The 72,089-nt window shown below is 44.1% G+C and overlaps 2 protein-coding genes across 4 annotated transcripts; one reads left to right on the top strand and one right to left on the bottom strand.

Moving 5' to 3' along the window:
• Window positions 1-3,374: 3,374 nt before the first annotated feature.
• Window positions 3,375-5,372, top strand: p2ry4 (pyrimidinergic receptor P2Y4; the record flags this gene model as incomplete). Its single annotated transcript, XM_007909743.2, has 1 exon — window positions 3,375-5,372. A coding segment is annotated over one exon (993 nt), but the record flags the coding sequence as incomplete, so codon positions are not given.
• Window positions 5,373-18,141: 12,769 nt separating this feature from the next.
• Window positions 18,142-41,524, bottom strand: nlgn3a (neuroligin 3a). Of its 3 annotated transcripts, XM_042340704.1 has the most exons (7): window positions 41,140-41,524; window positions 38,389-38,448; window positions 32,922-32,981; window positions 29,252-29,401; window positions 24,835-25,020; window positions 21,928-22,717; window positions 18,142-19,839 (listed from the first exon to the last, which is right to left on the bottom strand). In XM_042340704.1, exons 1-7 carry the CDS (start codon window positions 41,498-41,500, stop codon window positions 19,017-19,019), a joined length of 2,430 nt encoding a protein of 809 aa, XP_042196638.1. In that variant the 5' UTR covers window positions 41,501-41,524; the 3' UTR covers window positions 18,142-19,016. The 3 variants fall into 3 exon arrangements, with proteins under 3 accessions (XP_042196638.1, XP_042196639.1, XP_042196640.1); XM_042340705.1 differs by lacking the exon at window positions 38,389-38,448; XM_042340706.1 differs by lacking the exons at window positions 32,922-32,981; window positions 38,389-38,448.
• Window positions 41,525-72,089: the final 30,565 nt, after the last annotated feature.

The following is a 72,089-nucleotide window of genomic DNA, read 5'->3' as shown; positions in this document are numbered from 1 at the left end:
TGGAGATTTCTCCTTTCAGTGGAAGAGAATAACAATGGGGTTAATCTGAGATAGTGTGAAACCTGGCATTACTTGGTCAAGAGACATCACTAATATGTAGTTATTCTTCCTATAATCAGATGAGCCTAAAATACTCACATTGACAGATTGGTGAACACCCACCGATAACTAGAGCTTGGTATTTACAATTGGTTTGCAAAGAGGTGAGCAGCTGCTACTCAAGCTCTTATACCATCAACTGGTGGAACCATCACTCACTATGAAGGGATGTTGGTGTCCAAACTGTGGGCAGGAAGATGGTGGTCATGCTCTTGTACATTTTATGCTGATCAGGAAGCTCATAGAGACTTCCTGGTGCCTGCCATCCACCTAGTGAGGACTCAATATGACAACAACAACTTGCACTTATATAGCGCCCTTCACGCAGGTTAGTGTCTCAGAGCGCTTAACTGTGATGGCGCCTGACTCTGAGCCGGGGATAGGGGGGAAGTGGCCATAAGCACGGTCAAAGAGGAAAGTTTTTAGGCAGGACTTGAGAGAGGGGCAAGGTGGAGGAATTGAGGGAGTGTTCGAGAGTTTTGGGGCATAGTGGCAATTATATGTCAAATAATCAACTAGTGTCTGCCCTCCAGTGTGTTTCTATGGAATCCTGTAGCTCAGTGGTTAGAGCACTTGCTTTTCAAGCGAGAGACCTGGGTTCAATTGATGGCAGAGTGAAACCTTGGGCAAGTTTCCTTACTCCACACGCCTAATAATAATCCCTCAAAAAAACCTATAATAAATTGGTCATTTCAATCCACGACTGTTTGTGGGACACTGCTGTGCGCAATTGGCTGCCGCATTTCGCCCACAAATATAGTCAATTTATTTTACAGTCTATTCTGTGAAGCGCTTTGAGACGTCTAGAAGATGTGAAAAGCGTTATATCAAATAATAATAATAATCTTTGCATTTGATATAGCGCTTTTCACGTGTTTTCGACTATGCGAGTATTATTTCGGGTGGGGTGGAGGTGCGGAGGTACATAACCCTAACCCTTAACCCAATGATAACGTTAGAATCATATCGATCCTCTGCGGGGTCTCTGAGCTACAGTGGTGTGAAATTCTCCAAGGTGCTGCTGACAACAGATGAGCCAGCTGGGTTGTCGGCAGCACTTGGAAGGGCAAACCGGCACTTTTTCCCGATTCGTCTCCTGATAGCCCCACAAGCCAAAGCTCGAATAGGTGGGGTAGTACTCTTGGACAAGCAGCAGGAAACTTGTCAGACAGCAGAGTAGTCACAAATATAATAATAATAATAATCCTTGCATTTGATATAGCGCTTCTCACGTCGGGAGGACGTCCCAAAGCGCTTCACAGAACACACTGTAAAGTGAATTGACTGTATATTTGTGGGCGAACGCGGCAGCCAATTGCGCACAGCAATGTCCCACAAACAGTCGTAGATTGAAAATGACCAATTTATTATTGTTTTGGGTTTTGGAGGATTATTATTAGGCTCTGTGTGGAGTAAGGAAACTTGCCCAAGGTTTCGCCCTCTGCCTGGAATTGAACTCAGGTCTCTCGCTTGCAAAGCGAGTGCTCTCACCACTGAGCTACAGGACTCCACAAGTTATGTGATTTTAGCTGGTAAGAACTCCAGTAATTACCCCACAACTCATACCCTGGGATCACGAAGCCTTGGTTCTCGCCAACCTGCACCGAACACTCTCTGGAGTTAGGTAAGCAGGGTGCCTCCCTCCAGGGAGAGAATACGCATTCCATTCCAGACACAGGGAATTCCCATGTGTAGGTGGCTTACACATGTGGAAGTTTCAGTCTGCTTTTGATTCTCTTAAGCACGGTCACGGGCTCCTGCATGGGTCAGACACCTAGCTGACCAAACAAAACATTGAGGTTTACTTTCAGTGTGACGGTTAATTCATTCTTTATTCAGTAGACCTTGGAATACTCTGGAATTGCTTCCAATCATTCAATCTAAATAGTGCTGCTCTGCAGGAGCCAGAGCAGAGGCCGATGTTGCTCATGTTAATGTGCCCAGCTGTCCGTGAGCTGAGTTTCCTGTGTGGGATTTATAACCACAAATAGTTACTTGAAACAAAACTTATTAAGGAAGTATGGCTTTGAGTTTGATTAGCTATTTCAATGTGCTTCTGCTATTGAGCGGGAACTTGGACAGCAGGACTCATTCCGAAAGTGCTGAGTGAATCACGCTCCCTGGTTCCCACTCTGAGCACCAACCTCTGTCTCAGACTGACTTACATATAATGTACATAGCCCACAAATATTCAGTCAATTCACTTTACAGTATATTCTGTGAAGCGCTTTGAGATGTTTAGAAGACGTGAAAAGCACTATATCAAAGCAGATATTATATTATTGTAGCAACTGCTCCTGAGCACACATTAAGTACAGACAGGTATTACCATAAAAGATGGAATTATCTGAACAGAAATTGTTTATGTATTTCAGCACTAACTGCCCTCCACATGTGCCTCAACAACTAGTCCCCAGACAGACTATTGGCAACAGTGTGTACTTCACTTTTCCAGTCCCCCACTCACTGCATTGGGGAGAGTTGTTTTCAATATACAGTACTAGAATTCTAATTATGAAGTAAACCAAAAGTTCCAAAGGGATGAGGGACAAGCAAGAGGCTGGAGCCAGTCGAGCGGAGAAGGCGGTTGGTGGAGTGGGGAATAAGCAGTCAGAGAGGTAGGGAAGTGACAGTATGAAACCCATGTAGAGGAGAGGTATTAGAGAAGATCAAGAAATTGGGATTAGGATGAAAGTTACTTGAAGCAGGAAACACCAAGCCTAAGGCTGAAGGAATGGTCTGCCAATATGTTTGATTTTAATGTTGATCTTTGCATTAACTGTATAACAACACCCTGGAGGGAATGGGAGCCGCACCCAGGAGCTGTTATACACTCCTGTGTGGGTGTTTGTCCTGACAATATTTAGACAAGAGTTGGATCATCGTAGCCTTGTTTACCTTAGGATGGCAGAACATTCCCATGAAATCTATAGAATTATTATTGCTCTGTTAAACCTTTTATAATGCTTTGTTCTCTAGAGCCGCACATCACCTGCTTACCAAAGGAATTAAAGAAGATCTGGACAGTGCTGTGTTTTCAGTGTATGCCCCCAACCCCCCCCCCCCCACCTGCTACCCCCATCCCCTCCACACACATTGTCTCTGACACAAACCCTCACATTTACCTTAACACTAACTTTAACATACACCCTCATACTGTTTACCTTTTTCCATAGGAGTGAGCCTGATCAAGGGCTGCAGCAATGTCATCGATTGAGAGCTATGGACTGACCCCATTGGTCACAGAACCTGATAATTTCAATGTTCTCAGGATTATTAACTACAGCTGCACTTTCAACGAAGAATTCAAGTACATCTTGTTGCCTGTGTCCTATGGCACTTTCTTCGTGTTGGGGCTGGTTCTCAACGCTGTGGCTCTGTGGATGTTTGTGTGTAAGATGCGGCCGTGGAATGCCACGACTATCTACATGTTTAATCTGGCCATGTCTGACCTGCTGTATGTGCTGTCTTTGCCACTGCTCACCTATTACTACGCCAACCGCAATCACTGGCCATTTGGCGTGGTGCTTTGCAAGCTTACCCGCTTCCTCTTCTACTCCAACCTGTACTGCAGTATCCTCTTCCTGACGTGTATCAGTGTGCATCGCTACCTCGGTATCTGCTATCCCATGCGCTCACTGCGGTGGCTGAAGGTCAGAAACGCTCGGCTCATCTGCCTGTTGGTCTGGGTCGCTGTCATCAGCTGCCTTGTTCCCAAATTGATCTTTGTCACCACCAGCCGCCGCGGTGAGGACATTCTGTGCCACGACACAACCCGTCCTGAACTCTTCCCTAAGTATGTTGCTTACAGCTCGTCCATCATGGCTCTCCTCTTCATCATCCCCTTTCTCGTCATCCTCTTCTGTTACACCTTCATGGCCTGGGAACTGAGCAAAGTCCACATGCCCACCTCCGAGACCAAGCGCAAGTCTATCAAGATGATCATCATTGTGCTGGTGGTCTTTGCAGTGTGCTTTGTCCCTTTCCACATCACCAGGACCATGTACTACAGCTTCCGCTTGCAGGACAAGGGTTGCCGAGCGCTCAACATTGTGAACTTTACCTACAAGATCACACGACCACTCGCTACTGCCAACAGCTGCATTGACCCCATCCTGTATTTCCTGGCTGGAGACAACTACAGGGGTAGGCTGGTGTACGCCTTGACCAGGAGAGCCTGCATCCGGAGACCAGAGGCTCGCGGCTGCAAGGGGAGTGGGCTCTCAGTGATTATCACCAGTGAGGGCACCTTGCCCTCCAATCCCTAGCCCGAGAGTTGAGACAAGAGCACAGAGCAAGAAGGAAAATCAACATCAGTTGCAGCCTTTGTATTTTGCTAAGATGCTAACGGAATCTCACAAATGTTAATTTGGTCACAGACTTTAGGACAAACCCAGTTAAACCCAGCTCTCACCTCCTGACATGCACAAATGTTGAAGAAGAGCTTGGTGTTTCTCTGGGTGTTGTGACTGATCAATACCTAAACTCACCAAACACAGATAAATTTGTGAATTATCTCACTGCGTGAATGGAGGGGGGTGATGTTAGGCACAGATATCCTGCTGTATTTACCGACATCAAATATTTAGGTTTCACCCACAAAATATACAGTCAATTCACTGAACAGTATATTTTGTGAAGTGCTTTGAGATGTCTCGAAGATGTGATAAGACGTCATGTCAAATGCAAGGATTATTATAACAGTCACCGCACTTCAAAGTAACTGACTGCGTGCGGGGCATTCAGAAGGTAATAAAATACTGTATGCAAAAAGCCTGCCTCCCATACAAGGACCAGAATAGAGGGGTCTGGCCCCAGGGCAAACAATGACGCCACAAACACTAGGAGCATTTGGTACCATTTCAACTGTGGATTTTATGACAGAGTTAATATGATGGAAGGTTGCCATGGATAGGCTGCACCAACAAGCCGGAGGTAAAAAGTGCTGTATAAATGTAATTTGTAAGGAATCAAAGGGGAACTGGGTGTGATTATTGATCTTTCACTAAAGGCTTTCAGTCAGTGTAACATTGTCGTCAATGGAGCTGATCAAACACTTGGTGCATTTTGAAAACATGTGATGAGAAGTCAAAATAAATGATGTTTAATCTTGTTCCAATCATAGGCGAGAGCCTGTTCAAATGGCATTCAAGATCCTATAGCACTAACATTCAAAACGAGAAGCGAGTTTCTCCTAATGTCTGGGATGAATAGTTGATTGACAGCAGACTGGAGGATAATAATAATAATTAGATGTCTCAAAGCGCTTCACAGAATATACTGTAAAATGAATTGACTATATTTTGTGGGAGAAACATAACAGCCAATTGTGCACAGCGGTGGTGGATTGAGTGACCAAATTATTATTGTTTTTTTTCTTGAGGGATTATTATCAGGTGTGTGGAGTAAGGAAACTTGCCCAAAGTTTCACCCTGTCAAGAATCGAACCCAGGTATCTCGCTTGCAAAGCGAGTGCTCTAACCACTGAGCTACAGGAATTTTCAAGAAGCACCAGATTTGATGAATTTTCTTTTCTGTCTCAGATCTTCTCAAACCCTCTTCTTGGGACGTCCTCCCAACGTGAAATGCGCTATACAATGTAATTTTGTTGTTGTTGTTGTCTGGTTGGTTCCACTCTTACCTCTGCCTTATTCTATGTTATCCTTTCCCGAAACCTTCCTCTTGATAATTGGTTTGTTTCTGCAGCTGTCAGTCACACTGCAGTGGGAGTGCAGTTGCTGCTGTTCACACACTATTTGCATGTTACACAAACTGACTCGCTTCACGGACAATTACTCCCTGAAGAACCTTACAGAGGCTAGCCAGCAAACAGCGCTCCCTCCTGCACTCGCTCTGCACCACCATGCACAACTGCCAGAGCTAATTGTAATGTAGGGGGACTGTCAGTGTGTCAGTGAGTGTTTGTGGGTGTGTGAACGTGGTGGGCGGGGAGGGAGATGGGTGAGTGTGTGAGTGAGTGTAGGGGCGGCTGTGTGTGTGTGTACATGTGTGTGTGCACGTGAGTGAGTATTTGGGAGGGGGGCTATCAGGAAGTGAAATCTCTGAATTCTCCCCAATGACCCCAAAGATCACTGAGAGGCTTTGTGAAGCCAGAGCTGCCCTCCACATACACCTGCTACAACCCCATCTCCTCACCAATCATTCACCATCTCATTTTTAAGGCACAAAGTGATGCAGCATCAGCTGCTATCATTGGCAGTATGTGCCGCATCCTCACTGTTCAGCCCGAGAATATTCCGACATTGTTTCTCTTTCCAAGCTGGTCCTCCACTGCTGTGCGCACACACACACGTTTCATTACATTCACATCAGGGCAGAGAGATAGAAAACATTAATAAAGAGAGAAAGAAATAGAGGAATTAGAGAGAGGATAAACTGCTATTTCTGTAAGGATCTAATGCAGACACATGCCTCAGGAACAGAAAGCATTGCCCCTGTCTGACCTTGTTAAAAAATCATAAGGCAACTGAAATATTCTCAGTTGGATCCACAGAGCCATGGGCAGCAGATATAACATCATCAACAACTTGCAGTTATATAATGCCCTTCACACAGGATAGTCTGAGTCCAAGCAACGACAATGTGTGTTTGTGTGGGTGGAGGAGGGACGGCGAAGAGGTTAGTTTTCAAGTGGTATTTAAGGATAGATAATGGAGCAATACAGAGGGATTGAGGCAGGAAGTTCTGCATTATTGTAACAAAAGATATTATAATTTTTTTCTGAGAGAATTCATTGAGGCACAAATCAGGAGACTGATTATTCCCCTGACATTTACACTTCATAGCTCAGAGCAGGTGCAAACTAGACACAGCAAAATACTGTACCACAACCCAGAGCAGTGACTCTGTAATAAAAGTAACTAGTCACCTGGAAGAGAATATAATTACGACAGCCAGTGTGGATTCACAAAAAGATCACACTTGACAAGCTTCATCGAATTATTTGAAGACATAACTGATAGAGAAGAGAAATGCAGTTTATGTAGTGTTTCAGAAGGCCTTTGATGAAGTGCCACATGAGTCTCCTAACTAAAGGCATGGCATGTGGAATCCTGGGAGAGTAAGCAGAGTGGATTAAAGAATTTAGGAAAACGAAAGCAAAGGATGGATTAGGGATAACGAAAGTTAAGGGCATCTTCTCAGGCTGACAAGAGGAAAGAAGTGGTGTTCTGCAAGGATCAACCAACACATTGCAATCCTCCAGTCCTGAAAAGCCACAGAAGCAGAGGCCGTGAATGGCTTTATGTCTATGTGAACTCTATCCCTGGGGCTATTAATTGCTACTAAAGTAATTTCTTTCAATTCAGTTGAACATAAGAGACGATTCTTTGCTTTCGAGGACAAATCTGTCAACGATATATCCTTCAACCTTGGCTCCAACCTCAATTAAAAAAAACTATAAACCTAGTGAATCTACACTTCATTTGAGTTGATTAGAAGAGTCAGGTACCATTGAAAGAGCTCTGTCTCTCACACAGTGAACCGCTACTGTAGTCAGAACAGTTTTTTTCCTTGTGTTTCGGTAAAATGGCACAGCAGCAACAAGCACTGAAAATGAGCGGTGAAGCTTTAATGATGAACCATTAAAACCTTCAACGATGAATGCGATAACTTGTTCAGTAAAACAGTGAAACGTGAGTGAGAGCCACTGTTCCCTTCACACAAGGGGAACGCTGCTCCCGGAGCTCCCTCTAGAGGCGGGCCTGGGAACTGCCCCTGGCAGCCCTCGCACCCTTGGTTTCCTGAGCGGACAAGAGGGACAATTACATCTCCTTTCCTGCGAGTGACAGAGGGAGTGCCCTCAAAGTTGTTAGTTGTCTGTGTGGGCTGCAAAACTCCACACCCGCAACCAGACAGAGGAGGAACCAATCAACAGCTGCAGTCCTTTACAGTGTGTGGCTCAGACATGGTCCAGGTGTGTCTCCAAAACATGGCCAGACTACGGCACTACCTCACCCCTCACGCGGCTGAAACTCTGGTCCACGCATTTATCACCTCAAGGCTGGACTATGGGAACTCTCTCCTCGCCGGCCTTCCCGGCCCTCCCTCCACACTGCAGGTCATTCAGAACTCTGCAGCTCGTGTACTGTCCCGCATCAGGCTTCGGGAACACATCACTCCCACCCTCGCTCGCCTCAACAACAACAACAACAACAACAATTCTTGCATTTGATATAGCGCTTTTCACGTCGGGAGGACATCCCAAAGCGCTTCACAGAACACACTGTAAAGTGAATTGACTGTATATTTGTGGGCGAACGCGGCAGCCAATTGCGCACAGTTGCAATTGCCTCCACGGCTCCCCATCCCCCAGAGGATCGAATTCAAGATCCTCATCCTCACCTACAAGGCCATTCACGGCCTTGCTCCCTCCTACCTCTCTGACCTACTATCCCCCTCCCTACCTGCCCGTACCCTCCGTTCCTCGGGCTCCGGTCTGCTCCACATCCCCCGCCCCAACCGCCCTACCATCGGTGGCCGGGCCTTCAGCCTCTCAGCCCGAGGCTCTGGAACTCTATCCCCAGTGCCTTCGCCGCTTCCTCCCTTTCCTCCTTCAAGGCCGGTCTCAAGACCTTTCTCTTTGACCGTGCCTTCAGCTCCCCTCTCGGCTCTCTACCCCCTCCTCGCTGCCTCCCTTCCCTCCCCTCACCCTGACCATTTCCCCCCTCCTCGCTCCCTCCCTTCCCTCCCCTCACCCTGACCATTTCCCCCCTGCTCGGGTCCTGAGCCAACTGTCCAGCGCCTTGGGACGTCCTCCCGACGTGAAAGGTGCTCTATAAATGGAATCTTGTTGTTGTTGTTTGTGTTTCCCATGTTCCCTAATGAGTTTGCGGCATCTCTAGTGAACTTCAGTTGCCACCCAATCATCATCAACCTCTATACTCACACAGTGTATAGTCCCTGCTTTCTCCCGTGATGATTGTTTCACCACATTAGGGACTGGTTCTCATCTGACCCTAAACCTCTCTGTGACAGCCCATTTCAGTGCCAAGAATTCAAACTTCGCCATGTTTGCCTACAAACACACAGTCTCTAAGTTTACAGTCTATCCCGTGAAGCTGTTTGAGAATCCTCCCAATGTGAAAGGTGTTACTGTATATCAAAATGCAAAGGTTGTTATTACATTATACAACTTGAAAGACAAAAGCACAAATCTTTGGGGACAGGAGAATCACCTCAACATCTCTGAAGGATAATGTTAACTGAAGGACCAGCCTCCACCATCTTCACAATGATTGGATGAGGCTGAAGATTGTAAGCAGGACAGATCCAGGTGGGTGGGGGAGAGAGAGAGAGAGGGCAGTAACACATGCAATGGAACTGCTCTGAGCCAATCGATTCTCTCTATTTGGGTTCTATTTTGTTGTAGCTTTTTTGAGTCCAGATGCTTTCACCTCACCTCATGAAGCCTCTCCATCTGGAGCTAATGAAAACACAATTAACAAAGATTTTGCCAACATTCACTTCACACTCAATTAAAAAACACTCTAAATGTGTCAAAGATATTAGCATCATCTCCAGCCACATGCTCCAGAAAAAACAATATTAAAGGGGACAAACCACTGACATCTCCAAAGCTGTCACACTCAGAGCAACAATAGTGGCTAGCAAGCCCTTGCACACTCAAATAATTGTCAGTCTAGCTCAGTTAGTAGCAAGTCAGAGGGATAGTGGGTTTAAGCCCCAAGTCGAGACTTTAAACTCACAGTCTAGGCTGATAACCCAAGGCAGTGTCAGTCCTGCAGTCCCTCAACTTTAATTGTTTTGACATTAAAAAGTTCATCACATGGAGAAACACAGAGCAGCCAGGAGTGTATGTGTATGGAGCTGACTCCATCTCACTCTCCCCTGTCTCCACTGGCAACATTGATGGTATTTTTAACTAATGTTCTGCATCACAGGAAGTGTGATGAGACTTTGCTTGTAACTGGAAAAGCTAATCAATCAGTTGGCAGCTTCTGAGTGAATTAATGAGGCGCTCAGTCCCTCACCCACTATCTCATCCATGCTACACTGGAAGAAAAAGGCACATTATGTAAATGTTTTGCGAATAAAAGATAAGATTTAAAAAAACAATTGAACCATTTTCTCTGAATTAAAAGGACATTATACTGTACTTCAGCTTTTCGCTGCTTATTAATATATCAATCAGGGAAATCAAGCATGTTATTACTCCATCTGAATGTGTAGTTTATCACTTTACACTGAAAGGTTTCTGCATCGGCCACAAACAGTGGAGTTAGGAATAAATGAGATAGAGAATAGAGAGGTCAGAGAGCAGAGAGGTCAGAGAGCAGAGAGGCCTGGATACCGAGCAGGCAATGTGCGGTAATAATAATAATAATAATAATCCTTGCATTTGATATAGCGCTTTTCACGTCTTCTAGACGTCCCAAAGCGCTTCACAGATTATACTGTAAAGTGAATTGACTGTATATTTGTGGGCAAACGCGGCAGCCAATTGCGCACAGCAATGCCCCACAAACAGTCATGGATTGAAAATGACCAATTTATTATTGTTTTTGGTTTTGGAGGGATTATTATTAGGCTCTGTGTGGAGTAAGGAAACTTGCCCAAGGTTTCGCCCTCTGCCTGGAATTGAACTCAGGTCTCTCACTTGCAAAGCGAGTGCCGTAACCACTGAGCTACAGGACTCCGACCCTGAATGTCAGACCCTGCGTAGTGGATGGACTCTGTGCTGGATAATCCATGTTCCACTCCTGCAGTAGCATGTCATCAAAAAGCGAGCACCATCATTGCACAAAGAACCTCTTTACTTACTGTCCTGAACCTGCATTAGACTTCACTATAACGATACTGAGATCAAGTGGTAAATTATCAGCCTTTCAGAGATTTGGAAGCATTTAGGAGGTTTGGTGGGATTAAATTGAGACCAATTAACTGGGAGTGAGTGATGGATCTGAGGCATTTCTCAGTTTCTTTCCCTGTTAGTGCAATTCACTCATTAAAGGTGATATTCTCCCCACCCACTGCAGTCACAGGGCTTCTGAAAGTGCTGTATTGAACAATTGCATCTGTGTAATGCACATTCTCCTGCTTGTTCTGAACGCTGAGATAAATGTCCTTAGTTTCATCCACAAAATATACAGTCAATTCACTTAACAGTATATCTTGTGAAGCGCTTTGAGGTCGGGGAGGGGACAGCAAACCTCGCATTCCCTCACCGTCCACAATTCTTGGAAACAAGCTTCAAAATTCTGAATTTTCCAATATTCTGTCAAACCTGAAAATGTGAAACAATGCTCTTACAGCTGAGACCATGATCGATTTCTGGTTTGGGAGATGAGATAACAGTGGCAGAGCATCCGAATTAACCAAAATGTACATCTCTCTATAAATTCTTCAGCCTGTGCCTGGGCACCACCACATGATGCCTCTGACCAGATAAGCTTCCTCTCCCAGGAACCATAATAAAACTATCAGTTCATTATCTTAATGATGCTGTCCTACACAAAGTACATGAAATTAAACGTAAAGTCTATAATTAATAGCATTCTGGGTTCTGAAATGTTTATCACAAAACACTCCACAACCCACTGTGGCCTCTCAGCTAGTCCGACTCCAGGTTCCCAGGTCTCAGTGGAGTTGGGCCAGCACACTATCAGCCTGGGCTAATCCCATTACACTAATGAGCTGTGCACTGCCTCATTGGCAATCATCTGCATTAAAAGCAACTTAAACTGAAAAGTACTTACTGCCTCAGATTCCATTGTGGTGCAAAAACTTGCTGAACCTAATTCTACATCCCCAGCCTTGATCCCCAACCCTACACACACTTCATGCAGATGGGGTGTGAGTTGGGAATGGGCCAGTGACAGTGGTTCATATCTGGATTCTCACACAAAACAAATAGCCATGAGCCCCACATATTTGGCTCTGGATCACCTGCTACTTTGTGATCTGGGGATTTGTATTGGCTCCTGTGCTGCTCAGTGTTCATTGATTGCCTGAGACTAGTTTACTGTACAGCTTGCGCATGGCTGGGGAGGATGCCTTGATTGGATTTGAGGTGAATTATTCCCAACCTCCAATATTGACATCAATGAGCACTGGCCTGCGCCATGTCGCCCACCTAGCCCACTCCACTATTGGTGGTTGGGCCTTCGGTGTTTCTGCCCCCACCCTCTGGAACTCCATCCTGGAGCCCCTCTGACTCACCCCCTCTCTTGTCTCCTTCAAGGCCCATCTCAAAACCCTGCCTTCAGTCACCCTCCGACCCCTACCCTCCTTACCCTCCAGCCCTTCCTGATCCCAACCTCCAGCTCAGGTCCAAATCCTTGACTGCCCAGCGACTTGGGACATTCTCCTGACATAAAAGCCTCAGTGCATTGAGTGGGATTCGTTTCAACCATTTGCAGCCCCAGAGCTATGTCTGTGATTGCGACCACGTTGTGGCTGCCAGTCTCCATCTCAAAGGCATTTCAATGCATTCCTCAGAGCAGCTTCCCAATCCCCAAACATGTCTGTCACCTCAAGCAGGAAAGGTGTGAGCTGTTCGTTCAGAGACTGGCAGTCACAGGTGGGGTATGATCCTGGTCAGGTCCAGTTTATGATTCTGGATGTTACACGTAAGAGGCTGCAAACACAAGCCCTGAATAATGCCACAGGAATAGTCACATCAACTCTCAAACAAGCTCCATTGATTTAAATTCGGGTGGTAAACCGGCTTTGCTGATTGCAGCTCTGATTAAGACACATCAGGACCCAACCACTGAGGCTACTACCTGAAAGTCACAGCCGCAAAGCAGCCGGTGTGCCTGGCTCCGTCTCTTGGTTGGGTGCTGAGCAACTCACTGTCTCCAGCCTTCGACCAGTGTTGGCTCCAGTTTGTAAATACTCAGTAAATACTTTGGGTCATTTCACCCTGATACTCACCACCATGTTTAGCAGCTTTCTCACGGCTGGGAATGAGATTGATACAATTTAATTAAAAAAAGACACCAAATTGGTAAAACAATTGACATAATTAGCCGAGCAGAGAGAACCTCAAAAGTCCCTTAGATAAGGTTTCATCCAGACCCCAAATATCCGCCCACCCCCCACCAACTCTTCCCTACCTAAGGCACCAGCATTGGCGCATTAAGCTCTCTGGGACACTAACCTGTGTGAGAAATGCTGTATAAATGCAAATTGTTGTTGTTGTGACTTTGGGTATTGTAGCTGGATTGGTGGTACAGCTGGAGATGGGCTGCATTTGATCGTATACACAAGTCAATCACAGATAAGATAATAAATTGTAGGGGTTGTCTTGCCCTGCGCAGTATGAATTGCCCTTCACATGGTGCTGAAGGTCAGGGAGTCCACCCCAGTGCTGATTATTGCTCTCACTCATCTGTATTATTGATGGCGACAGCAGCAATCAGCTCGCCTAGTGGTGGGCTCACTCCCCAGGGACTCTAGAGTCTTTCATAGACCGCATTCATTCCATTAGCTTCTCAATAAATCAGGCTGGACTCTCAGACTGCAGCCGCCAGCACATTGCCATCAAAGTTGGGTCATTAACCCCACTCCCAGGGCACTGCAAACACTTAATAAGATGAGCTAACAGTTAGTGTTTGGCCCTTAGTGAGTCTAATACTGGAATACAACTCAAACCCGTCAGGTGCTTGGGGGCGGCGGGTGAGGGTAGAGTTACAGCGTAGCAGCAATGATGCCTCCCTGAGAGAGAGACACACACACACACACACGTACCAGGAGAGAGTAAAAGAGACTCCAAGAGAGAGAGAGCGAGAAAAGAATAGAGAGAGGGAGACCGGGAGAGAGAGAGAGGATAGAGAGGAGACCAGGAGAGAGTGAGACCCAGAGTTACATTGAGGGCAGTAAACATCATGATGGAGTTTCCTTCTCCTATAATTTTTCTGCTAACCAACTACAATCTGTACAATCTATGTGTTCTGTATTTCACGGTCTCTAATAATGGATAATATCCATGTCAGGTTGGCAGTCAGAGAGAAAGGCTATGATGGTTGAGTTACCACATGTGAGGCAGCAAAGATGTTCATCAATTATCCCTTTTCTATGGGTTATACAGTACTTTGTACTTCACTTAAGAAATTTACACTTCAGTCATATTTTTATACAAATTAACTGTGAGAAACTATTTTCTATTCTCCAATCGTGTTACAGGATCTTTACACCCACCTGAAAACAAGCAAGCAGCACCTCAGGTTAATGTCTCATCCAATAGATGGTTCCATGTCCAATGATCCCACTATGTCACTGCTCTATCCACCTCACCTGTCTGGACCAGTGAGAATGAGTTTATTGTCTTCATTCTGCTGAACAAGGAATGACATACAGGGATGGTCATTTATCTCTCATTGATGTAAATTAGCATATTCTCTGTATCCTACAGATGTTTTCCATAAGTTGTTCTAGGTGCTAATATCTAGTTTGCTTTAGGAAACATGAACAATTACAATCTCATAAAAACAAATCTAGATTCAATTCTTCTATTGGGGCGTCAGTTGGAAGTGTTACATCAATAAATTAAAATAATCATTATATCATGTGAAATATTTACCCATGCTGAATGTCACTAATTGTCTGCTTTCAAGAATTGATTTCAGCTCCATCACAATTATCAGAGCATAAAACCCTACTGCTACCCATTTCTCATTATACAGGTGTGGGTACATAATGTGGCAATGTTACATTTTGTCTGGCTGTGGTTAGCCTGAATGCTTTTGTCTCCATCTTGTCCTATTGCATTAAATTCTCTCTATGTGAAGGTCACCGAGTCAGAACAGTCACTGTCAATGTTAGCTCCATCACTGCGCACTCGCAGTGCATAGAAACACCTGCAGCAACTGTTCTGGCAGTTATTTATTAACAAGCTGCGGTGTTTTGCACACCGGTTTGCTGGTTTGCTGCTGTATTATTAAGGTCAGGCACCTTTTTGTGCAGAGCAAAAGACTCATCGAATTGTCTGCTCAGAGATCCCCCCTGAATTATGGCTGAGTAGCAGCTTTGATCTTTCAAATGTATTATTCCTTTATTACAAAAATCTAATAACTATGTGGTAGCTGTGCTTGCTTCCTGTTCGTAATTGGCGTTTACAGGGCTGGCACAAAGATTTATTAGTACTGCTGGCGACACTGGCTGTTAGATTATTTTGATACAACACATTGTGTAAGATATTAGTCAGATGGAGCTCCCAGCGGATTAATGAAGTCGCTGTTTCTCAGACCTGACCCCCAGGTGTCCGAGTGACTTATAATATTAATACTTACATTTGATATAGCACCTTATCACATGGTTGCGTCTCAGGGCTTCACAGAATGTAAAATGAATTGACTGTATATTTTGCGTAATGAGGGGCTGGGAAATGGCTCTCAATATTAGTTAATGTGGGTTTATTTCAGTGTTTGATAAACGGGAAACCAAGTCTGTATGTTAGACCTGCTGTGAGCTCCAAGGCTGAGAGGTTGTGGCACCGCAGTTGGACACTTCCCAGTGTTTCACTCCTTAGAGAATTGTACTGTTTTATAAGATAATACAACAGGTGAAATAATATACAACTTGGTGTATATTGGAATATATGGCGTAATTACTTTTTGTTATCAAAACCAAGGAATATTTGTAAGAAAATATGGTTGTAAGAATATGGAACACTGCTCCAGAAGGCAATAGATGCAGAAACAATTGAGGTGTCTAAGGAGATAGATAGCTACTTGTGAAGTAAAATTATTAGACAGCATAGGATGAGAAATATAAAAAGATGCCTTGAACTAATAAACTAATTTTACTATTCCCATAATCCCATTTAACACAAACTAGATGACCAGTTAACTCATTCACAATCAACTGGGACTGGCCTAGAACATTTTGGTGGTTCTGTCGGCTAAGACGTGGCTAATTGTAAATTGGAATGAGATGGCACTGCTCTTACCCGGGGTCCGTTGTTAACGTTAGCACTACAGGGAGAAAGAGTGGAGGTCTGTCTAATGTGGTGGGAGAATCTATAATAATCCAGGCATTTGATACAGCACCTTTCATGACGGGAGGATGTTTCAAAGCACTGCATAGGATTTACTGTAATGTAGTGGTTGTGTACTTTCTAGGGGAATATTGTGGAGTCCTGTAGTGTAGTGGTTAGAGAACTTGACTTGCAAGCGAGAGGATCTGGGTTCACCCATTCCACTCGACTCAAATTTTATTTTCCTTTTATTGATCCAGTTCCATATACTGTTGCCGTAGATTTTGCTAACTGTCTTTTGTGGTAAAGCATTCTATATTCACTGTGTAAATTCAAAACTTTTTTCCATCTGATAATCTTGAATTGACACCATCTTACGGTTAGGGTCACCAACATGCCAATCAATACAAATAATGTGAATTATTGACAACTCAGTCTCGGTGTGTGATTTAATTTCTCTGTGACCTTCATCCTTCTAACACGTCCAGTGCAGGAGGAGAGCTTCAAGCACGGTGGTGGTGTTTCTGATTGCAGGCCAGAATTTGCCAAACTGGAGAGAAGCTTAGAGAAGAAACGCAAGCTCTCGAAGTAGCGTTATCTCTTTTATTTTGATGCAGAAATGCTGCATTTTAAGAGATTAATGAGAACATCTTTTGTGAAGAAAGACAGGGCAGAGAACAAAGATGTTAAAACCGAGGACACACGACAGGAATCGCAGGAACACACCATATATGCCAGGGCCATGAAAGACCAATTAGGATGATACCTCAAGAAGGTTCCAGGTCTCATTCAGCAGTGGTATAAACTCAGGGTCCCACATAAATGCGCAATTTTGTTATACCATAGGGAACAAATCCAATACATAGACTAGTATTAAAATGTATTATATTGTTATTTTAATTAACGTGGACACGTGTAAGGAGAGCAGCCATGGTCATTCATGATGGCAGGAGGCATCGGTTACAACGCTGTGATGACATCATGAAGAATGTTATGGAGCTGCTTCAGGACACTGATGTTTGCTGGTTGTCAGTGTTTCACTGAAACTCACTTGTGAGGGTGCACAGGGGACAGGCACCGCCGTTTAGATCCTCACAATGATCAACACTGTATATTTGAACATATGCTCTCAGACTGATATGGCGTGAATAAGATACTTCAATAAAAGTTATATTGGATATGATTGATTTACTCCTTTATATATATATAAAAAATAATCTCTATCTATAGAGAGATCCAGACCGAATGTGTGCTGCTGCTCCTGCTTTGTGCTCAGAGACTCCCATCAACCCTTTGAGACTGTGGCATTTGCTCTGAATAAAAGTCCATGGCATGTTTTACTTCACTCAGGGAATAATATGACTAAATAATATTTCAAACTTTTGCGTAGTCTCTCCCTCAGAGCACAAGCTTAATGAGCAATGCAGCAACAGTTGTAGACTAGAAAAAGGATCTGGGAGCTGTCGGCAGCTTCAGTACTCAAAGGGTTAAGCAAGAGGCTCTCAATGGAATAGTTCTCCTCTTTAAAACAGTCAGAATCACACAGAGGCAATGCAGACACCATTGGTTAATCTGTTCCCTAAATCCACAAAGACTCACCCGATATTTTGGTGGAAGGAGATAAACCAATCGTTCCCAAGCATCACCTTCCTTCCATAATCAGACAAAGACAACTACAAAGGAACAGATACAATAGGAAAACAGACAGACTGTAGGCTTGGAGAGGGAGTAAATATCCGAGGTCTCATGTCATACCTTACCTGGTGGTTACCTGATATGATGATTGTGAATAAAAGGGGAGAAAATATTCCATTAGCAACACAGACCTCCCTGACTGAACAAAGCACACAGACAGTCTCCGCAATCTGAGGCCAAGAGCTGTGCCCTGGGCAATGTACCCAAAAGCTGCAGCCTTGTACACCCTGATACTCTATTGCAAACTGGCTCTACACAGGCAAAGTAACACACAGCACACAGATGCTTATCAAAGTACAAAACCAAACACAGTTAAAAACAATTCCCCACGCTCTCCCCAAGAAGTTTTGCTGGTTCTAATTTGGCACATGACACAACCCACTGTGTATAAAAAGTTAAGGGATCTGAACTGCACGATTCTGTATTATTTGCTGTAATTCGACAAACATTCCCCCCACCCCCCCGAAAAAAGTCACAGATCTGTAAAATGTTTCGCTGTTAGATTTTCTCACAAATCATCGTCCGAGTCAGAAAAATACAAAGAGCGCGTGTGTTCCTGGAGGAAGGAGAGCCACCTTCAGCAGAAGCCAATCCCGACAACCAACAAAGTGACCATCCAGACAGTGAGCCCAGCTTCTCCAGTCCAGCTTCTGTTGCCGCTCTTATTGGATTCTGAATCCTGCCCGACTGTGGCAGTGGGCTCGCAATGCAGATCCTGTGTCTTCTACACTGTCAATCCAGTTCAGAACCATCGCGCAAAAACACTCGACTTACATACACCAGACAGCAGCTCCCTCTGCGCCCAGTAACCCTGTTTCCTGACTATAAAAAGCATCGTAATTCAGTCTGCGTGCCCGTCTGTGTGCGAGTGTGTGCGCGTGTGTGTGAGAGAGAAACCCTCTCCGTGCTGGCATACTAAATGATATAAAACACATAGACGCAGCAGCCGGGAGTCTAAGGCATGTGAACACTGTGATAGACATGAACACCATCGCCTGCTGCTCGGCCCAGCAACAAAAGCACTTCTTAATTTTCTCTTTTTTTTGCCTTTTTTATAAAAAAAATTGATATTAAAACCTCAGGTTGTCACTTTGAAGAAGGCCTGGCGTGAAGAATGTATCAGAAGTTCCTCAGGAGAGAGAGAGAGAGAGGTTCCTCTTCTCTCCGAGGTGTATAATGCAGCAGGTGCGGGGGCCAGAGCGAGTGCCCGTCCCACCAGGCTGCGCGGTGCCTTGGCTCCCAGAGCTGGGCTCTGCCCGGATTATACTCTGGTGGTGGAGTGCGAGTGTGGCAGGCCGGCACTGCTGAAACCAGCGGCGAAGGTGTTGTATGGGTGCAGTGCCTGCATGGGCACCAGTGAGTTAGGGATCATAGTGATGGTGTTGGGGGTCATGAGTGGGATGTCGTCAGGAGAGCGGCGCATAGTCAGTGTGTAGTCGGGCAGAGCAGCTAGGCTGTCACATTCGTGGCTCTGGTTGACCTGCAGGGACATGATCTCCTCGTCTTGGCCGTGCGCCATGTCGTTGCTGGCGCTGTGCTCAGGGCTGGGCTGGCGGTGAGGCTCACTTCGTCGCTTGTCCTTGCGGTAGTAGAGAGCAGCAAAGGCCAGAACATTAAGGAAGAGCAGAGAAGCCCCAACTGCAATGGTCACGCTGAGCTCGGTGGAGTAGTCGCGGGGGTTGTCGATGAGCAGTGAGTCGCTGTCCTGCTCTGAATCCCATTTCTCCTGTTGTTCGGAGTTGTAGGCAGGCGACATGCCTGACCTTGGCCGCTTGGTGGTGAAGGGCCATGTGTTGCCATTAGGGCGCCGGGTGTCATAAGAGATAGGGGTAGTGTTGGGCTGAGGCACCTTGGTTGTGGTAGATGTATATTGGAACATATCATGCAGATTGTACAGGTGAGGCACTAGGTGCTTCCAGAAGGCCACCTTGGTGGCTCGGTAGTGCTCTCGCACCCGAGGCTTCAGGCCAATGTGGAGGTACAGCTGGTCTCCGGGGCTGTACTTGGACCAAGCCACCTCCTCAAAGCGGTTTGCCTTGGTGTGGATGAACTTGGTGTCTTGGGGCACAGGCTTGTTGGGGTCACTGAAGAGAGAAAGAAAGACAGGACCAGTTAGTAGCATTCCCATTCATTCAGTGCAGTTGTTACTGGTGATCCAGTCAGTTTTGTTGTAGTGCCCAGGAATGAAAACAGTGGAGTGACCTAATCTAATCTCCCAGGCTTGTTTAGTGAGTGGTATTCTGGTCTCTGCCCTTGAAAGTTGTGAGCTCAAAATCTGTATTGAGCACTGAGCTCAGTCTAACACTTGTAGTTTGATAGGGCCTCATCAAGTGAAATCTTCTCGTATTTCAAATTTAATTGCTGACTGTCAAGTGTAATGATGGTTTTTGTAGGCAAATGGTAGCCATTTGCACCATTTAGATCCCGCAAACCGCCTGGACTTGAATGACCAATTAATCAGAAGAATTGTTGAGATGGCGAATGCTGCAGTGGGATTTTGATGTTAGTTGGACAGAGACTACAAAAATATAGAATATCTGATGAATTAAATTGGAGATCCAGGTCCATTTCTGATATACATTAATGATCTGGTTTTGCAGACTTAGTGCAAAGTACTGTAGTTACACTAAGCAGACGGCACTAAGTCAGGGGATGGGAGGGCGAATTCCCACGTCAGCCAAGAACTTCCAATGAGCTCAACACACGGGTTGATCACTGGCAAATTAGTTCAATACAGAAAGATGAAAGGTTCTGAATTTAGGAAGTAAAATAGGCACACGTACTGAATAGATGGGATAGAACTTTCCAAGGAAGAAGCTGAAAGAGTCTTAATTTACTAGTCACACATCTTGTCAAAGCACTGTGAGGAAACAATAAATAAGGGAAACACAATTCTCAGCTCTATTGCCAAATCAGCTGTGTTTAGATTCCCAAAAGTCATTCTCAAGTTGTAATTTGCTCTGTGTTCTGATCAGGCTGCACTTAAGTACTAAGTGAAGTAGTGCAAAGGAGAGCAATGAGGCTGATCCCAGTGTTGGAAGGAAAAGCTATGAAAAAATTAAAAATGTTATGGCAATTTACGGCCTGAAAATTATCTCAAAGAGAACCTTATAGCAAATCCCCATTACTACAGTGTTTTAGATCCATAAAATCCAAACCCTCTCTATTGCAATGTACAGGAGCATTTTCCCTGAGCCAGCTGAAAAAACATGGTTAATTTCAGGGTCATTGAGTCACCAGCAACATCACTGCCTGAGTATTCCTAAGTATTAACATCTCCTGACATGAAAGGCACCATATAAATACAATTTGTTATGCAAGCAGGAAGTATTACTGGTGACAACCCAATGATCCAGAAGTCAACCATTTTGGTGTGAAAAAACAGAAAGCATATAGCGTGACCGGGAGTTCATAAAACAACAGTGTGATAACCGCTATAACTAAATTTGTGCTGCGACAAAACAAAACATGCTATAACTGGGCTACACTGTATATAGAGGTACAGAAGATGCTTATTAGGAAGAATACTTTTGTTACACTAAGGCAGGACAAGAGGGTACAGGTTGAAGGTGCATGAAGGTCAAGTTTAGAATAGGCATCATGAAGTATTTGAACTAAGGGAGGAATTAACAACTGAAATGGTAATAGGGCCCAGGACATTGGACTCATTTAATAAACATCTCCCTGTTGTAATAGAATGAAGGAAGGGCAGTCATTTTGGAAGGACAAAATTAAATGTGTCTAAGAGCCTTCTTCACCCGAGCCTCTTTTGTGATCCAGTGCACAAATCTGTGTTCAATGTGTTGACTGAAAAGCTAAAAAGGAATGTTTTTTGTGCAAAGATCTAGAGACAGAACTGGACACAAGTAGATCCATTTACTAAAGAAGGCTTTACAAAGCACACGTCTGAACCCATCTACATACTTTGCTCAAAAATATTTTCTCACAAAGTGATAAATGTTTTGAAAAAACCATCTTGCAAATAAAAGCAGGGCTATATACATACACCTGCCCTATTAGACGCTGAAGAACCAGGGCTCTCCGAGGTTCTGAAAACTTAGGTTCAAAACCGCGAGGGGCTGCTTTCCCCAGTGACTGGCACCAGGGCTGGAACTTCTAATGATTCAGAGGCTGACTATTAAAACTGTAGCCCCCTTCCTCCCGCCTCTTACCCGGTCTTGGCAAAATTGGTCCAATAGGTCATGACCACAGCACTGAGCATCACATCATTCTTAGAGAAGTTGCAGGGGAATAGGTCTGTGGGGCCGACCATGGGAATCCCAAAGACATAGGGCACCTCATCTCCGTGGGAGGCATCAGACCAGGCAGGCTTCATATCACTCTGGCAGTGATGGTAGAAGGCGTAGAAGTACGTGGGGGAGCCATAGCGGGCATGCAGGTCTGCAGTCACCACGGCCGGTTCTACCCACTGGTGGTCAGTGAACAGAGCAACCAGAGTCTTGCGTCGCGTCTCTGGGTTGTCCCTGTCTGCCCAGTCTGTGTACATGAATTTGATGGTTTCACGTAAAGTGTCCTTGCCCTCAGGATAGCCGTACAGATTATCCACAAAATTAGAAACTGTGAAATCGAAATCGCTGCCTGATATTCCATCTCCCGCGTCCACCACCCATTCCACAAACTTCAATCCCTCTCCTTGGTTGACTCCTAACATGATGTCATAATTAAGGAACTCTCCTTGCTCCATCAGAATTTCTGGGTCATCAGGAATCACATCGCCATCAATGACAGGTCCAAATGCCACATGGTATTGGGCTGGCTTAATGTCCTGCTCCACCAGTTCCCTGTAAGTTTTCTGTCTCAGACAATCGACCATGTCCAGCGTGTCCAGCATGTTACAGCCCACCTTCTCTGCCAGCAGTCTGGTGTACTTGGCTGGCTGATAATTTACCGCCCAGCTTGACAAAGCAGAGCCACTCTGAATAATTGCCCTTTGGAAAAGACCTGAAAGAAATGCAAACAGAGGTACAGCTCAGGAGGTACAGCTCCCACTGACTGTGAGTGCAACAGACAACAACCGAGCCCTGCCATCTACACTTGTGCATATGCCTTAACAGATTAAGTAACCTTGTCCCTCCCTATTGCCATAGATGAGGTGTACGGGATAGCTCTTATTTTGTATGATTTGACATTACATAATGTAACTGCTCCATGCATGTGTGCTGGGGCTGAACTCATGAGAAGTTTATGGATGAAGTTTAATCTCATCCTTTCATAATCCCAACCCTACTTTTTCCCATTATAGTATTGAGGTGTTTCTCAGAGACCAGGCCTCAGCGATCGTTCCTGGGATGCCATTCTAGCTGTTGACTGCACTCACGGGGAACGTTAAGATGATGTAATCATTCGTAGCCCAGGACTTCAATCAACCACTGGATCTTCACATCTTCATGCACTGATACAGGAATATCTCATCAGGTCACCATTTACATGGGAGTTTCTGATTTGCGGTTGGGAAATGGGAAAAACTGACAAGAATAAATAACTTTATGGGAGTGTGGGATTGGGTCCATGTGTCTGGGATTTGGGGAAAGCTTTAACAACTTACAGCTGCACTAACTGTGTCTGGAGAAACCCACAGAATCACTTTCACAAAGGAGAGTGCTGTGCAAATGTCCTCTGACTGCCTAGGCTGATGACTTGTTCCCTGAATCCCCCCCACACTTCCTGGCAGCTGTGTTTTATTCCCTGCCAGGAAGCAATGAGAAAGTGAAAAGAGAGAATTTTGGAGTAGATACGAGTGGGACTGAGTCCAAGGAATGTGATACAGCTCACATCAGTGCAGTCCAATGGTCTAGACTTATTGATGAATGGTACTTAACTGATCTGTATATGCAATAAGACCTCTGCATGTGCAGCATTCTCTGACAGTCACACAACTCCATCTCTGCATGATTCAGACTCAGCCACAGCAGATTAAGCATCAGCGCAGAAGAAAGAAAGTACAGCTCGAAACAGAAATCAATAAAACCTATAGTTTATAGAACACTTCACGAATCATCAACATTTTTTTAAATGGGGTGAATGCAGTTTGACCTCCAGGTGTGTAATTACACCAGTCCTGAGCAATTCAGTAACTGGTGTTTATGCTGCAAAATAAGGTTTAGTGCAGTCATTGGCTGCCTCTGCCTGTGACCTGAGCTCAGGGGTCTCTGCATTGTGTTGAGGAAGGCTGTAGATTACTTGAGACCAATCACTCTGTCTCGCTCCAGTAAGGTTAATGGGAAACAGAGCTGTGATAAAGCAGCAGGACCTACACATGATCACAGCTTATAGGACTCACTCAGTTCATGTTCAAGAGGCTGGTGTGTGTGACAGACTCTGTCCTGCAGTAACCTGCCAGTGCAGGGTTGGCTTTAACAGCCTCTGAGCTGGATGTGCTACTGTGTAATTAGCCATTGAAGAGATGCTCAATACACGAGCAAAGGGCAAATCTTCATAAAACCATTCAAACAGAATTAATAATCACTTGTCAATTTACAAAGAAACCAGGGTGAGCTGCAGTGGTGTTCCTGGCAGACAGAACACCACGATAAGACCTCATCAGTGCTTTCTTAGGTGGAGTATTTTGGGTTGCTCCAGGTATCTTAACCAAAGGGATGTTTCATGTATAAGCTCAGACAGCAAGGAGCAGCAGAATATTCTAGAAACCGTGAAAGCGCTATATCAAAAAAATGCAAGGATTATATTCGACCTAGGAGGGTGTAACAGCCCGATCATGCTCTGGCATTTTCTAGAAGGAATTGCTAATGACAATCAGGAACCATGGATGATTTTGTCCTCCCGAAACCAGAGGCACTGAATCCAAGTACTGATCCCTGCTCTTGGAGAGATCCACCATATCAGTACTGATTGAGGATATTCCTGAACTGTGTGACTCAGCTACACACTGGGTCACACACTCACAAGTTGATCCGTTGACCTCACTGAAGAAAATGTAACCCCTTCAAATCAGATACATGCACTCAGAGGAAAGCCTGGCTCTAGTTGCAGAAACACTTATGAATTGGAAGTTAGAGGAGGAAAGTTGCACAAGTTAATTTCTGACATGAAGTACCTACCTTCCGAATGGTGGGACAGTGTCAAGAGGCTGACACAGGACCCTCCAATTCCAGATCCGAATACTGTAATCCGCATCGGATCTCCTCCAAAGAAGGCAATATTATCACTGATCCACCGCAGCGCTTGGATCTGATCCAGAAGCCCATAATTGCCCTTCGCAGCCTGATCCCCAGTGCTTAGGAAACCTAGAACAAACCAGAGAATTGGGTACATGATAGATACACCCTCAGCCCAGTAACTGTAACATCTGCTTCATAAATTGCAGCTTCACCCAATTAGTGGTGAATTGCCAGCTATACATCAGAGGCTGGGTGCATCTTCCAATGCTATGGTCTGTGAAAGGGCATCAGCAAGATCCATGAGAAAAATAATGAACTTAACTCCACCAAAGTGTTGGTGGTGTTAACAATGTCTTGGTCCAGGCAGGACTTTGCAAGCTTTGTAAATATCATGAAATAAAAATGACTAATTATACTTGTTGCAGGACATTAGTAATGCAGCTTCTAGCACCTCTCATATTCCCGCACAGAATATAGGCAAAGGTTTGTCTGGCAGACGATTGTTCTCTAGGCTCCCGCCTTCCTCATGCTTTCCCTTCCATCTACCTTTCTTTTATTTATATGCACAATAACTCGCTCTCCATTGGTTTTACATCTCGTCTGAGATTCTGCTAAGTAAATGTCTACAAAAATGCAGGAACAATAAATATTAATCCTTGCATTTGGTATAGTGCCATATCACATTGTTGAAACATCTCAAAACACTTCAAAAGATTTAATGTAAAATATATTGACGGTGTTACTTGTAGGAAAACCTGCAGCCAATTTGCATACACCAATTTCACCAAACAGCCATGAGGCGAATGTCCAATTTTTTAATCTGGAGAACTGTTGGCCAAGGCACCAAGAGAAATCCCGTTCTCTTTTTGAATAGTGCCATGGGATCTTTAGCATCTACCTGAACAGGCAGTTTAACATCTCATCTGAAGAAAATCTAGATGAGATGGCGGCAGTCTCAATGAGTGGACACTGGGATGCAGGTGTGGCTCAGTGAGTGGTATTAGGATTCAATATCAGTGCACTGTTCAGTGAGTGAGATACAATTGTTTGAATAAAGCAGCCTTTTGAGTGGAGAAGTAAATCACTTCAGATTTATTGTTACTGAGTACAGTGTTTTTGTTGTTTTATCTAAATCGGTTGCAACTGGAATCCCAGTTATTAAAATATCTATTAATTTCTAAGTGACAGGTTATTACATGTGAATGGAGACCTGCCACATCCATTCTACCTTTAATTGATGGAATTGATCACTGAGGCTGAGAGAAGTTACGGAGTGGCAGGGCAGTCTGCATGCTGAGACTTTATTGGCTTATTCTATGGAAAAAAATCTTGATTCTGACCTTTCATTGTAACTGAAAGGCAGCAGCAAGCATTGCAGGAAGGAATCCAAGCCAGAGCCAATAAGTAAGGCAGCTACCCTGCCAGGGTCACAGCCCGGAAGCCACGTGAATGAGTAGTTGCCATCTTCTGCCAAAATCACTGAACTGGTTAAATGGGATGAATGGGAGTTTGTCTTTTTATCGCAACACATTTGTGGGATTCATTGGCTAGCAACACTCAGTCACACTTTTAATGACCTTCAGCAATTGGCTGCTCGTTGTCATCACAAGAGATTTGTTCACTTGCTGATGACATCTCTTCTGCAGAGTGGTTTCCTCTCTATTGGAAAGCCTACTCAGTGCAGCAGACAGGGGTAAAGGCAGGACAAGACACCTGATATCTTCAGTGCTGGGAAGCCTAGTTTAAGATCACAGAGGCTGTAAAGTTGTTCACCTATATTTAGTGGTGCAAGACCAGACACTTTCCTCACTCAAGAAATATTCAGCTCTTTGGTTGGAGAATCACATCCAGGGAAAACATGGGATGATGTCAGGAAAGCTGACAATGCTAGTCATCCTGGCTACACGTGTTTACACTCACACAATACACCAAAAGCATCCTTATAGTCACACTCCGACTGTCCCATATTGCATCAAGAATGACAAGAGATCTGTGCCTGCAGGAGCAGTTGCCATTTCAAAACATCATGAAGGCAGAATGCACAGAGCAGAATCAATCCCAATTACGTGACAAATCCCAGGCAGTCACCCAACTTGTTAGCTTCTCTGAACTACTCAGAGCACTCAAAAAAAGAAGAATGGGACACGGTAAGAATAGGACACTGATCCTCAATCAACAACAACTTGCATTTATATAGTGACCTTCACATGGGGTAGCGTCAAATTAGTATTACGGATTATTCATAAATTTTCATTATTATAGGAATGTTGGGAAACCTCATAGGTGTTGAAAATTATAAATGGCTTGGTGAGGTAAATAGGGATTACTATTTCCCATGGTCAGTGAATGAGCAATCTTTACCAAATAAAACAGACAGACAGGTTAGGAGATTTTTTTAAAAAAACAGAAAGTTTAGTACCACCAAATACAGTGCTTGAAAAACATAAAAGATGTGGGGAAAAGGCAAGGCAGTGGGACTGAAGAGGCATGCTGTTACAGAGAGCCAGCATAGGCTTTCTTCTGTGCTGAAAAATTCTCTGATTCTCTGAAATCCGGTAGGCCATTGACCTGTTAGCAGTGTACACAGATTGATGGTAGATGCAGTTTAGTGCTGAGAAAAGAAATGGGAAGTATCTATTTTGGGAAACGAATCAACAAAATCATAATGTTGATAATAGCATCTTAGGAATCTTCTTGATTAGTACTTATTTATAATCCTGTTATCAACCAGTATTCTTGTTCTCTAGCTATACTAATTTTATTCTAGTTCTTACTTGAACCATTAACTCTTTACACAGGTAAGGGTCTAAATCTGTGTACAAATGGCACCTATTCCCTGAATACAGACCACAAATACTTTTACTTTAGCAATTAATGTCCACAGTCATCTGGGCAAAGACCCCATGCTGCCCCTTGCTCAAAACCCAGCTTGTGGAGCTGTCAGTGGATCATTCTCTGAAACCCACCACCTTCCCAACATGTGGCTCCAAACTGCAGGAATGATAAATGTACGGATGCCTGAATCCCATCAACTCTAATTATCTACAATTGTGTATATAAAAAAAATCTATAAACTACCTTGTAATGGATATACAAATAGTAATAAATCAAACAACTGCCCAAACAAGCCCAACGGGAGATGGATAAACTGAGGACCATGCAGTGTCTCGCTGACAGATTAGATCAGATGATGCTTCTGCCACATGCTCTCAGATCTCATTTCATTACTTTCAGAATCAGATTCACACGCACTATAACTATTCACAGCAACCGCATTTTCCAGAACTCTAATATTACCTAACTCACACATCTTTTCCATTCTTAACTATCATGGTTACACTGTGTAACTTTCGCATTCTCTCATCCACTCTAATAAGTATAATTATCACACACTCAATGAATTTTAGTGCAACTCAGCCATACGGCTTCTGAAGTGAACTGGAAATTGGTTGCTGGATCATAGAAAGCAATGAGTAATTGTGGTATTGGAGTTGGATCTGCAAGGACAGAGGTAACTAAATTCGACCTAAGGGTTCAATGCTCAAACTGATGCTATATACATAAATGATGAAGCAGAGATCAGCTATGCTGATGAGTTGCTAATAACATGGAACAGCTGACCAAATACTGAGGAATCCGGAAAATTAGGGAACTGGGTTGTCAAGTGCTAACTATCATTTAATGTGGATAAATGCAAAGTGATGAGGTTGGGAAAAAGAATAAACAAGGAAATAAACAGCATTAGTCTGGAGGGCATGACACAGTAGAAAGATTGGAGATATTGGTAGATAGAGCATTGAAACCATCAGCAGTCTGACAACAGCAATAAAGAAACCATCAGAATCTTGGGATAAAGGCAGAGCACAAGTCAAAGAAATGATAAGGAACTTGATCAGGGTACTAGATTGGTTCCACCTGGAAGACGGTGTACAATTCTGGTCATTGTATTACAATAAGGACTTTTTGGCACTTGAGAGATGAATGGCCTCCTCCTGCGCTGCATTATATATAGGAAAGCCATCTTCTACACTAACCCAATCTATAATAAAATAATAATAAGCCTTGTATTTGTTTTCATGTCTTCGGACGTCTCAAAGCGCTTCACAGAATATACTGTAAAGTGAATCGACTGTATAGTTGTGGGTGAAACGTAATCTAGCTCTCCCAGGTCAGAGAGAGAACAGGACTGATACAAATTAAAGCTCCCTCTTCACTGTGTCAACAACTAGTAACCCCATCATTAATACAGAAGTTAAAAAAGTGAAACGTCATGTTTAGCTTCTTTCCTAAAAGAACGCAACATGCAGATCACACATTTCCCATCATGGCTAAAGGAAGCTGGCCATGGGTTTCTTACCTAGAACCCCCACTCGGTAGTTGAGTGTGATGACGATGACATTCCCATAACTGGCGAGGACACTGCCATCAATCATATTCCCTGTCCCTTCCATGTATGAGCCTCCATGGATATACACCATCACCGGCTTTGGGCCACTGGCACGAATATCTGTGTGGAAGAAAGCATCAGGAAAATATAGTGTCACCTTGTTCAGAGGATTCTTGCAATGGAGATGAGCACCCCAGATGCTAGGTATCTTCAACAAACATACCGGATGCCAGTCGCCCCTCACACATACCCAGAAGCCAGGCACCCAACACACACACACACACACAAACACAGAAGCCAGGCACCCAACATACACACACACACACATAGAAGCCAGGCACCCAACACACACATACACAGACACACACGGAAGCCAGGGACTCAACACACACACACACACATCCAGAAGCCAGGCACCCAACACACACATACACAGACACACACGGAAGCCAGGGACTCAACACACACACACACATCCAGAAGCCAGGCACCCAACATATCACAAGTACAGGTACCAACACACTGATATAGGTATCAACATACCAGAGATACAGGTACCAGCACACTGCAGATACTGTGTGGAGATTTATAGCAATGTCTGAGGCCCAGATGCGTTTAGTGTCACTTACCGAGTTGGATAGAATGATTTTCACTGGATTGGAGTAACTAGGCTTGTTATCAGCGGCTGAGTTAGTGAAAGAGCATCGCTCAAGGGCCAGCAGGATTGAAGTAAGTAATTGGGAGCTAAATACAAACTGTACAGAAATGATTGGAATTGGCTAGGAGACTATCTCCCAGTTCTTGGTTTGATTGTTAGGTTGATGTGAAAGGCACTATACAAATATAATTTTGTTGTTGTTGTACCAGTCCAAAGGTGGAAGATACTGGGATATCAATGAGTTTATTTGTGGTGGGAGACATTGGTGGGATTATCTTCCCAATGAAGAGATTGATACTCTCCATCTGGAATGTTACAGTTTATGCAGCTGTATCCATGAGTATCACGGTCTCGCTGGTACCTGACAGTGGTGCAAATATGCAGGTTGCAGTTTATTTACAATCCCAAGACAGACATTTAACACAAAAATATAAACATAAAACATGTGGGCGGCAATTGGGTAGAGGGAAGGAGGAAGAGGAGGAGAAGGGGTGTACACAGTTGGGTGGAGTCAGCAACTGGCAATATGAAGCATCTAGTGGATGGAAGTAACACATCAAATGTTAATGAATAGCGTGAGCGAGGGTAAAAAGAGATTATGGTGTCAGGCTGTGGTTATCAGATGGCTCTTGCCATTTCAGGACATGAGGGGCTGTTACCTACCTGGAAGAGCCGTTGTGTTGTGAGCTACACTGGTCTCTTACCTGTTCATACAACAGCTGAACAGACGGATCTGGGATTCCGACCACAGGCAGAAGGATAACAAATTCTGGAATCATACTGATTTTATAACCATCTTATTGTGGTAATTATGACACAACCAGTTCTAATATCTAAAGAAACATTATCCTCTCGAGGAGAATGGAGGTGGCCCTTACAATCAATGCTTTGTGAGGAGATTATTGTATTTAATCTGATGTAATACTCAGGCCAGTCACTTGTGCCACTGGAGATTCAGCAGAGGTCCCCAGGTTGGGTATTGTCTACAAATGTCAATATAACTAACATTAACAAGAAATATCAAGCTTGATCTTGCAATCAATCTCCTCCTGTTGCCATTGACCATTTTCAGACAGAACAGCTGTCTGTCCCTGCAAACAACCAGTCCTACCACCTGATCTTACCTGACTTTCATTGCTATGCAGTCAATCAGCTATATTTACCAATCAGTGGTTGGGTGGACAGAGCCGTACATGACCACATCTCCTGTGTGGGACAACTCATGACAGCCATTGATCATCTCCCCCCAGCTCCAGAAGATGACAGTGGTTCCCATCTCCCAGATGTCAATGAATTTCATGTGCCAGATGTCAGTGAATCGCATGTACCCTGAGCCACAGAGTGATGGGACTGACACACTAGTCAATATACAGAACTCACCATCTGCAGTGAAACACTCGTCTTAAGCATAATTGTGAAAAGAGTTCTTAGTCTCTCCCCCCCTCTTTTGAAAACTTCAGTGAAATTATATTTTGAATTTTTTTTCCTTGGTCTGCTGGCCTTTCCCTAATACAACTGGTTAGTGTTCAGCCGGTAACTACCAGGCTTTGAAGCTATTTTCAAGCACTGTTCAGCGCCTTGGGCGTCCTCCCGACGTGAAAGGCGCTACATAAATGTAATTTGTTGTGGTTGTATTTTCCGGTCTTTCATTAAGAATCTCAAATGAAAACATGCTGAATGTAGCCAGCTCCAAGCCCATGGCGCTCACATCTACTGCTAAAAGGGTGGGATTCACCCCAATTGGAGTGCTCCATGAAGTAGCCATTGCTTTCTTTGTCTATCATAAAGCCATAGCATTCAGTGTGAGAACGTGCAAACTCATGGATTAACCCCAGCAGCTAACAATTCATACAAGCCAAGTGAAAGGAGGGAACAGTGACTCATGCTGCTTCTCTACCGGCACCTTCAGGGAAGAAGCCACGAGCAGATGTAGCATCACAATGTGCCCTACTGTGAGCTGTGACACCACATGCATATACTCAGACACTCACACGCCAAGGCATCACACGGATTCCAAATTTACAAGTTAAACTCAACATAGACACTGAGTCCCCAGGAGTCAGGAGGGAACAGCATTGTGCTTACACTCATGGGATTTCACAGTGAAAGGATTTGTGATGAAAGTCACTCTTGGCACCTGATATAATACAAATTAAGAACCAGGGACTTTGAGATTTGCTCTTCAGTCTAGAAATTGTTTCAGATAGACTATGGCCAGAAGAACACTGATAGCAAGGAATTCAATATTCCTGTTCCAACCGTCACAACCCAGCTCAACATCTTGGATGAGGAATTAACTGGGTATTCCAACTGCCTTCCTGAAAAGAGGAATTAAAATGAACTTCAAAAAGAAAGTGGCAGATTACCACCAGAGCCACAAGTGTCAGACCATAGCCCCCACTCCTCAAGCTGCTAATATCCAATTTCAGCACTGCCTCTAGAAGGGTGTGGAGGATAGACAGCGCACATTTCCAAGGGCAGGGGTGTGGGGGGATGGGGGGGACGCTTTTGCATCTCTTAGTTAACTGATTACTAAGCAACAATGCCATGGGAACAGCCACAAACCATGTAACTGCTGAAGTAGGGGTAACTAATGATTGGCACAGTGATCCTATGGAAACAGAATATGTTTTGATCTGTTCAAATTGCCACTATATTTTCTACACTTCTCAAAAAACACACCTTGTGATGCTACTTTTCTAGAAGTCATAATCTCACAAACAAAAAACACACTCACTCACACAAACAAACAGAAACATATGCATACACATAAGCACAACACACACAGAGTGAAATCATCACACTGTTGCTCAGATACATGTGTGCACCGTTTCAAAAATGAGAAAACAAATTGCTGGAGGATTAACCAGATGTGTGAGGGAGACGTGCACATTGAGTTCTGAAAAACTGCTCAAGAGAAAAGGAAACTTAAAACAATTTCAGTCTGCATTCATGCACCAGCTGCGAGCACCGGAAAAATACCTTCGTCTTCATCCCCGTCATTATTGGCTAAATCGTCACTTTGTTTCTTTGTGTTGGCTCCTAGAAAGAAAGCGAGGAAAAACAAGGGAAAGAAAACAAGAGAATTCAAAAATACAAAGACTGTCACGGGCATCTCTGAACAGATTCCTGGAGACATATCGCACTGCCCCGGTGAGCAGCCTTACTAACAGATTGCTGGGAACGCACGCCACTTGATGATGAACATTGTCACTAACAGATTATTGGAGTCATTTGGCTACTCTTCTAAACACCAACCCTACCTCACTAATGTCTTTTTCACCTTTCCGTCAAAAATGAAATCCAGACACCAAATCGACTTATAATGAATGTGTCATTCATTTTGCAACAGGAGAAATGCCTGGGTTCTGATCTTCTGTGAGGAATTATTGGACAATCTGCCTGGCTCTCCCCTTGCTCATTGAATCAGATTGCCAACTTGCTGCTATTCAGCTTTGAACAGAAACTGCCTGCTCAATTTCCATCACAAAGTCAGAGGTCTATTCAACAATAATTGGGATGTGGAATCAGTGGCAGAGGTAATTGATGGTGGAGAGGGGTGGTGGGCACTAATGACCCTTCGCCTCCCCCCCTGGACAGTTACAAAACCCAGCTCCGCCACTATGTGGAATCCAGGCATCCTTGAACTGTACTGCAGAAAGAGGCGCAAGATTGAAGGAGAAAAAGCAATTTTAAGTGCGAGATGAATACTACAGTATCTCCAGTAGATAAGGGAAAGAAGGAGAAGCACACAGCTTCCAGCTAATTCATAACTATAATCCTGGCATTTGATGTAGCGCCTTATCATGTCGTCAAAATACCTCAAAGTGTCTCACAGGATTTCACTGTAAAGTGTAGTGACAGTATTTTAATTCTTAACCAAATAGCTATCCAATTCCTTCTTTAATTCTCATTGGGTAGACTATTCCACATTTATGGCCAGTTTCTATATCTCTTGCTTTCCACAGAAGTTTGCTCCAACCTAAAGCACACCTGCCTTGAAGCCAATGTTGTGTGACATACACAGGTAGGGAGAATTCAGGGATACAATGCCAAAATTACAGTTGAATTGATGCACAACACAACATGTGATTGGACATTGGATACAGACTTCAATTTGTGATCAATTTAAAATATACTGTATTATGTAGAATGAAAATTTAAAATTTGTTTATGTTTTTACTCAAGAAAGGCTTGAACACACAAACTGAAATCTCTGAATGATTTGATGTTGTTAACTTGACAACTGAAGTCTAGAAGAATCTTATTTTATAACTAATGATGCCATAAAAATCCTTACTAATGCAGGACTTCAATGAAATATTAGGATCCATCAAATGTATATTTAATATACATATGTAAATATATAAATGCTACCCTCGGTGGAGGGTGCTATATGCAAGTTGTTGTAGCTGTTGTATCACATGAGATAATGTATTTATAAAAAATCCCAGCGAAATTATAAAGCTATCCCTAAATGCATGCTTACATCTTGTCTGATCCCACACACACAATCCACTCGTTTTGGATGAAACCCTTTCCCATTGGTAATAGACATTTATACCTGTTTCACAATCAATAATAACATTAGCTCACAAACAAACAAAACAAAATATTGGTTAAAACAACAAACTGACCAGTAGCTAGTGGAATTACAACTCAGAAACACAAAGTATTTCAGATTCCATCTTGTCAAAAGCATTTTGACAAAAATGTAATAAATACTATTACTTAACACAAGGAACCCAAGTGTGGGAACAGCTGAACTGGTATCCCTTCAGAAAGTAGCCTCACTAATCCTGTGATACATAACACATGGCAACGGACATTGCAGTTTATCAGAGCTGAAGCTTGAATGTTTTGTTCAATGAGGCTTTGAGGATTTATAAGATATCTCATAACTTCATTGAAGTTCACAACAAGAAAGCTGATTGCATGTATGAATTCCTTCATTTTGGTAAAACAATTACCACCTCCCTCCACACTCTCTTCACCCCACTTCTAGGCTGGGCTTCTCTGTCTCACACAGGTTGCCTCACTCTCCAGTGCCATTCTGATGCCAAATAGCAGCAATCTACGAGGAATGGCTTCAATTGTCTTTTCCTGCTGGGAGACGCAAATTTCTACTGAGGACATTTAAAAATTGACGTAGGGAAGCTAACAATTACATACTCACTCATGTGCACACACTTGTTCTCGGGCATTCTCATCCACACGCACACACACTCGCATCTCATAACATTCAGTGATACTGTGTCTGTTATACACAAACTACTTACAGCCAACTGCATTGTTAATACACACAGGAACACTCTACATGCTTTTACAAAAAGTGCATTGAGAATGAGCATTCAATTCCCATTGACAACGGAATGTGCTGAGTGGTATTGCAATGATATAAACTATAAACAGTAGAATAGCAGACCAGGGTTGCAAGACTACATCACTGTCATCTTCATTACCAGTTAAATAAGCGAAAAGGAAATGTAGAATAGATATCAAGAAAAAACTCTTTACACGGTGATAAATATTTAGAATAATGCACCAAGCAAGGCACTGGAGGCCAACACATTGGGGCTTTCAAAACAAGCTTGGATGCCATAATGTACAGAAGGAAGAACCTATTCTCACTGTAGATCTTTCATATATTCTTATGGAATTGCACTCTTCTGACAATATTTTCATAGAGATAAAGCTCTTCAGCAAATCAAGAAAGCTAATTTTCCAAAGCATTGTGAAAAATGCACCTCCGCAGAGCATGTACAACTGCTCCAAACCTGGACTCACCCAGTCATTCCATCTCCTGTGGAGAAGTTCTGCATAAACACTCCCCAATCCCCAAAGCTAATCAAGTCGGACTACAAGATGCATCCACCCCCATATTGTGGCTATTTAAACCTGTATATACTTTACTTCCCAAGCCCCAGGAGCCCAGAAAAATCCTGTACCCTAGAGTATTTGTCATCTCCTCTGCACCTATCTCTATAAACATCAATCTCAATTCACACTCTGTCCCCCGGCTGCAAGCTGCCATGTTAATGGTCTTGCTGGGCTGGTGCGGTGAATAATTCCTCTTACTTCGCTGCACTTTTAAGAACAATATATGATAATTACCTCACGCAGCCTCCTTACTTATTCTCTCTACTATCCCAGTCAAACAAAAGTAATTTCTCAAATTCTCCAAAAACTACTTTATTGTAAGAAGATTGTGATCAATCGAGGTGTTATGATTTGCACAGATGACTGTCATTAATCTTTAAAACTAAAGACTTTATTATTAATGTTTCTGTACAACCAACTTGTATAAAATTAGTGTAATTAACTCCAGGTGACAAGACATTTTTATAATCAAAAGGGATATTACTAAAGCAGTCCAGCATTCAATCCACTTACAAGGTGAACTGAACAGTAACTCTACTGCTAATAATCCTTACAATTGATATTGTATCTTTCTTGTCAGGTGGTTGTCTCAAAGTACTTCCCATGATACGCTTTAAAGTGTAGTGACAGTGTATTTTATAGGCAAACTCAGAAACCACTTTGTATTTAGGAATGTCCCACAAACAACCATGAAGTGAATGACCAATTTTATTTAGGGATTATTGGCCAGGACACCGAAAGAAACTCTCACCTTTTCAAGTAGTGCCAATGTCAGATGGTACCTTGATGCCACATCTCATCCAAAGCACGGCACCTCTGTACGCTCCCAGCACAGCCCTGGAGTGTTAGGCTAGACTATGTCAGTTCAAAGTGTTAGGCTAGACTATGCTTGAACCCACAACCTTATTATTAAGAGCTGAGAGTTCTCCTAACTGAGCCAGGTCGATACTTAGAATCCATCCTATTCTCTCTATCTGTGAGATACGCTGGCCAGCATTGGTTTGGCTGCAGGTCCGTGCACAACAGGCATGTGACAGCCAGTGAGAATACAGTACCGAGATCCCACTTCGAAGAATTCTAGAAATTACAGCACAAGAGGCGTCTGCTGGTACTAGCACACCCACTGCGGTAACAAACACATTATTCACAAACCAGAAATGGGATTGTGAGCAGGTCCAAGAGGTCGACAAAAGACCAAAAGCAAACACCAACCTTTTGGGTTCCAACTGACTTTCAACATACAAGCCAGCTTTTGGTTTTCTTTTAAATATCACAAATCATTTACAATTAATGTGACAAATCCAGTTTGCGAATATTTTATTTTAGACGCTTTTCTTGTCCCATGTTTATCTTCTTCAAATGATCGCAATATCACATCAATCCATGAGTTGTAATAAATGCCGCTGAGCCATAGCTGCATTGGGCTCAGTCAACATATTTAATGCAAGGCAGTGACTAAGGTTATGTGGGGGGGTTGGAAAGAGAGGACAGAATGAGCTCATTCTAGCAAGAAGTCATTAAGTAAAGAGTCTGGCTGCTGGCTTTAGTGGCCTAAATAGAGATACACCACTCAGTGTACATCACCAACAACAACAATGACAAGATTACATTTGTATAGCGCCTTTCACGTCGGGAGGACGTCCCAAGGCGCTGGACAGAGTACAGCATTTCAGACCCAAGCTGGGGTTGGGGGGGTAAGGGAGGGGAGGGGAAGGGGGGTGGCCGATGGCATGGTCGAAGAGGAGGGTCTTGAGGCGAGACTTGAAGGAGGCTAAGGAGGGGGAGAGGCGGAGTGACTGGGGGATGGAATTTCAGAGATTGGGGGCAGAGTGGCTGAAGGCTCTCCTGCCAATGGTGGAAAAACCATGCTCTCCTCCATGCAGATACACCACCAAGTGTACGTCACCATGCTCTCCTCCATGCAGATACACTGTGCTCTTCCCCCCGCCCCCCGGTAGCTTCACTCTCCCACGCACAAACGCCACGCTCTTGGTACAGGTACATCATGCCCCTACCCCCAATGCAAACACACTGTGCCTCCATATTATAGATACACCAACTCCCCACCCCACCACCACCAGTGCAATGTCTTCCTCCATACAAGAGATATCTGCAGGAGCAGGTCCCAGTAACCTTGGGTTGGTGGTCAGTCTGCTTTCCTGAGTCACTGGTTCCTCCTGACTGGAATATAGATAAGAATGGAATCAACATGGCACAGTACAAAAGAGCTAGCTCTCAAGCCAGCAATTAAGTACCGCTCAAATATATATCACAGAGCAATGCACATCTTAGCTTGAAACCACTGGTCCTAGCTCAGAGCAGGAGGCTTTGATGCAGGGACCTACTGTTAGTGGAGATACTGACTAGTTGGGTTTCTGGTTCAGGTGTAGAAAGTGCTAAACCTAGCACAGACTGACAGACTGTTTTTTGAATGCTGCAACCACTAACAATGAGAAGAGATGCAGCCCAATCTTGGCTGTGCACTTCACTCAGCGAGTTGCCAATGCGATGATCGGCTCTGTGTGAGGACATACTCACTCCGTGCCTCCCGTACGAAGGTGCTACCTACCTCCTTTTCTACATATTTTCTTGTTTGGTTTTCTGGTGCATTCCTTCGATATTCTTTTTACTGTAAAATGAATAAAATACTCCAAAATAACACGAGACTCCGTCAGACACAGCAGGAGCATGCAATGACATCTCATCCCTCCTCCCTCCCTCCCTCCAGGACACAGGAGCTGCTATTGCAGAAATATTCAGTATTCCCAGGGCACGATCTCTGCCGGCAAAGTTCCTAAGGTACCACCACTGAGTGCCGCAATAAACAAGCAGAGGATGACAACGCAATTCCTTTTATGGAAAAGAGTGCAAGAAAGTTTGCAGAGTGTCCTAGGCAAATCTCAGGGGTGGGGGAAGAGAAAATGTGTGTGTGTGTGTGTGTGGACGAAACATTATTGTGAAACATGAGAATCCAGCAGATGAGAATTCCCTCTGATGCTGCCTCAGTCTGTTTAAGTACTCAGTAATTTCTGAGTTCACTGTAATTTGCACTATTTTATCCCTTAATTACACTATAAATTACACTATTTATTTTAACACACTGCACTGAACATACACTAAGCTACACTATTTTACACTGTTGGTTGTACAGTTATACACTGTTGTACGACTTCACAAAATAACTGATGGCTACTCTTGTAGATTATACAGTTTAACACAATGTTACACACCACACGTTACACTATTTACAGACTACACTCTCCACGTAACTGTAAGGTGCACTATTTACACACTGAAATGTCAGCACACTACAGTGGCTCTATTGGACACACGATGCTGTAGTGGCACTATTTTACATGATGCTATCAGTTACACTATTTTGCACACTGCCATTGGTGACACTACTTTACACATGACACTGTCAGATAAGCTATTTTGCACACTACACTGCCTCAAGTGAGCTCCCAATGCCAGCCTCTGAATACTTCTGTAATGTCAATATCAAGTCTTTACAGTCCCTGGAATGTTCCATTAAAGACTCAACCTGCTCCAACTTCACTGTAGAAATTAGCAGTGCGTTTACTGAACAGGCGACGTGCTTGATGTCCTGTCATTTTCCCCTTCAATCATAATTTATATTTTAAAGCACTTCCCAAAATACCTTACAATGTTTGAACAATCTGCCTTGTTCCTTGCCCCCAACCCCCATCATAGCATTCATTTATCAAGGTCAGCTAATTACAAGTCATGGCTCGAAGGATGGACTCCCAGACCAGACCCAATGTTTCAGCTGCTTCCATGTTGCTGCCCAACAGCCTGAATGGTAACTGATCTGCTTTGGTCAGCCCAGGCAGAAAGGCAGCTACTTACCCCTGATTCTGCACAGCCCCAGCTTCTTCTGTGACACTATGTGACACTTCTGTGACAGGTCCATCGTACAGGTTGATAAGAAAAAGTAATCTTTATCATTTTGTGCCATTATGAAACCAAATAGATCACTATATTTGCCATTGGCGATTCACTATTAATTTTAAATATACTGTGGCAGCCTACTCCAATGTCAGAGCCCACAGCACAGATCTGGCATCATTCCACATGGATTGTGCTGGAAAGGTGATACTAGACTCGCACAATGCTAAGTTAAGCTCTGATACATCAATTCATTGGTTCAAGTGGGTGATATCGGGTCAGTAACACTCAGTGCAGCAATTTGTGACCAAAGGGGAACTGAATCCACCAAAACAGCCAGAGGTCACCTGCTGGGGGAAGGGGAGTAATGTCCAGGGACAATTCACTGCCCCAAGAATGAAGGGAGAGACAAACCTGAGAATGGGAATAAATTAACCGCAGATGTCTAATGAAGAGTGAGTATTCGGGCGGGGGGTGGGGGGTAAAAAGAAACAGGAAGAGGGGTTGAAGTTAAGAGTGACTAGGGGCAATAATACGTGAAGAGGGTGAAGAGTGCACAGTGTGTTAGGGGAAATAGCCAATAAAGAGGGGCTCAGCTTGCCTGACCAGGGTAAGAAAGCATCAGTAGCTAAACTGAAGATGACGAGGTCCCACTTCGTGGCTTAGTTTCAAACCATTGCAGAAGGTGGCAACCTTACGATTCCAGACACGCTGGACCTAGAAACACAATGAGGCATGATGTCTCCACATGGCGTCCTACTATTTTGAGTTGATCTACATAGGTTGGACTCGAGGCGTGTCCATTCCTCCTCTGTGGGATGTTGAGAATCGAACTTGGACAATAAGTAATTTGTTGCAAAACCTAAAAGTCCTAAATGAGAAAGTTATTTAGCATAGAAATTCCTAGTAACCCTATTTGCAGTCTTTCCCCACTTCACTGAATGCAACCAAATTATCCTAGAATACTAAAGAATGCCTAATGTTGTGGATTGGGTTTGGGTTTCCTTCAGACACTCCAGTAGCACAACCCTGCCATGTCCTGAGAGAATATTTCTGCAATCAGCTTTCATACCCCTCCCAACATATGCCATTACAGTATGAACCCCAAACACTCCAGATTAACCCTGTGGGCGATGCATCTGGCTTCCGATTTACTGCAGTGATGCTTAGCTTTGGCTGTCAGACTGTGGGGCAAAGAACAGAAGAGGAAACCATAACAGTGCCGTAGACAGGAAGAGATGGAGAAGTCAAGGCAAGGATAAGCGACAACACTGGCGTGCGGGGCAGGGGGAGGATTGGGAAAACTGGTAGGAAGGGGGCTACGTCATGCTTAAACAGCAACAGACAGACAGACAAACCCGGGACAGAGACCCAGACAAAGGAAGCATTTGTTTGTCCCACGCGGACTCACCATCCTCAGTGGGTACATAGATGTTTAAGTACAAACAATCTTCATTCTGATCCTGAATATAAGCAGCCACAATATCCAGATTGGCGGTGAACCAGATCGGCAGCATAATAGCTGGAGCCATGCCGTGAATGTTTTGTGGGCAGACGGGAGAGAAGTGAGTCACATTACGAATCCCAGACCAAGAGGATGGAGGTTCTGGAGGTTGGAACCGCTTCTCTCCAATTGGAGCCCCAGCATACGGAACACCCAGGTACTGATCCACTGGTCCTAGTATCTCACTCGGCAGAGGAACCCGAATGCCCCGCAGTTTACCGTAATTCGTATTCACAGTTGGATAATTAATCTGACCATCCAGAACCATGACTCTTACAGCGAAGCAGAATATCCAGAGGGGAATGCTGAAGTCCACGTATAGGATGGAGTTGGATGTGTGCCGTGAAAAGGATGCTCGGCAATTCAACCTTTTGTAAAGAAACATGGTATGTGATAACATCATTGGGTTTTCCCCAAGGTAAATTCCGACCACCTCTTGTCAATAGACCATAGATCCAGAGGGTACTGCGCCTGGCTCCTTATACAAACTCCTGTTCCGCCATTAATCCATGTCACATATGCAAACCAATCGATGATATTCAAACCAGAGGCTTGTCCAGTCGTTTCAGATCCGGATGATTCCACACCCCTCATTCAGGCAACCATTATTTTGTGATCTCACTTCAATTGATTGGATGCGCAAACCTGTGATGGAAGAAATGGAAACATGTAAGGCACAGCGAAATTAATCTTATTGTGTAATAATGAAGTTAAAGCCACGACATAATCTGGTCACGGTTGGCTGGGTTGAATGTTATTTATCTGATCTACTCTGTTCCTATGTTTGAAAGTAGAAACTGCTGTTAGTGAGACGCTGAGATCCTTGGTAAGCCTTTGGTTTCCCAGGTAACACAAGCCTCTCACCCTCATATTGTAATCAACACAACGGGAACAGTGCAGATGTAGGGAACAAACATAGAACCGAACTATAATCTTTTTAGATTGAAATCAAACTCTCACATTTGCACTAATGCATATGTATATATGCATTCGGCCACAAAAAATACAGTCACTCCACTTTACAGCACCGTGAAGTGCTTTGAGACAGGCTCGCGACTTGAAGGCTGTGTCAAACGTATGGATTATTATTTATTACTAGTAGTACCAATTTGCACACATAAAGACATCAAACATGCTCACACATGCGCAATTGAACATGTATACACAACCATACATGTGCATACATAACATGCTGACATACAGTAATTGAACATATGCACACAAACGCAAGCTTGGACAAATATGCACTTGTATACACACCCTTCTCAGACACTGAGCGACCACTTTCATTTACTGGGAATCATGCAACTTCAAGCTTTTCTCTGCTGTGTGGAGGGAATAATAAAATGAATCTTATTTTCTGCTGGGTCTCCATATCTGAGGAGTATCTGTCCATTGAATTTCAATTGTTTGGAGACAGGAGGTTCACATTTAAATTAAAGTAATTGAAACAGAAACTGTGCAACATTTATTTTCCAATTTAGTGTGTCCAATTTAAAATCTAATTAACTCATTTTGAAAAGGTTAAGAGAATATTGCAATTAAGTATATCAAATTACATCGCTCTGAATTGTCTAATTAAGAGTGACAGTCACTGGTTCCTCTGCGTCTCCTGGATAGTATGGTCACAATGGCCAAGGTGGTTGCATGGTAGTGTCTAAAACACGCTGCTCAAAAAAGGAAGTTGCAAATTGTGACCCCCAATTATTAATGATTCCTGTTAGTAACTAGATATGTATCACACTGGCCTCCGGAATTTGGCTCTAATGAGATTTACTTTCAAAGTGGAGTTGCAATAAGTCGGAGTGATGCACTTCCAATTGGTAAGAATCACTAATTCTGACTTCCTGTTACAATACAGTGTTTTTGTTTCTATTTTATAACAAAATGTTATCAATAATATTTGCATTTGATATAGCACCTTATCAGATTGTCAATATGTCTCAAAGCGCTTCACATGATATAATGTAAAGTGGTGTGACCATGTGTAGATTGTAGATAAATTTAACACTAAAAGTGACATTTGTTCAAGTCTTAAAAGTGTCAGCCTGGCTCAGTCACATTGGGACTTGAGCTCACTGACATTTCAGGGCAGAACCTTGTGAACAATGCATTATTAGAGATGAATATTAAGGTTGTTCTAATAGATGTTAAAGTTTCCATGACACTGTTCAAAGTATAATCCCAGATAAATCGGCCATTCACTTCAAGACAATTTGTAAGACCCTGATGATTTTCAGACAGGACTAACCATGCCTGAGCTCTGCACTGAATATTAATCCCATTGGCAGCACCATTAAAAACATTAGTTTAGGAGAAGCTGATGACCCTGTATCACGCCCTTCGGCATCTTGGCAGCTGCAGACTTTGTATGAATGAGCTATGCTCCCTCCCAGGTTATTCAAAGCATTCAGCTGAGCAGAAGGCGTGTGCGCTTCGCCCACAGTCAGCCCAAGGCACATGGAGGAAATGGCTCCAGCAGAAAACTCTTACCACTGTTGACAATTAGACAAACATTTAAGAGAAGAATGCGATTCTTTGATGCGCTGCCTTGTTCAGTCTTTGGGGACAATCCCTCAATTCACTGGCTCTGACAGGTAGTATCTTCTGGGTGGGCTCAGAAGTGTTTGTAGCATTGTAGAATATTCCTGCAGAAGTGCATCAACTACCACACCAAAGTGAGTGCCAGGCATATCCCATTCTCAGACAATCAGTTCCCAGCTCACTCACCCCAGTTTCTTCTCTTGCTGCTCCTGGACTTTATGGGTGTGTGCCACCATTGCCCTTACAAGGTATATGCAAATTGTGCCAAAACAAGTTAGGCTCTGAGTAAACAAACCAAATACTCTATTTCATATACAAATACTGGTTGGAGCAGAGTCAAGTGTTTTTGGCGATATTTTATACTATTTTTATTATAGAACACCATGTGTATCATTGAATAACATACTGTGTCAGATATTACTGAGTATAACATTCCTGTGCATGTTACACACCATGCATTATTGGACATATTCCTGTGTGTTAATAATAACACACTGTATTACTGGGTAAGTCTCTTCTGTAAACTGTATAATACACAGGGTTTTACTGAGTAAACTCTCCAATCCTAGGTTGCTATGATGATTGTGAAGGACTTGTAAATTGCTGGCACTATATACCTGCCTGCTATCAGTGTCTAGATTGCAGGCTGTACATGAATTTACTGTTAGAAGCATGCTTGGCAAACAGCTAATAAGAGCTTTGTGGGGTTTGAATGCAATTCACACTAGTGCTTTAATAAAGAAGTACACCTATCTCTACTACTCGAGTCTAGCTACAGATGGCATATCTGTAGTTCAGGCTGCACTATGTAGTTCAGGCTGCATCTGCAGTTCAGTCAATGCATTAATCTTCAGAGAGGACTGCAACAAAACACAGTAGCTGGCAAGCAAAGCATAAAAACAATACATCTGATCATCTACCAATGGCCATTATTCCACGCAACATTAAGAGACTTGGAACTGCACCCCCCATTCAATACTCAAATAGACAGCCATCAAGTTTGTACAAGTCACCCCCGGTGGCATTTTCCAACAGAGAAACTTCCGGCCATGATAGTTGGGCTACCAGACTGTTACCCTCAACCATTACGTAAATCTCCTGGCTGAGTTACACTTCACATTATCAATTAAATAACTCATTTGGTCACAATCCCCACACACTAAGTCCCAAATGGACCCAAAGGATAAATGAAATCCTGAACCCAGAGAGGTACCTCCTGGTTTCATCCAACCCTGATCAAAGCAACACAGGTGGTGATAAGCCCTGATTTTGGTCCAACTAAACCCAAGTCAAATACAATAAAAATTTTACTTTTTTATTAGTGAACACTGAATTCGAGAAATAAACCACATAACACCTCTCATAAGAGGCATGAATAATAATGTGGAGGCTAGAGCTAACAATAACAACAACAATATTGTATTTATCGAGCGTCTTTCACGTGGGGAGGACATCCCAAGGCGCTGGATTAGCAAAGCAAAGCAACTTGGATTAATAGATAACAGTTCAGATTCAGCTCAACTATATGCTGACTCTAGATTATGAAACAGCATAATCTACAGATACAGTTACAGGTGAAAAATAGAAACCTTTATTGTGTTACACGGTTGAAACCTGGTTATTGAGTTTTCACATAAAAGGTAACCGCATAATGTACATGCATTTAACTAGATTAATGATGGTTAGTTAGTAGAAAGCAATGACTGGAAGTGCATCTGGTTTGGAGACAGTTAGTTGATGATTAGTATAGCACAGGGGTCAATGGTGACACCAAATTGTTTATTATTTTTGTAGACTATTTATGACTGCAATCATAGATGGCAATAATTTATAGATGACTCTAAACTAGGATCAATGTGCACAAATTCCAGAGAAGGTTGGAATCTATGGAGGAAAGAGGCAGATGTAGTTTAATAGGGAGATATATAATGTTATGAGATTTGGCAAAAAAGTATCTAACAGAGCACAATGAGCAGATATCTATGAAAGATTCTAGAGTATGGAATGGTCATGCAACGTCTGTCAGTCATAATGGGTAAAATAATATTCCCCTGATCTTAATTGCCTTTGTCCAGTGCATTGGGACCTCCTCCCGACGTGAAAGGCGCTATACAAATGTAATCTTGTTGTTGTTGTTGTTGTTATTAGTACAAAGAGGCTACACTTCTGAAATAAATGTTCATCTATACACAAATCTGGCAATGAGCTGAATGTCATTTCTCAATGCCCTAAGCAGATAGATAGGTTCTTGCCAATTTAAATTCAACAGAATGGCTTGAAGTTATCACCCATATTTACTGCCATAAATACTGTACCAACTCAGATTAGGGTGCCTCAATAGTTGTCACTATTTTTTGCATTATACTGTTGAAAATTTTTCATTCTTTAATTTGCTCTCAACAAATGAGGTTCTGCGCTTTAGCTCTATGGGGTATGTGAAAGATGACAAGCCACAGTGTGAGAAAAATAGTTTGACACCAGTTGGGAGAAAGTACTGTCAAAACACAAAAATGAGAAAAATTGCTGGACCAGCACGAACGACAGAAGATGTGGGCTAACAATGTCATTCCTCCCCCTGCACACACACAGCAGGCACCTCTCCCCTGGAGCAGACTACACAGATTAATAGTGAGTCAAGTGATTGAAACACAAGAGATTATTTGTGGGTTTTTTTGGAAGATGGATGTCTGACACATACAGAAACCCATCACCTTAAGAATATCCAAACCAAACTCTTAAGCACAGTGATGTGTTTGTGCATGTGTTACGTCACCCAACTGACCCAGGTGATTCCAGTGTTATTGCTGGGAAATGAAACGATTTCCATTTCAGGCACCCAGTCTTAGTGCAAGTACTCCCAGGTGACAGCCAGCTGCAGAGGAACATTTCTTTTACATTGCCTCAGACACTTTAAGAGTCGTATGCCACAGGCAACAGCAATCCTTGGGTTGATGTGATCTAAAGGAAAGATGTGATCCAATGTCAATACTGGGTATTACAATAAAGAGCTGTGGATGCCACCAGCTGTCTTCGCAGAATGAGTAAAGCCTCTAAAGCGTGAGTGAGCATATCAAGCTCAAGCTTCCTCAAACAAGTGTCTCATTTGCTGGACAGGAACAGGGAGAGACCTCAAACTGATGAAAATTGGTGGCCTCGTGCAATGGAGAAGAGCATAACTCTCGTTTTCAACTCCATGCTGTGTAGCAATAATTAATGCACATATAATTCACATTGCTCATTACATGTAGATTTGGCAATGGATATTAAATTATTTAAAATGTTTTAAAATGTAAAAGCAATGTTCAATATAATAGGTTTCATTTCCACAGCCCAGTAGGAGCAGGCTGTTAGTTGTGTGTCCTCGATTAAGTGAGCTATTCCCCTTTATCCTTCAAATCGATTGGATTGGGTATCTAATTAATTAGTGACACTAATGGATCCTAAAGCACACCACTGCACCCCTCCAACACCCCCCCCCCCCACCCACACACACTAGTATCATGTGAGGATACGGGATGCAAAGCGTGTCCACCTCCCAGCTAGAGGTACATGCAGCCTGAACACAGAGCCATATTTAGTGATGCCCTGCTCAACAACTCTTAGACTTCATGAATAAGGATGCAGAAATACTTGCTACAACCGCTGCATCTGCACACATATGAATGAAGCTATCCCTTTCCAGGCTTAGCCCAAAATCAAGATAGTGATAAACACACTTGTGTCCTTGCTCACATGGCTTCCAGATGTTGGTGTAACTTCAAAACCAGCTGTAGTTACACAACCTTTTTTTTCTTATAATCTCTTTAAATTATTGATCTAATGGACACCAGTGTGAGGAATGTGTAAATTCCTGGGTATACCCTGGGATGAAGTGAACATTCTGATTCGTGTTAGCAGGGGCTGACTTGGTGAGGAATGGCTGTTAGAAACTCCTGCAATGGAAAAAAAGGGAATGGTCTAAGAGGGAGAATGGATTAAGAAGGAGTTTAAAAAAGACAAGGAACAATAATGCAGGATAGGTATCTCAGAGTGCAGAGCAATTGAGGCGCAACAACTGACAAAGGGAATGAATGTTGTGGGGTTTGTGTAAGAGAGAAATGGCTAAAGAAAGTATTCTGTAATAATAATAATAGTAAGTGTGAATGGGGGAAAAAGATAGCAGCAATGGACAATAATGACCCCTCTCTGACACTGGTTCTATCCCACAGCACTCTTTCTCTCCCCCCTCCCCCCAAACTGTGGGTTTTGCTTTTTCATTGCAAAGGCCAACTGGAAATCACCAATTTGATTACAAGATTTTTTTTAACAATTCCCATTTTACTTCCAGACACACACTCCCTATGTCCCAGAGCTTTAATAGAAACACAGTACAATACACAGTAATAGTATTGTACTTTGTAAAATATTGAAATCAATCAATAAATATCTACAAACAGAAAGATAGTGAGTTGCAGAGCACAATAATATCAAGTTTCCTCAACCAAAGAATTCCACAACCTAGCATCTTACAAGCCAAATGTGTTACAATTTACTACAAACTAATTTCCAAACTGGGGGTAGGAGGATGACCGAAGGCACAGTCGAAGAGGAGAGACTTGAGATGGGTCTTGAAGGAACAAGGCAGGGGGTGAGGCGGAGGAACTGTGGGATGGAGTTCCAGAGGGTGGGGACAAAGAGGCTGAAGGCCCAACCGCCAACGGTGGGGCGGGCAAGGCGGGGGACATGAACCAGATTGGTAGGGGGTTAAGAGGTCACAGAGGTAGGGAGGAGCAAGGCCATGGAGGGCTTTGAAGGTGAGGACCAGGATCTTGAACTGTATCTGCTGAGTGATACTGAGGGAGCCAGTGGAGCCAGGCGAGGATGCGGGTGATAGGGTCGCGGAGCCTGTTGCAGGAGAGGACATAGGCTGCAGAGTAACAATCCTCCAGATAAATATTGGTTAATCATTTCATGATAAGAAATAATCCTTAAATTTGTTATAGCGCCTGTCATGTCAGGAGGATGTCTCAAAGTGATTCACAGGATTTAGTGTAAATTGTAGTGACTGAGCGTAGAGAAAAATCCAATCCCTTGATTGAAAAAGGTACATTCTAACCAACTGTTACAAATGTTTTTCTTGATCCTGATTCTTGCTTAAATTCAGATGTTTAAACTATGGAACTGTAGAATTTGACAGTACAGAATGAGGGCCATTCAGTTAATTATTAAAAGAGAGTGAATTACTTGGGAGGTAAAGGTATTTAGAGCAATAGGACAGAAAATGGGATAAAAAGATCTGTCATAATTGAATACACAGCCGCAACAGGCTGGATGGGCTAAAAGGTCTCCTGTTACAAAGATAAGAAATGTTGGGCTCTGACCATCTACACCAGGTCAACCACCCCAGGCAATGGGTGAAAAAAGCTACTAGGACCCACACACACTCACTGCTTAAACCCCAGCTAAAGCTAAACCAATCTAATAGTTACAAAGGACTGGCTGTAGCATTCTTACACAGTGCTATGCTCACAGTGTGGATAATATTAACAAATTTAAATGCGTTGGCATTTGGAAAATTGAGGAGAGCAATTGGTGCTGTTTGTATGGAGATTAGGAGACAGGAGATTCTCTGAGGGCGGAACGTCCTTCACAGGTCCCCAGTGCGTGCGCTTCATCCACAGAAAGAACTGCCAACAGCTCCCAGTTGCTGGAGATGGTGGGAAGGGAAAGCAGACGGCCGCAGGTTACCGCACGGTGGCACTCAGCGCTCGTCCTGCACATCGCATGTCATACACTGTCTTCCCTTCGCAACTGCAGCAGATCTCAATCCGAGTGGCCATCACTGTCTCCCACGGCTGCAGCCTCTCGGAATGCGCTATTGTATTAATATTTCCGCGCAGTGAGTTTCCCCTACATACGGATGACATTTCTTAATTCAATTGGCAGATGATATTCGTTTTTTTGGGGCTATTTCAACGGATTCCCAACAATGCACCGACATCTGTGTAAGATACTATCCCGCTCGCCCCGCACAATGAATGTACCAACCAGTCGCTAACACCGCAGATTGGACATAATAGTAGTTTACTGGCATTTGTTCAATTTCTACATTCAATACAAAATACTGAACACTCAAAATGAAGGCATATATCAAACATATACATACAATGTATACATTACATAAGACATACTCACACATCCATCTCTCGGTGTACACGCACACTAATCTCTCATTGCAAGGCTGACAAACAGCACAACAACAAAATTACATTTATAGAGCGCCTTTCACGTCGAGAGTACGATTTGGCAGCAAACCCGTTGTCGGTTATGAGCTCGAAATACAAGTTCAGGGGAAATAAAACAGCCCTTTACCCATCCCGGGAATAGAGGGGGAGAGTTTAACGCTTTGAGAACCAACCGAACCCCCTTCCCCCATTTTCGTGAAGAGCCAACGCGTCTTTTGCTGCATTCATCAATGCATAGTTGGGGGGGAGTGGGTGGTGGGAGAAAGGCGTCTGTGGAGCACAGTCTGCCTTATTTAAGAGCAATAGTCCGAGAAGAAAGATTGTTTTAATCTTTCGTTATTGGCATAAGTGAGAGGAAAAGAAACGGCGGCTCGCTCTTGAGACTAACCTCCGAAAAAATGTGCAGCCATTTCCACACGAAGCCAGGTTGTATTTGTTCAACTGCAAAACAATCTTGAGCTGCATTTAAAGGTGCTGATGGGAGAAATCTCTTTCTCCTGGGCAGGTGGGAGCACAGTTTGCCACAGAGCAGCTTAGAGGAAGGAGACAGCCTCATTCATTCCTTCATATTTTCTGGCTATTTTGCTTTTGCGATGTACAGTGAGTGGGAGAGATGCTTCAGTAATGAAAGGGTTACTTATTCACTGCTCTGATTCAGTGGTTGGATGGTTTGAGATTTCTATTGAATGGGGTTTGTTTAGAGCAGCAGGGATTCCGGTTACAGCCAGCCTACGAGACCCGAATTTGAATGGAAAAGAGCTCATACATGTATCCTGAGCATTTCAGGGTAACAACAGAAAAACCGTGAAGCGACGCAGAGAAAATCGAGATTACTGGAAAATCAACCTCTTGTATAAGGATGAACGGATATGCAAGATTGACCAGAGGGCATCAAAGCAATAATCAGGGGCAGGTTTGGGAAAAAGGGATCCCTCAGTTGTTTTTAATGGAGGGGGGTGGGGGGTGTGAGAGAGAAAATGAGCTGATGCCGGTGAAGAATGGGTGCCTTTGCTGAGTGAGCTGCGTGTAGCTGAGAGGTGTTCAGCAGTCAAATAGCTCAGCTCCTTCGGTTAAACATTTTATTTTGCTTCTAACATGCGCACAGTTGGCTGGACTGGATCTCCATGACAACAGCGAGTCGCAGATTGTTTTGGGTCAATGTACATTACGTCCTGCCCATCCATGTAGGTCTAACCGCAGTGGCTGGGGGGTGGCTTGTTCCAGCCGGGGTGGGTGCGGGGGAGAAAACAGCTCATTCCTATAGCCCCTAACCTCCGGGGGCGACGTTTTACATCAGCTCATCCATATACAGCTCAGCCTCATCCTCCAGGGCGCGTGGAAGGAGGTGGGTGGGGAGATAGGGGTGGGGAAGAGCCCAAAACAAGACAATAACACGTAGGAAGATCTGCATTAACATCGACGTTAAGATGGAGCTCGTTTAGAAGGCAGCGCCTGACCAGATGCTCACAGCTCGGCTTACCTGCGCTCTCGCTGCCGCTGCTCCTCACTCAGTCCGAGCAGAGCCGGGGACGCGCCGCGGACACACGCCAAGCGCGCTCCCACCACCGCGGGACGTGACCTGAATATCATCGGGGGAGAGGAGGAGTGTGTGAGAGAGAAAGACAAGACAAAAGGACGAAAGAGAGAGCAAGACTTTGTCCCCCAGACAGACAGGCTGTACCAACAATGCCCTCAGGCACCGGGTAACTGACCGTACGGTGTGTACCGTCATCTCGCTGTTCAGACCCTGTAGTAGCTTTTTGTTAAATTATACCAAGGCCAAGACGTTTGTAATGATGTCACATAAATTTTATTCTAATTTAGCCCAAAGACCTTCACCATCACTGATTCTCTCCCTGGTGGTTTAAATACTTGGATGATTCCCCACTACAATCTTCTTTCTATTCTACAATTAAAAGAAATTGACCGATTCGTTCTTGGTGTGTGTCTTTCAATCCTATTAACATTCAACCGAAGGTTAGAGTTCATCCAGGTCTTGGTATCTGACAGGCAATCGGCCAGAACAATGTTGGTTGTGTAATTCGGATAGAGGCAGAGATGTCATGCGTGTACATGTGAAAATGTACCCCACATCTATGATTGATGTTACTAAATGGCTCACATAGATGGTGAAATCCAATCCAAGCTTAAAGGCTGAGGAACTCCACAAGGGGCTGTATGGGTGCAGAAGAAGACTAAGAGATAAAGTGAAGATGCGGACATGGGTACATAGAATGATATGGTAAGGAAACCAACTGGTGCTTATATTCTAAACTACTCTGCCCCTCCTAATCTCCCCTAACCTCTTCTCCTTGAAGTGGAGTGATCACACAGATGTTGTGGCTGCTTGAGCTCAGCAGGTAACACTCTTGCCTACGACTCAGAAGGTTGTGCGATCGAGTCCCACATCAGGACTTTGAACTCATGATTCAAGCTGAAATCCAGTGAGGTGCTGGTGCAGCGCTGCATTGTGGAAAATACCATCCATTGGATGAAACGTTAAACCTAGGTCCCAATTGCCTGCTCTTAAAGATCCCACCACATTATTTCAAAAGAGAAGAAAGTTATTCCTAGTGTCATGGCCAACAATCTTTCAGATAAATTGATCATTCGCTTCATGGCTGTTGATGATCTTGCTGTGTAAAATGGTTGTCTGATTTGAATACAAAACACTCACTATACTTGATCGAAATTACTGTAAAATGTTATCAGACATTTTGATGTGATGATTCTCTATAATGCAAGCTTCCTAACCTGGAATTTTCCATGTTAAATTTGCATATAAGGGGGAGAAGAGAATAGAGGGGAATAGGAGGGGTATAGGCTCCTGTGAAGTTTCAACACAGATACAGACTAGTTGGGCCAAATGGCATGTATCCGTGATGTAATTCTCTTTGTAACTATGTAAATTGCATTTTATTTTCATTTTCTCTACTGCCAACGTACAGTAGATCTATCTGAATTTATCTGGTGAAAGCACCTGCGTTTCTTGCACATCTTGTCATCTACAGTGCATCTTCAACATCTTCACAGAGATAGTACATGTTATGGAGAGCAATGGTCTGATTACCAACATTTGAGGATCTGGGCTTCAGATCCTCAATTAGAATTAATATACTAATATTCATCAATACATTTTTAAGAATTAATTCAGTCTCTCCTAAGATTTGCTAAACCTTCAATTTACTTATCCATCACTTTTGAGGGCTTAATGAGCCGAATAACTTCCTCCTGTGAGGCAATTTAAATAATTTTAAAGATTAGACATATAATATCCATTGTCTTACCTTCATCTACCAACTCTGTTACACATGCAAACAATTGCAATGTACAGTATTTGTTGGGCATGACAGCTTTTCAAAAAGCTTTGTTGAATTAAGTTTATAGTCATTATATTGCAGGATATCTTCATAGTAACCTCTTTGTAAAAGGTTTTAGTATTTTCTATTTCAGTAAAACCACCATGGTCAGTCGTTGCAGTAATGCGACTATTAATTTAATATCTTAAATTTATATAGAACATTTCACATAAAAGTCTCAAAGCACTTTACAAAATGAAAATTGATTGGAAACGAAAGTGAATGTTGTTATAGGAATTCTTGCCTACATAAGGCAAACTTGACAGTATGTAACTAAAAGGGGTCTGGATGCTCGACAAAGGAACAATACATTTTGGGATCAACTCTTTCCGATAACCAGCTTTCTAATGAATCTCTGAGAACTTCAGTTGCTGTCAACTGATACAGCAGAGGGCGCCTGGTGCAATTACTGTTCAATGTCAATGAGATGGTGTGATCATTGCTCAATGAGCTGTATGATCACTGCTTAGTGTCATCTAAGCTGGTACGATCACTTCTTGGTGATCTGGTGCGATCATGCTAAGTGCACTTAGTCTGTAAGCTTTTAAGATAATCCTTGCATTTGATATAGCGTTTTATCATGTCATCAAGATGTCTCAAAACGCTTCACAGGAAATACTGTTAAGTGGGTTGACCGTGTATTTTGTGGGTGAAACACAGTAGCCAGTTTGTGTATTGCAATATCTCACAATCAGCTATGGAGTGAGTGACCAATTTTATTTGGGGGATTCTTGGCCAGAACACAGGGAGAAACTCCCTTCTCTTTTCGAACAGTGCAATGGAATTTTTAGCGTCCACCTGGGACCTCGGTTTAACGTCTCATCTGAAGGACGGCACTTCTGACAATGCAACACACCCCAGCATTGCAATTGAGTGTCATCTTAACACTGCACTGGAATGATCCCAAGTCCCAACATAATAATAATCCTTGCATTTGATATAGCTCTTTTCACGTCGAGAGGACGTCCCAAAGCGCTTCACAGAACACACTGTAAAGTGAATTGAGTGTATATTTGTGGGCGAACGCGGCAGCCAATTGCGCACAGCAATGTCCCACAAACAGTTGTGGATTGAAAATGACCAATTATTATTGTTTTTGGTTTTGGAGGATTATTATTAGGCTCTGTGTGGAGTAAGGAAACTTGCCCAAGGTTTCGCCCTCTGCCTGGAATTGAACTCAGGTCTCTCGCTTGCAAAGCGAGTGCTCTAACCACTGAGCTACAGGACTCCACACTTGAGGCTTGAATGCATCACCTATTGACCTAAAGGTGAGAATGCAACTACTGAGTCAGGCTAATACTTTTCTTCTATTAGCCCAGAGTTTACTTTTCTTCTATTAACCCAATGTTGCCCATAGATAAGAATTTGGAGGGAAATTAAAACAAACATGGACACTTCATTCAACAACAATTTGCACTTATATAGCGCCCTCCACACAGGGTAGCATCACAGAGCACTTAACAGTGGCGGAGTTTGACTCCGAGCCAAGGGGGGTGGGGGGTGAGAGGTGGCCGTAAGTACTGTCAAAGAGCAAGATTTTAAGGTGGGACTTGAAAAAGGGGAGAGAAGGGGCAAAGTAGAGGGATTGAGGGGGAGTGTTCCAGAGTTTCGGGGAGTAGTGGCTGAAAGCGCGACCTCTGATAGTGGGGCAGAGGGTGTGAGGGATGAGCAGGAGGCCATTACCAGTTGAGCAGAGGTCAGAGAGGTAGGGAGGTGCCAGGGAGTGAATGGATTTGAACACGAGAGTGAGGATCTTGAAGTCGATCCGTTTGGTAATAGGGAGCCAGTGGAGCCTGGTCAGAACTGGTGAGATGTGGGTACGAAGTTTGGTCCAGGTAAGTATGCATGCAGCAGAGTTCTGAATGAGCTGGATCTATTGAATAGAAGAGCTGCGGAGATCAGCGAGAGTGCATTTGAGTAATCCAGGTGGGAGGTGACAAATGCTTGCACGAAGGGTTTGGCTGCATTTGAAGTAAGGTACGGTTGGAGGCAGGCAATGTGGCAGAGGTGGAAGAAACAGTCCTCGTCAGGGACATGATGTGGGGGAGGAAGGACAGCTGGGGGTCAAACCGGACACCTAGATTGCGCACTGGTTCGGTGAGTGTGAGCTCAGGGAAGTTGAGGAGTTCAGATCCACAGGAGTGAAGACATTGACGGGAGCCAAGAAGTATGGCTTCCGTTTTGTCCACATTCAGCTGCAGGAAGTTTGCACTCAGCCAGATCCTGATGCCTGCCAGATAAGCTGATAGAACACTGGAGTTGGTACTGGAGGAGGAAAAGTGGATTTGTGTGTCATCCGTATACATGTGGAAGTTTACCGCGTGTCTGTGGATGACATCGCCCAGAGGGAGAATATAATAAAGAAAAGAGGCCAAGGATGGAGCCCTGGGGTACCCCGCAGGTGTCCTGGCGGGGGAGGGAAGATTCATTCACAAAAACAAATTAATATTTAGATTGTGTTTTTGGAAGATATTATGGTTTTATTTACATTGGGTTTGAGCTGTGCTTGATTTATGAGATGCCAAAGAAGCAAATTTAATTGGACAGATGCCAGCTGTGTAGAACAATTTTCTCACAAATTGTTAGTAGCCGATCAGTTCTGGGCTGACTGACTGCCTGCTTAGTGCTGGGCTGTGTGTCACTGTGTGTAGATGCACTGTACATTTGCCTGGCATTTCAGACATTGCTCAAATTATTTCCTGGAGGCACATCCATGGCTATCTTGCAATAATTCCAACAACTAGTTCATATTTTTACACATAAATTAAGCTTAATTAGTAAGCCTCATTAATGCTTTCTCCCTTTATCAAAGTGAAAGGAGATTCCAAGTCTCATAAAACCAGAAATGTTTGACTTTCCAATTATGGGAGAATGTCTTAGTTGAAATGTGTGCACTTTGCATGTCATTACCAAAATTTAATTTGCATTTACAAATTAACATTTGCTCTCTGTTCTTATGTCAAGTTTGGCACACTCGCTGAGACCCATTTATTCCAATGACTATAATTGTTTGAAAGACAAGGACTTTCCAAGCAGCGCTCCAGACTCCAGTTCCCCTACAGAAGATCCTTGCACAGATACTTCACTGAGGCTGATAGTAATTAATTCATAATCTGAGATCTACTACTTTTATATATCATTATAAATATTTTATACATTTTTTATATCTTTTCGGCCACAAAATACACAATCAATCCACTTTACAATATATTCTGTGAAACGTTTTGAGAAGTCTCAACGACATGATAAGGTGCTATAGCAAATGCAAGGATTATTATTATTATTACTGAAGTAAAGATGTTAACTGTCCAATATGAAGACAAGCAAGGAAGGGGCAAGGCGAAGGGATTGAAGCAGGAAGTTCCAGAGGTTCGGGGCATAGTGGGTGAAAGCATGGCTGCTGAGCTGATGGTGGAGTGGATGGGACAAGGGATATGCGAAGGCTGGAGCAGGCTAAGTGAAGGAGAGGATTGGGGGAGAGGGAGCAGATTAGAGAGGTAGGGAGGTGCTAAGGCATGAAGTGATATCAAGTATCTAAATGAAGTAAGAAATAATTGACTACAAATTACACCTTCTGTGATTGCTTAGTAGTTGCAGAGCAGCATCAACAGATAATTACTAACCAGTGCGGAGATAACCTGTAGATAACAACTACTGGGATGTACATAGTCCTCAAGCTGGTTATGAAGATTTGCAGTAAGTGATAACATTATGTTGGTGCCCAGACCAAGTACCAGGAGTAAAAGTGCTTTGTGTGGGATTACAATCAGTCCTGTACATATGCCATGGTGTCAGAAATCACATATTAAACAACAATAGCAGAGTCCATTGCCAGCAGCATTTGATAGATGTAATAGTAACCGAGTGCACTGACAATCAGCCTGATGGCTGGTATCTGGAATGGGAACATTAAATAACTATTACTGGAGCCTGGGGCAGTTTTAAAAGAACATTAATGAATAAATGGTGGTGTTATTTGAGTAATAATAATAAAAAAATGATATTATGACTTGGTAAACACTACAATCAACTTTGTATAACACATGGGATATAAATAAATTATACTATTTGGAAATTGCAAAAACTATAAAACTCTTTAAATTGGAAATTCTTTCCCTCTAAAATGGGGATATATGAAAAATCAGGTCATCCATTGGGTGGGTGAGTGTTTGTGTGAGTAGTTGTGAGTGTGTGTGGTTGGCGTGAAACGCTCACACCTCATTGTCACATCAACCACACTCGCAGTCACTCACACTCACAGCCACTCAGTGAGCGCGTGTGAGTGTTTGTGAGTGTGAGCGGGTGTGAGAGGGTGAGTGTGAGCGGGTGTGAGTGTTTGTGGGTGTGAGCGGGTGAGTGTGAGCGGGTGAGTGTGTGTGTGAGTGTGAGCGGGTGTGTGAGTGTGAGCGGGTGAGGGTGTGTGTGAGGGTGAGTGTGAGCGGGTGAGTGTGTGTGTGAGTGTGAGCGGGTGTGTGAGTGTGAGCGGGTGTGTGAGGGTGAGTGTGAGCGGGTGAGTGTGAGCGGGTGTGAGTGTGTGTGAGTGTGAGCGGGTGTGAGCGGGTGAGTGTGAGCGGGTGAGTGTGAGCGGCCGCGGTGACTGGGCCACGGTAATAATGGCGTTTCAGGCAGCTTTAAAAACAAATAAACCGCCAGAAATAGCGACGCCGCGAGCTTCAAGCGCCCCCCCCCCGAGGCCCCCACCCCCCGCTATAGTAATACCATGCTATGCCATGCCGGGCCGGGCCGGGCCATGCCGGGCTATGGGCGATGCCGGGCCTCGCCTCACTGTCTCTCGCACAGACTGACAGCTGCTCTCGCGCGGCCGCTGGTTGGAGCGATCACGTGACGCGCATGCGCGCTCCCGCGTCGGCGGGAAAATGTAATATTCTGGAAGCTTCTGTGTCCGCAGGGCCCAGGCCTCGGGGCCAGGGGCAGGGCCAGGGGTACAGGGCCCAGGCCTCGGGGCAGGGACAGGGGACAGGGGGCAGGGCCCAGGCCTCGGGGCAGGGACAGGGGACAGGGGTACAGGGCCCAGGCCTCGGGGCCAGGGGTACAGGGCAGGGCTCCCGGCCTGGGCATAGCGCACTCCGCGCTGCCCTTCAGGTGAGACGTTAAACTGAGGTAACTGTATATCGTTCGCGAAGATCACTGTAATGATCTTACAACACACAGTCACTACACATTACAGTATATTCTGTGAAGCACTTTGACATCTCGATGGCTTGATAAGGCCCTCTATCGAATACAAGGATTATTATTACACTTAACACTTTACATTTAAATACTGTAAAACACTTTGAGACATCCCTGTGAAAGGCGCTATATAAAATGCAATGAACATTTTATTCTGGAATGTAATAGTTGGGAAATAGCCACGTCTGAAGCGAAGTACTGCCTGTCACACCCATGGCTGTGATAGAATGGGTGTCTGTTCGTACCTGTGAGAGACCGGCACAAACGGTCAGGGTGCTTTAGTTGTGAGATGAATGAGACAAAATCTTGCCTCCTTACAATACTGGATAAACATTGTGTAGTACATGTTTACTTCCAACTGGATGAGGATAGAAACCAATTAGCAATAGGAACATCTGGCGTCGGACGGGAAGCATCGCTGGGATTTGCTGACTGCAGGTGGCAGTAATTCTCTGCTCCTTAAATTATTGGTTCAAGTTCAATGGTATCAACATTTGTTCACTGCTGTTACTTTGCCACAGGCACTGCCCTCAGCCCTGCCCAGGGTAACTAACCTAGTCTTTGAATTGTTATGCAACATTATTTGGGTGCTGCGCTTGTTGTTCTGGGATTGCTAGACTCCAAACATCTCAATTTGGAGAATGTTAATTTACCAAAGTGGACACAGTATTGTTTTGGCTGCAACCTATGAGTTAGCTTAAGGTCTGAGGCCATAACTGCTACTCTCACTAGACTTGTGGCATTGCTAGGTATCCATCCCCTAGGCCTTTGCTTTCTGGGCTGGGTGGGTTGCTGAGATTGGCTACATGGCCTGGAGACATGTGCCCAGTCCTGATGGCGGGTTGTGTATAAGTTACTTTGATTTGATCAATATTGAATTTGTGAAGTTGAGTTTCCTGAGTTCTCTCTGTGGTGTTTTTTTTCCAGTTCTGTGAGTGATGCTGTGTGGTTTACTTTCTGGCTTTAAGTCTTTTGCAAGATTTGTTGTATGCCTGGTGCTGCTGGTTGCTTGTTTGTTGTATATTGTGTATCTCATCTCTTGCTGAGATTTCTCTTGTTGCAGATCTTCTCTTATGTGAAAAGGTCTGTTTCAGGTTTTCTAGACTGTTGTCAATTTGTTTATGGAAATCTATCAAGAAATTGTCAATTTGGAGGCTAAAGAAGGAGGTTATAGCCGAAGGAGAAGTTCTGTTTTCCATTTTGTCTAAATTCTGCCAATTCCCTGCTGTTTGTGAAGATGGAGGTGTCTGTAAAGCACAATATTCAAGAGCTTTGGAAGGCAGCTGATGTTGTTGATGGTGTTGCTATGGTGATGTGAATGTAGGCAGTATCTTGCCTCTAATTAATGTGTGGGAGAAAACCACAAGGCGTGTTTTGCCTACACAGGGACTCTGAAGTGGTAATTACATCTGCACATTCTCAGATATACCGCAAATTCACACATTTCTATGTTAGGTATGAATACATGAGCACTTTGGAGAGAGATGTATTTGCTGCTCCTGCTTCCCACTGTCCCAGAAGGCCATAGAGAATCAAGTGGGTTTAAGAGAGAGACAAATAAATCCTAGAGAAATAGAGGTATTCTGGGTTATGAAGAAATCAGGGGAAATGGGATTAGAAATCAGAGTATTCCGGGATATGAAGATATCAGGGGAAATGGGATTGGAAATCTTAAGAGCTGCTGTGAAGTAATTACATGGCTGAGCTAGCTCGATCAGACCAATGGTTGTTCCTGTGCAATACACTCATATGATCATGTTCTTAACGCATACAATCTCACACTAATTCAGAATTAAACATTGACATTGCAAATTTAACATTGTTCCTGGAGTCACACACCTATGACTCATTCGCTTGTACTCTTTCTCACTCACTCTGAAATCTTCTGCACCTTTGTATCTATGACTTCTTGTGATGAGCTCTTAAAATAGGCTGACAAATCTACGAGTCTTCAATCTTCACCATCTCAGACTCCATCAGTGCACATCTGAAGCCTCGGCTCTAACACTTGAGGAACTGATCCTTGAAATATACCTACACACCCTAACAATACACGTTCCTGTGTGCACACATACTTGCTTTCACATACATTTACAAATGCACAGAAAATTGCATGCTGATGTGCATCAACTCCTAAACAGGATCACAAATGCATCAAGTAGACCCACTCACAAATGTATGTTTGTGTACCCAGAGAGTGGCTGTCTAACAAACACAAACATTCAGATTGTGGCCTGTACATGGGTGGAAACATCATTTCCTCCCATCTGTGATACAAAATAATCCAATGCATTCTCTACTTTGTGGAAAGAAGAGCAAATTGATTGATTTTCATTGTTTGAATCATTTAGAAAAATCAAAGTACATGATTATGAGGTGGGGAGTTAACCTACACTGCTAGTAGATTGCCAGGCTTTGTTGTCCTACCTCATTGCTACTATCAATAGAGGTTAGTGATAAGTTTTCAGGCATACTCACAAGATATATAACTATAATAATAATCCTTGCATTTGATATTGCGCCTTATCACGTTGTTGAGATGTGGCAAAGTGCTGCACAGAATATATTGGAAACTGAATTGACTGTATATTTTGTGGGTGAAATGCGGCAGCCATTTGCTCACAGCAGTGTCCCACAAACAGTTGTGGATTGAGTGACCAATTTTCTTGTTTTTAAAAGGGATTATTACCCCGGCAAGCAATCCACCAGTCAACTAACAATCGGGTTCAACTTACTGCTAGGTAGACAGAGCCATTTCCGCATGATAGTTTACTCTTCTTGCATTTGATACCTAACTCGTTTCTCTCCCTGTTTCCCTATCCATGATCTCTACTATCCTCTTATCGGGCAGTGCAGAGTAGCAAGGAGGGAACTCTGCACAGCGGTATTGTGCAGGACACTCGCATTGTCAGACAGCACACCATGTCCTCAGTTCCTGATGAAAAGTGCTTCTCGAAATGTCAGCACCGGAGAGTTTATTTTTAGTTCCTTCTTGCCTCGTATACAAGCAGATCATAAAAAACTTGTAGTTGTACTGTGGGTTTTTATTCACTCCACCATTGCTCCATGAGTGGTAGCTTCACAGCTTCTTGTTCAGCATGTCGTGCTACCATTTATCAGGTATCATTCGTGGAATAGAAGAACATTTCCGTGCTTTTTTTTTCCCCTTACCAACTCCGCACCCACTTTTCATCACATTCATCCTGAGTCAGTGAATGAACAATATCTGCTGCACTTCTGTTTTCCTAGAGTCACTGCCAAAAATTCAGAGCTGGGACAATGTACGTGTTGTAGTTTGAATGGGAAAGACTTCAGCAAACATTATCCACAAAGTCATGGGCATAACTGGGTCTTGCTCTCAGTGACTGCATGCTGTACTTGACTTGGAATCTTCCAGAGGGATTTTACTTTTGTATCTAACCTGTACGATACCTGATTGGGAATTCTCGATCAAACATTATAAAGGGAGTTTTACTGTGTATCTACCCTGTGATATACCTGATCTGTGAGTGCTGGATGAGGCAATGTAGAGGAAGCTTTGCTCTGTATTTAAATATTGCTGGATGTCACCTGGAAGTATACCTGAGGGAGAAAGGAATATAGGGATATTGGGATGGGCTAGGGATGAGGTATTAGGATGAATGGAGGCTCCTGAGTATAATGAAAGGGACTACCTGGGCCAAATAGGTGGTTTTGTTGCTGATGATTCTAAGTAATTCTATGTAATGTACTGAATTTGTGGTTCTGTGATTTGTGGTGGATAGGATAGTGCTTCCAGGGTAAGTGGATGAGAGAGTGCAGGGCAGGTGACTCAGCACCTGGTAAAAGCTTCACTATAAATGCTTTTATCTATTCTTAGAGTGTTTAGCAAGTGAGAGCTGAGTCCCATTTCCCGGGCATTTAATATGAAGAAATGGTCTGAGGAATATCATAGAGCTGTGAGCCGCATTTGTTTGCCTGCGATTAAATTAAGATATCCACTCTACAAATATCAGGCCTGATCTCTAGAGCCAGAATCAATCTCTTTACCTTCCTCGTGAAGGGGATTAATTTGAAAAACTACAAAATGGTTTGAAACGGTAAATGGTGTCGGTGACTCCTACAGTGACGCTAGCTTGACTGGCAGCCAGTTAAATCATGTCTCACATCTGTGAGAGTGATGATTACTCTGGACAAGCTGGTCCTGTGAGGAGCTTTGTTGCCATGTCATGAGCCTGCACTCATCCTGATGGGATGTAAAATAGTGAGGAAAATTAGTTTCTAACCCATAGACATTCAAGATTTAGCAATACTTACCTTGTTCACCCACAGTGCTGCACTCATTAATGCGCAGAGATTGGAGCAACCATAGAGTGATTATCTATCACAGTAATCACCACTCTCAAAGATGAGGTTCTGAATAATTCCCACTCTCAGAAACGTGTGACTCTGAGTATAGTAATCGCAATCCACTGAAGTTTGAGTGGAATCAAATTATTGTATTTGTGTCCTCACTGATAGTGCACCCAACAGTATCACCTTGTGAATGTGGTGAACAGATTGGATAGTGAAATGCTGAGCATAACAGAGACCTGGTTGCAACTGTATTAAAAGTAAATGGTGGAGGCAATTTGGATATAGAGTGCAGGGCTGAGAGTCGAGAGGCATAGGGCGAAGGTTTTGCAGGCATGAACATGTGGCAAACAGACCTGATGACTTGACTACTTATCTCTCTTGACTACTTATATCTCTCAAGTCAGGAAGTGACCTGGAAGCTATTTGGTAATGCAAATTAGAGACTCAAAGCTTAAATTAGAAACATTGTCAAACAGTAGACTCTAAAATAAATGTCTTTTTAATATCCGCTCACAGTGGTATGTTCTCTGGCACAGCGGTCATTACTTACAGCTCCATCTGGACCATATTGAAAGATGATACCAAATTGGTGAATTCCAAAGAAGTAGCAAAGGTCTTATAAAGAGAGTTTGATAGGGTATGCACATGGGCTAATGACTGGCAAATTAAGTTCAATACAGGTAAATGCAAGATGTTCCATATAGAAAATAAGAACAGGAAACGCATATCCTCCATGGATGCGATGAAATTTGCAAACAGGTAAGTGGAAAGAGATCTAGGGGTGTTACTTGACTTATTGTTCACTAATCCAAATCAGCTGAATTCAGATCCTCAGGCGCTATATTCAAGGTTTATAATGCTCTAGTCGCCGAACTTAGAGTTCTGCACGCAGTTCTGATTATCGCTATATAAAGGGGTTGCACTGGCCCTGGCAGTGCAGGGAAGAGCATGAGGATGATCCCCTGTGTTATAGGAATCAGCTATGAGCAAGAATTAGATTGGCTTGGGTTCTTTAGTTTTCAAGAGATGGTTCAGAGGCTCCTCACAGTAAATGTGTAACCATGTATGGGCTCCTCACAGATAATATGAAGCTTAACCTCAAGAATGCCTACAGCCTCCTGTGGTTTGTATTTCTGGGATTGGTGCGGAGTCCTGTGGTGCCAGTGCTGATGAGATCCACTAACATTAGTAGATCAGCAGAGGGAGGAGAGTGTGACAGCAGGCTGTGTCCTTCAATCATGTGCAGTTTGTGAGCCCATCGTAATCTGCTTGTCTGAGTCACAGGATTACAGCCATTTGTGTCGGTCTGGTTTGAATCTCATATTTTTTCTTCCTTTCAAACAGGAGTTGCAGGAAGGTTTGGCTGCAACCTGGTTACAATGATAAGTTACTGCTTTCAGCGTAGAGCTGATGTAAATCCACTCGTTCTTAGGCACAGCCCTGGTTAGATACAGCGTAAAGCTGCCTTAAAGACTCATGCGGCATTGTCAGCACAGGTTAGTACGTGCTGTACTAAATGTACATGTTACACACTCACAGCGTGGAGCCCGTACACGGTTACACACTCACCGCGAGGAGTCAGTACACGGTTACATACTCAGCACAAGGAGTCAGTACACGGTTACACACTCACCGTGAGGAGCCAGTACATGGTTACACACTCACCGCGAGGAGCCAGTACACGATTACACACTCAAGGTGAGGAGCCAATACATGGTTACACACTCACCGCGAGGAGTCAGTAAGCGGTTACACACTCACTGTGAGGAGCCAGTACATGATTACACACTCACCGCGAGGAGTCAGTAAGCGGTTACACACTCACCGTGAGGAGCCAGTACATGGTTACACACTCACCGCAAGGAGTCAGTAAGCCGTTACGCTAATTAACCGTGTACTGGATACTGGTTCCAACCTCGCTGGGGTCCTAATCTTGGTTCTTGCTCCCTTACCTTGATGTCTTAATTAAGCTTTCAACCATTCTGCCCTGGTCTCTGGAACTCTGTCTGTGCGCGCGGGGGCGCCTGTGCGAGTGGGGGCGCCTGTACTCGCGGGGGGAGGGGCCAGGGGACGGGGGGTGGGCGAGGGGGGCGGGTTTGGGCATGGGGGAGTGGGTATGTCTGTGGGTGTGTCTGAGGGTGCGGGTGAGCCACCATTACCTGCTGATATGTGTGAGCCATCACTGGGTGCATATGTGTGTGTGTGTGTTATGAAGTGAAGCTAAGCAAACGTAAACACCTGACAAGATGTTGTACCTCAGTGCTGCACGTGACACTCCTACAGCTGATTAGTAAAAGTAACTCGTAAATTGCCCGGGACTCAGCAGAATGAAAAAGCAAGGTAATGAGTGAGAGAGCTGCGATGTGCATACCTCTGCTTGTGCTGTGTGCACAGGCTGAAGAAATCAGCCACATGGAGACAGAGACATTACAGGGCTACTGTAGATTGCTGCTGACAGGAGAACAGCTCCATAAATAGCTGCCATCAGTGTGACCAGACCCGGCCGCCTCTGCTTCCTGTGATAGTTTCATGTCTCTGCAGGGGATGATGAGATAAATCAGGCAGCTCATAGCACTAAAAAAAACTATGTCGGAACACAGATTCAGCCAGCTGCTCCTCTTCAACTAGAACTATTTAAAAGCATTGCCAAAGGTCAGCTGACAGCTTCTGTTTCCACATTAACAAAAATCAAAGCCTTAACCTTCTTCACTCCACGTGACAATACCGCCACCATCTCACAGCAAAGGTGTGCAGCCACATTGAGTTGTCCCTGGGGTGCCTGCCTAGAGCTGCCTTCCTAAACACATCTGTACGTTGGGAAGGGTCTGTGCGCTGGTACCTTTAGTACTGACGGCAGGATTTGCCCAGTGAAGTGTGATAGTGACTGGTATGGGGAGTGTGACCCCCATGTCATAAGTAGATGCTGTGGGAGAAGTGTGATTGGCTTTTTCTTTTAGGTATGGATGATCCCGCTGCTCCTGTCTGGGGTGCAGGCAGATTTGGACAAATTGTATAAAGCACCATGCGAGAACTCTTCCCACAGCCTAATGCCGCAGCTCTTCTCTGAGTGATGGCTCTGCATCCAGTGGGCAGAGATCCAGGGATGACGCAGATGCTGTGTGCAAAGCATCGCTGCCAGTATTCTGTGGATTGATGCAGAATACAAAAGAGTCACTAGTGCGGCTATGCTGGGATCTCTGCCCTTTAGGCCATTGATCCATGTCCTAACCAGACAACTGGGATTTCCAGCCAGCTTCAACTCCTGAATTGAAGAGAATGGGCTGGGAATAGAACGGCTTGTCTGACTCTTTGGATACTTGAGCAGAGCTTGGAGGTGGAGTTGGTGAAAAGAATCAGACACTCCCACGATTCCTACCAGCTCCAGTTGCCCCCACTCCCTGGCCTTCAGCTCCAGAGAGTATTAGGTACAGGTTGGCGAGAGCAAAGATTTGTGGACTCCAGAGTAGGTGCTGGGGTAACTCCTTGAGTTTAACCAGCTAAGACCACATTGGCTTTCCATTGAGAGCACTGTCTGGCAGGGTTAATAGGAGCAGAGTGGGAAGAATCCCTGCTTCTAGTGAACAGTCCGCACCTCCAAATCTTGCTATGCAAGCTAGGCTGGTTGGTCTGTCATCAGTTGGAAGACTGCGGACACTATTGGCTCAGCATTGAAACTGACAGTATTGAAACTGTCACAGATTCAATCTGACATTCCATTTCCAAGTAAGTTACCTTGGAGCAGCTCATTTTCATTATGGGAGTATTGGGAACCCAGTGTTAGAAATTTAACAGACTGATGGTACCACCTTGTTTTTAATGAATGGTGTAATCAATGAGCGCAGATAAAGCTTCCTGGTACAAACTGCAGCAGAGTAAATACAACAAGGATAAGCTGTTTGCAGACTCTCAGATCTGCATTCAGCTGCACAGGTGGCCGCAGGCAGACCAGTGGTTGCTGGCGGTGGGCTCAGAAGCTTTGTATGTCAATGTGGAAAAGCTGGGTGCAGGAGGATGAAGTATGGGAGTCTCTTATACCTGCCACTCTCCCTGATGGTTATAAATAATAATAAGCATGACTCATTCGAGTGCTGGTCTTCACCAGATCACCGGTACATCCATGGTTCTGTTGTCTTGGTTGCACTTTGCTAATAGCAGTGAGTAAAGGCCCTTGTTCATTTGTTACCAAGAGGTCAAACCAGGTCATTGTGCACATAATATCCTGCGCTCTGCAGACAGCGACTGGACCATTCCACTTCTTCCAACCACACCCTACACATCCGCCTCTTCCATTGAATCCCTCAGTGGATTGAATCTCCCAAAGGGGGAATAACCTCAGGCAAAAGTCAGGCAGCAAAACCTCTGGGATTCTCTCCCGGATCCCGAAGGTAATTGAGTGAAACACACAAAGTGCAACCCTTCACACCTCGCCGGACACATCCCACCTGCAAATTCATCCACTGAATGCTCGTGGGTGTCCATCAAACGTCCTGCCTGTCCCCCTGCAGTGTGCTTTTAAGAGGAACGTGATTCCCATTTGACATTCCTTTCTGAGAGGTCAGCTATGAAACTATCCTCTACTTTAGTCTTCTTGCCTCAAAGATGTTTGAAGTTATTTTTACATTTGAGTGCATTATTTATAGAATAGCTCAGCTGCCGATCTGCTTGGTGCTCTTAAAGCAGATCTTCTCCTTTTAACTTTTGGGAATTTTATAGAGAAACACAGTTCCATGAGTGGGGCAGGGAAGCGCGAGTTTGCCTTCCTGCATTGTCTGGCGTTCCTGTGAGCTGGCTCCACAGCAAGACAATTCATAAGTGGAGTCCTGTAGCATAGTGATTAGAGCATTCGCCTCGTAAACGAAAAGACCTGAGTTTGATTCCCGGGCAGGGTGACACCTTAGGCGTGTTTCCTTATTCCACAGCAGTAAGTAGGAACCCGGTTGTTAGTCGATTAACGGGTCGCTTTTCCAGGGTTAGTACTCCCTCAAAACAAATTAGGTCACTCAATCCACGACTGTTTGTGGCACACTACTGTGTGCAATTGGTTGCAGCGTTGCACCCACAAAATATACAGTCAATTCACTTTACAATATATTCTGTGAATCGCTTTGAGGTGTTTCAATGACATGTTAAGGTGCTATATCAAAAGCAACTTTTATTATAACAATTTGATCTGATAAAATCCTCACTTGTCTGGATTTAGTTTCCACTCCTTGCTGTGTGTATGCTATGACCAGTAAGTTATGACGTGCCCTGATCTGTGATCCGTGTCACTCAGCACAAATTGCAGCCTCTCTTGTTTTTATCAAGATGTTTTCCATTGCAGACCAACTTGTTGAGTGATCGATCTGTGTGGCTTTATTCTGGCTGGGAGGACACAGCTTGTTGTTATTCTTAGCTGCTTGTATACTTGTGCACGATAGTAGGAGCAGAGTGCTGTACATGGAGCTTCTTTGGTTTCTGGCTTGTGCTTGAACACTTCTAACAGTCCCGGGGGAAACTGCAAATACCGAGGTCGTTCACATCATCTGAGTGCAGTACAGGAGAGATCGGGACTGCCTTTCCAGGTATCATCCTTGATACAGGCAGAAGCTGCCCAATGGGATGTTTCTGAGGACACTGGAGGATTAAACATATAAAAAGGTTTGAGAAAAGAGCAGGCAAATTAGATTAGGATAGAGCTCCAGTGGGGGAGCTAGCATCACCTTCACCTCAATGGAAAAAATGGCCTTCTCATGTGTTGCAATTTCTACAATTCTGGCTCAATCCCAGGATCAGTGATCAATCCCAGGCTCCAAGTCACAGCCCAAAGAGCAATCTGACTGTTTGCCAGGACTCTGGGAGAGATTCCCTCCTCCCTGTCAGTCCATGCAGAATAAACTCAGACTGATTTCCTTCAGCCAGCCTCTACACTGTTTGATGTTGTTTCTGTCAGGCTTGTGCTTTAGTTTTATTCTGATCTGGGTCAAAGGCGGCCCAGCTCACAACCTCTTCCCACTCCTTCACTTATCAGCTGTACAAAACCCCAGGTGCGATTTCACAACAATCAATTCCGTGTCATTGATTTCAGTCCGACTGGAGATGTTCGTTACTTTGTCATTTGTCAATGCCAGTGGCCCCAGGCATCTCTGATACTTTAAAAAGCTAATTGAAGAGAAGGTGGACAGAATGACATTTCAGTGCTGTACACAGTCACTAATCTGAGTTTGCATGTGAGTGTGTGCTGGTGTGCACAGCATTCACACTGCAGTCTCTCTCTTGAAGGAGCTGTGTTTAACTCCATGGACGAAACAGTATAAGTACAATCTGAGAAGGTCTGATCTGGAAGTACAGTGCACTAGACTTTAAATGAGTGTGGCACAAAACTAATGATAATAACCTTTGCAATTGATATAGTGCCTTATCTCGTCATCGAAACGTCACAAAGAGCTTCACAGAATATACCATAAAGTGAATTGACTGTATATTTTGTGTACACCTAAGGTATATACACAGGGGCTCACTGACTCATTCCTTGGATACTACAGCATATTGCGATTGTAGCTGACAGCATGTCAGTGTGAGCTCTCTGTGATATTTAGCCCCGGACAGGAATGATTGTAGCCGTTGCCAGTCACAGCTCCTCCTGAGGGCCAGCCCCATGCAGGTGGATCTGAGAGGTTATTGATTGCCCCACGCCGCAGCGCTGCACCAGACGGCTGGCTGGAGTACTGTATTCTGATAGCTTTGATTACTTGCTGCGTTCGGTTGCTATAGTAGCATCTGCTGTCTGTCTGCTGTGTGCCAGGGTGAGGAACCCTGAGTGCACCCAGAGTGAGACTTTGCATCAATGGAGAGGCAGACTTTATTAAATTAACTAGCAGATTGAGTGTGAGTGTATGTGTAGGTGTGTATGTGCATGCAATGACCCTTCCCTCCAGGTGCAGTGTACGTCCAGCGACCCCCGCACTAATCTGTTTACCTGGAGCTGTAAGCCTGAGTGAAGCTTCTCCTCACAGGGCTTTGGAATGGCTTCAACCAACGGTACAAGGAGTAAGGAAACTTTCCTAACATTTCGCCCTGCTGGGAATCGAACCAACATCCCTCTCTTGCAAGGCGATTGCTTTAACAACTGAGCTACAGGACTCCACATGCTCCACAAATGGGATTAAAGAAGAGAATTTTCCCCAGAGCAGTGGATGGAGAACAGATGCCTAACCACAACTGCTGAATCTTAGCTTCGTCAAAATGAAAACTGGATAAACGAGTGTTTCAGGGCAGTGTTGGAGGATATAAGAACATAAGAATATAAGAATTAGGAGCAGGAGTAGGCCATTCGGCCCCTCAAGCCTGCCCTGCCTTTCAAATAAAATCATGGCTGATCTATTCTAACTCCACCTACCGTCTTATCCCCATATCCCTTAATCCCTTTAACCACAAGAAATCTATCAATCTCAGTCTTAAATATGTTCAAGGACTGAGCATCTACAGCCCTTTGGGGTAGAGAATTCCATTAATTCACTACCCTCTGAATGAAGAAATTTTTCCTCAACTCAGTGCGAAAGGGCTTACCCCTAATTTTAAGACTGTGACCCCTGGTTATAGTTTCTCCAACCAGGGGAAAAAGTCTCCCACTATCTATTCTGTCATGCCCCTTAATAATCTTAGAGCTTTCTATAAGATCACCTCTGATTCTTCTATATTCTTGAGAATATAGGCCTAAATTGCTCAACCTATCCTCATAAGTTATCCCCCTCATCCCTGGTACCAACCTAGTGAATCTACGTTGTACCTCCTCCAAGGCGAGTACATCCTTTCTTAAATAAGGAGATCAAAACTGTACACAATACTCTGGGTGCGGTCTCACCAGGACCCTATAAAACAACAACAACAAAATTACACTTATAGAGCGCCTTTCACGTAGGGAAGGCGTCCCAAAGCGCTGAACAGTCAGATGTCAGGGCCTGAGCATGGGGTAGGGGTGGGGTTGGGGTGAGGGAAGGCAGAGAGGTGGGAGGGAGACTAAAGGCACGGTCGAAGAGAAACATCTTGAGACAGACATCAAGGCAACAACAAGATTTCATTTATAGAGCGCCTTTCACGTCGGGAGGACGTCCCAAGGCGCTGGACAGTTGGGTCGGGACCCGAGCAGGGGGGAAAAGGTTAGGGTGAGGGGAGGGAAGGGAGGTAGCGAGGAGGGGGTAGAGTCAAGAGGGGAGCTGAAGGCACGGTCAAAGAGAAAGGTCTTGAGACCGGCCTTGAAGGAGGAAAGGGAGGAAGCAAGGCGAAGGCACTGGGGGATGGAGTTCCAGAGCCTCGGGGTTGAGAGGCTGAAGGCCCGGCCACCGATAGTAGGGCGGTTAGGGTGGGGGATGTGGTGCAGACCAGAGCCAGAGGAACGGAAGGTACGGGCAGGTAAGTAGGGGGATAGTAGGTCGGAGAGGTAGGAGGGAGTAAGGCCGTGAATGGGGCCTTGTAGGTGAGGATGAAGATCTTGAATTCGAGGCAAAGGAGAAAGCGATGCGAAGGGACCGTGGGATGGAGTTCCAGAGTGTGGGGGCAGAGAGGCTGACTACCGATGGTGGGGCGGGTCGGGCAGGAGACATAGAGCAGGCCGGAGTCCGATGAATGGAGGGAGTGGGCAGGTTGGCAGGGAGTCAGCAGGTCAGAGAGGTAGGAGGGGGCAAGGCCATGGATGGCCTTAAAGGTGAGAACGAGGATCTTGAACTCGATCCTCTGGGGGATGGGGAGCCATTGGAATCGGGCGAGGGTAGGAGTGATGAGGTCACGGAGCCTGGTGCATGAGAGTACACGAGCTGCAGAGTTTTGGATGATCTGCAGCTTGTGAAGGGAAGAGTTGGGAAGGCCAATGAGGAGGGAGTTCCCATAATCAAGCCTTGAGGTGACAAATGCCTGGGTGAGGGTTTCAGCAGCCTGAGGGGTGAGGCAGTGGTGGAGTCTGGCAATATTACGGAGGTGGTGATAGGCAGTGCCAGTCATAGCGCGGATGTGGGGGAGAAAGGACAATTCAGGGTCAAACAAGACCCCCAGGTTCCTGACTGGCTTAGTGAGGTTGAGTGTGCAGCCGTGGAGGCTGATGCTGCCAGCGCCTGAGGTGCGGAGGCGTTGGTGCGAGCCAATCAGGAGGGCCTCGGTCTTGCTGACGTTGAGGTGGAGAAAGTTGGCCCTCGTCCAGGACTTGATGTAGGACAGTTGCAGCAAGACT

The sequence above is a fragment of the Callorhinchus milii genome, unplaced genomic scaffold, assembly GCF_018977255.1.
Source record: "Callorhinchus milii isolate IMCB2004 unplaced genomic scaffold, IMCB_Cmil_1.0 Scaffold15, whole genome shotgun sequence".
NCBI classification, from domain to species: domain Eukaryota; kingdom Metazoa; phylum Chordata; class Chondrichthyes; order Chimaeriformes; family Callorhinchidae; genus Callorhinchus; species Callorhinchus milii.
This window is presented reverse-complemented; position numbering and strand designations above follow the sequence as displayed.

Bases quoted from the DNA above. Each gene is read 5' to 3' on its own strand.
- nlgn3a (XM_042340704.1), bottom strand. From the start codon at position 41,500: ATGGTTCTGGATGGTCAGATTAATTATCCAACTGTGAATACGAATTAC. The intron at 38,449-41,139 runs GTGAGTCCGCGT...TTCATTTTACAG, and splicing joins CTATGTACCCACTGAGGATG to TAAAAAGAATATCGAAGGAA. The intron at 29,402-32,921 runs GTATTTTTCCGG...TCTTCCACACAG, and splicing joins TGACGGGGATGAAGACGAAG to ATATTCGTGCCAGTGGCCCA.